The following is a 60532-nucleotide window of genomic DNA, read 5'->3' as shown; positions in this document are numbered from 1 at the left end:
GTGGGAGAGGCTGGATGCATCAAATAACCCCGTCCCCTCCCCTCCTGCCCTCCCAGCCTCCTGCTCAGCTCTCAAGGCTCATCTCCAGCCTCAGCTTCCACCTTGTTTTCTCCTGCTCAAGCAAGATGCGCTTCCTCGTACTTTCTTCTTCCCTTTTTTCCTTAATAAGTTTCAGCTAAACCTCTTCCGCTGTCTGCTGTTGTGTTGCCATCCCCACAGCTTTTGACGTGAAGAGCTGGGTTGTCTCGGGGAGTAACCCTTCGGGAACTCTTCCCGTGCCATACATCAGTCCGTGCAGAGCCAAAAGACGTTGCAGCCAGGAACCCTGGCGCTGGCTGCAAGCAATCCCCCGGTCTGCAGACGTGGGCTCATTAGTGAGACAAGATTAATCTTGCTGAAACTGTAACTGGGAAGAGAGGCACCTCTGTGGTGTGGTTCATTTCACCCTGCAGCTGACAATTACCATGGCTCGGACCTGTGTCCCAGGAGGAGCATACCCCCTGGCCAGGCTCTGCAGTGAAGGGGAGGTTGGCTGCTGGCTCAGTGCTCTGCTTCTGCCCACTGTTTGAGCTAAGCTGTTGTGAGCCCCATCCTCTCTGGCCATCAGTGCTGTTTCTCTCAGCTCTTTGATTCCCCTTCCTCCTCAGATGCCTTCTTTAGACTGCAGCGAGAGCCCCCTTAGATTTGGGCACCCCTCGGCACGGGGACTTCCCCGATCCAGCAGGAGGAACCGCTGGAGCGCGGCGTGGCACAGCTTGTGTCGGAGAGACCCAAAGCCAGGTCTGGCTGCCTGGGGCTCCCCTTGGGGAGCTGTCCAACAACTGCCAAAAAAAAAAAAAAAAAGATTTTCAGCATTTTTATTCTTTGAACCAAATTCTGTGCATATCCTGGGCTTGCTTGCTCAACAAGAGCTGATTGCCCTCTAAGGATGAGGGGTAGGGGTAGCTAAGGAAAGTGGCTCCGATGGGCTTGTGATGCCTCTGGAACAGACTCAGGGAAGGTTGGTAGCTGAAGGCCTGGGTGCTGAGAGCTTTTCTGCTGTGAGGTTTGGATGAAAGCAAGCAGGAATCTCTTCTGTACGTGCTTGAGGTGCAATACCTGTGCAGAATGCAAGTCAGATGTAGCTAGCATGTGATAACTGTCATCAGGCTTACCTGATCCTGGTGGCCCTGCTTGGGGCTGCTCAGCTCCGTTTTTGTTCCCTGTCCCTGTCCAAACCCCTCAGTCTAATGCTGCCATCATTGCTGTGAACACTTCTTGGTTCTTCAAGCCCTTTACCTTTTCCTTTGTGTCCCAAGCTGCAGAATGCTCCCCAGAGATGGCCTTCCCCTAAACCCAAATGGAGCCAAGCTGGTGAAACTTTAAATGCAGCTGTCCTCTAAGTCTTGATTTGGAGCTAAGAGAAGCCTGCAGATATGCGAAAGTGCTATGTTGGGGATGATTCATTCTCTAGAAGGAAAACATAAACGAATTTTCTGTCCTCAGTGATGCAAATGGTACAGAAGTTGGCAACACCTCCCTAGGAAATGCTGAAGAACAAAATGAATAATAGTGTTTGGCTGAAATAGGGCTTGAAAGAACAGGGAAGTGGACTGACTAAACTTGTCCTTGCACAAATGGTAGAAGTCTTGGAGGAGGGGAGGCAGTAACCTGGCTGTAAATGAGAATATTGATATGATGGGCATATGAGAAGGATGATAAAAGCAGCAGAAGTGGCGAGATAGGCAAATAGAAGGTGGTGACGGGGATGGTGACCTGACCGAAGACCTCGGTCTTTTATGATGGATAAATGTCATAGCAGAGCACAGTCTGGAGTTTCTGTTGCTGATGCATGAACAGCTATTTTCATGGAGCAGCTGGACAGCCCCCTCTCCAAAAAATAGAATAATCCAGCTTCATCCTGAACCAGGATGCCCAGGGCCAGCCTTAACGTGGCTGCAGAGCTGCTTTGTACCAGTGACCGAACTGGGCTGGGATTAGGAGCCCTCACTGATGCAGTAGAAGCAACAAAAAACTTTAAAAGCATTTAACTTTTGAAAAGGGGAACTTCATAAAACAAACACAGTGTAAAAACCAAAATGGATGCTGTGAAAGGGGTAACGTGCTCTGGTTTGAGTGCTGGCCTCGCATTACTAGAGGGCTAAAATCCAAGCTTTAAATGCTCTCTGCCAGCTGGCCAGGGACTTGCATGTCAGCAGATCAGAAACATCTATGTGCTTTTAAGTTTAAGGGCAAATCATGCTGCCGTGACGATATTTCAGCTGGCGTGCCCTGAGAAGTCTTGGGGGGTGTTGTGGCTTAGCATCCAGGCCCTCCGTGGGCAGGAAAGGGCCAAGCAGAGGGCACCAAGAAGCAGCAAAACTCTGCCCTGGGGCAGGAGCATCTTCAGCTGGGAAGCAAGGAGGTGGAGGTTGGAGTGCTCCTGTCTGGGGGAGCCCCAGTGAGCAGCAGCCCTTTATTGTGCCCAGCTTTTCCTGCAGAGCTCATTTTGTTTATGTACTTCATCATGCTCAGGCTGGTGCTTCCAGCTATGGAAAGCCACCAGGAGGGTTTCGGGTGGGTTAAATAGTGTGAGTTTTGCTTGTGTTCAAAACTCCAGAGGGAATTGCTGATAGCTGCTTTGGGACTAGCGGGAGGAGGGAAAACCTGGGCTGCAGCTCTTCCATGTGGCAGGGTGTCACCGTAACTTACCTTCCAAATTTTGCCTCTGAAACAAAGGAACGGGCTAGTGAAGTGATGGAAGAGACCGAGCACGAGCTCGTGATGTACCGGGCTGATGAACCCCACTGCAACATCTGCCTGTGAAACCACTTTGATCTGTGTACATCCCCTCTCCGGGCAGGATGATGCTGGTGGCTGAATTAAAGTTTCGGACGGCCCCAGCAGATGTCCCTCGCCCTCTGGTTGCGGCTCGGTGTGCGCGAACAGCCCCATCACAGCCCATCTCCATCGCAGAGGTGCTGCTGGTGCCCTTTGTCACTCAGGCATCTCAGCCCTTTGTAGCTGTTGGCCACGGGGATGAGTCAAGCTTGAGGCTACTTCAGGTCAGTCGCCCTTTCTGCTCCGATGTTATTTTACATCGGGATGTCTTGGTGCTGCCTGCAGAGGCTCTGTTCTGGCAGTGTCCATGTTGCCATACAGCAGAGATCGCGGCTTTGGGGAAAAAGCTGCGGATTCCAGCCCTGCGTTTGGAGACAGCGGTGTTGTTGTAAGTCAGAGCCAATCCCCTGTTCCTGTAGGGAGTTCTTGTGCCTTGGGGAGCTTTTTGGGATGCGTGCTCGACTTCTCGAGCTTTCTGTACTGATGTAGCTCGGGATGATTTTGGCCGTTCCCCAGTCTCTGTGTGGTGCCAACATCGCAGAACATCTGACCATGCTTGCAACTTGGGGTTTGGCTCTCCAGTTGCAATTTCCAAAGCCTCTCAGCCAGGAAGGAGAACAACGTGAATATTTGGGAGTGACCTGAATACTTTCCTAGAAACAAGAGGACTTCTCTGGGGCAGAACAAACTGCCCTCACGTTCATGTCACAGATCCTCAGGTCTGCTCAGGCTGGGACCATCTCTGTAGCTGACTTTTCCTTCCAGTTGTAACAGTGTGTTTCGTGCCCCTGCAGAAGAGATGCTCGGTGCTGCAACTTCTGCATGAACTCGGATTTCCATTCAGTCACAACACTGATGTGGCTGTGTGTTCACCACCCTCCCCGTGGGGCTGTGCCAGCTCAATTCAAGCATTTCCACCCCCAAAGTATTGTCCTTCTATTGCTTGGCTTTACCAAGCAAACTACAGCCCTACCAAGATACGTGAGGAGTCTTAGCTAAGAGCGATCTAAATGTTTTGGGAAAACTCCATGATAAAAATTAATCTTTCAGCCTGACCTCCTACAGCTTCAGTTGCCTCAGGCCAATGGTGAAGTCAAAGCTGTTCTGCTCCTTCTGTTAGCATTCCTTACCAACTGCAGTTCCCTTCCCCTGTTAGTGAAGAGCCACTGCCTGCAAGTTAAAGATTTTGGGGCAGCCGTACTGGGTCAGATCAAGGGTCCCTGTCTTCTCTCCAGCACTGGTCAGAGCAGAGGCACAGAGGGAAGAGGCATCGCATCCCCCTGAGTTGTCTTTCAGTCCCCAGCCCTTCCCAGCATGGGTGATTTTCCAAGCCCAGAAATGCTTCCGTTTTCTAAGATAGGGATTTCTCTTGTGCAATCTTCTCTTAAAACTGTGTGGATATTAAACAGCCCCGCTGTCCTGCAGCGAGGAGCTTTGCAGCTTGACTGTTGGGAGAGGAGCCATCTCCTTTTTGTTACCTTTTTACTCCCAAAATCCCTTCTCATCTCTCCACTGTGCAGAGCTTTGGATGTTCCCTGCAAGTTGCCCCTTTTTTGGGGACCAGAAGCGCGCGTGTGGTTCCTGGTGTGGGTAAACCATCGATTTACCCAGTGGTGTAATGAAATATTTTCTTTTTCTGTTTTCTTTGCTGCTTTCTATGCAGCACCTAACACTTGCTTTCCTGCTGAGCAGTGAGCTGGTGCTTTCGTGGGGCGTTGGAGTACCCCGTGCCACCTCAGCACGGGGAAATCAGAAGACTGCTTCCACTGCCTGGCCCCATAGCCCCGCTAGGATTGCCCCTTTTCCTGGTGTACTCATGTAATGAGGAGCGCATCTCATCAGCAACAATTACCCCAACTGGGAGCTTAAGTATGACTCCCAAACAAGTTAAATAAATTAAAAAATAATATTAAGAAAAGCTTAATGACCTTAGCTGTACATGCAAAGCTCCACATTTTGTTACAAGAAGGGACTTGTGGATATTGTCTCTGAGTCTTTATTAAAAATACATAACTCTTTCAAAGCTCTTTTGTTCCTTTGGATAGTAGGAACCACTCTGGGTGTGTTTCTCTAATCTTGAAATCTGTGAGCTTTAAAGGAAAAAAAATCAAGCTAATTAAAACATTTTTTGCATGTATTCCTTCCTCGTGTGGCACAGGGCTACGGAGCTGGCTACAGGATAGGGAAACTTTCCTCAGATGCTCCTGGCTTCTCTCCCAGCCCAGTGACCACTGCATAAGCAGAAATCTGTTACTATTATCCCCTCCCTACATGTCTGCTTGAGTAGCACCAGAGCAGTTTGAACTCCAAGGTTTAGCTTTTTATGGATAACATCCTATTTCTCAGCATCTCTGCTCAATAGAGGCTGAGTCCCAGGGGGGAAATTTGGAGCCATAGGAAGGAGAGGTGGGTGGGAGAGTGCATTAAGCCGCCTTCCCTGCCACAAATATATTTCCTCTTTGGAGCCCTTGATGAGATGCCGTGTAGTCGCAGGGAGTTTGTGTGCTGCCACTATTTTTTTTTTTCTCGTTCCTGCATCCTGGCGAAGTTCATCAGAGATAAATTGGCGTGAGGCTTGTGTCTTCCCCTAACTGCGTGGAGCAGGAGCCCTTCCCCCCTTGCTCTGCTGGTGTTCGGGGCATGCGTGGGGCTCTGCTGGTTGCACCGTGAGCCTTGGTGGTTGCTGCCCCGTAGCTTAGTGGTGGTGTGGAGCACCTCTGTGGCTTGTCCTGTGCCTGGTGTGGACCCAAGGGTCCTGGACCGGGTGGGGGACTCGCAGCTGGACCATGCCCAGAGCTGATATGTGGCTGGCACTTGCAGAGCATCCCCTCTGTATTCACGCCAGCTCAAGCAGTGACCCTCTGCTCGTTCCCCAGCTAGGAGCAGCATCTCCAGCCCCAGGGGGCTTCCTCCTCCATTGCCAGCCAGTCCCCAGGGCTCAGGAGCTGGAGTGCTCCTGGCTCTCCTGCCCTGCCGCCGGGTTGCTGAGGTCAGGCAGCTCCAGGGACAGAGCCTGGAGGTGAGGGGTTGCTGCTGCTGCAGTTCCTGGCCCTGGAGAACTGAAAACTAGAAAGCACCCAGGCTGTAACGGGAGCGAAGGCGTCCTCCTCCCCCTCTCCGTGGGGAGCCGAGTGTGCCTGGGGGCTGCATGGGGGCGAGGAGCAGGAACCACCCAGGAGCTGGGACTGGGAGCATCCCTCGGGGCTGCAGCACCTGGGCATGCTCGGCATCGGGTGCCAGGGGCTTCTTGATTTTTACCCTTGTGAGGGAAAAGAAAAAGGATTATTCCTCTCCTTTTGGAGAAAAAAATGTGTTTTTCAGTTGCACGGGGAGTAAATACCGGTAAGACGTAAATCCTTCAGCAGCGCCCAGGTCGCTTGGACAGCGTGAGCACAGGAAATCAGGAAATTGTTGCTGCTCGGTGCTCGCCTGCACAAATATTGTAATCTTCTGAAACCATTTGGTGGAGGAAGTGGTTTTAAGTGTTGATTAATTCCTCAGTCATTTATTATTATTATTATTATTAGTTTTTATTTTTGTCTTGAGCATTTCAATTTCCCAAGCTCCAGTTTTCATCCTCTCCCCGTCCCCCTGCTCAGTCTCCCGCTCCCTTTGGCTGCTCTGTGGCAGCCCCGCGTGTCCCTGGGGGGCTGTGAAATCCCACAGCAACTCCAGACTGCGCGAGGAGCATCCCTGCTGCAGGGTGCTTGTCAGGGGCTGTCCCCTTAGGGGGGTTCTGCTGCCAGGACAGGCAGCAGGGGGGAGCTGGTGTGCGCCCCTGGGCCTGAATCCTGCTGCTGGGAGGTGGTGCAGAGCGAGGTCTCCTCCTGACCCGTGTGCATCTCTTGCAGGCTATGGGCATCTCCCCTCCACCAAGATTTCCCTCATCAGGCATATTCAGGGGAAGTTATTTTATGGTTTCTAGACTCATCTAGGCTGGAAAACGCCTTCGAGATCAAGTCCAACTGAATCAATTAAAGCTGACAAAAGAGAGGCAAACACTCGTGTGAGCATGTATTTGATTCCCAAATTGATCCCGAATATCCCAGGTCACAGATCAGCACTTTGGCCACCCTTTTTGGGGTAGGGTCACGAGCACGAGCTGGGCTTCCCCAAGTCCCCCTGCTCCCAGGGGCCACTCAGGGCACTTCTGGGCCGTGTCCTGCTCCCACTGCCAGGGTCTGAGTGGCCCCATAGGGACGCGAACTTGCTTGATGTTCTTCAAAGCGTATTTCCCCTCTGCAGTTTCTGCCAGGTGGCTGTTCCTTCAGGTGACGCGCACCAGACCTGTGGAGCCTGGCTTGTTTAAACAACAGCAGATGGCTGATGCGATGGGTGAAGGAAGCGTTGGCGATGCTCGCAAGTCAGCCTAAAGAAAACAGAGGGATGGGAGCTGTCACGCTTACGGTAAGGGCTCCAGAAACAAACCTGCTTGTTGGGGCAGGTCCTGGTGAGAGGTCAGAGCAGCTGGCACTCATCTGGCCACCCACAGGGCAGCTCCCCACGGCCCTAGAGGGTACCGGGGTGCCCTGTGCCCTGGCCTCAAAGTGTGAGCGATGTGGCAGCTTCGGGGAGGGCAGCGTGGGGGCAAGAGGGCTTGGATGGAGAAGGCAGGCAGCTAATTTCCGTGTTCCCAGCACTGTCACGAAGAGCAGCAGAGCTTGTTTCATGCTGTGGTCTGTTTGCTTCCAGATACCTGGCTTTGCTTCCTTCATCTTCCCCAGGACAGAACCCCTGTCCTGCTCTGCGGGAGAGGAGAAATGCGCGGAGACAGCACGGCGATCCATGCAATGCTCTCCTGTGCTCTGAGCTGCCCCAGGCCACCCCGCCGTGCAGCGAGGTGATGGGTGAGCTTTCCCACGGGCAGAGGGCTGCTCCTGCCCGGCAGCCCTAAGGATGGTCAGGCTTGGGCTGCAGCACGAGCTGGCAGACGTCAGCCACACGGCAAACACGGGCCAGGGACCTCCCCGATGTGTCACGGCAGCGCGGTCCTCAGCATGTGAGGCGCGCGCCCAACATCGCGTCCCGGCGGGGAGACAGGGCTCACGTCAGCGACATGGTTTCACTCTGGGCTCAAAGATAAGGCAGAGCCGCAGAAAGTCCTCCCAGTTAAATTGTTGGGTGACTATTTTCTTTTATTTGCTGACGGAGATAAGTCTAGCGTGAGCTCACCAGCGTGGAGCACGTGGGGTTTTTACAATTGCCCAGAGGACATTGGACTGTTGCGCAACTCCCGGGTGCATGAAAACAAACTCTATTCCTTCCTCTTTCCTTCATCCTCATCCACACCGTTTAGTGGAAATGTTGATTTCTTTTGTCAGCCAAAAGGTCAACGAGACCAAGAGGTCAGTGTTACCGCAGACTTTTGGCTAAGCTTTTTCCTGGAAAGCTGTGTGTTTGGAAGAAGGGAGTGCAGCGAAGGCTTGGGATCCACAGGTGCTTTGGAGGAGGAGGAGGTGGTGGTGCATATCCACAGGGGCAGAAGTTGGTCCATCTCCTGGGGCCAGCGGGAAAACTGCAGCCTTTGAGGAAAATTCAAATGGGCACAAAATATTTGTTGGTCTTTCTTTAAAGGATAGAAAACCTGGTGGGGAATCATGCAAGGGAAGCGCAGAACTGGGTCTGGGAGGAACTCAGATAGCACAGAGGACACGTGGAGGGCTGGGGAGCAGCAAACAGGCTGCCACGGCGTCAGGGTTTCGGTGGCAATCTGCCACCTGCCTGCACCGCACCCCTGGAGCCGGCGGCGCTGGGATGGAGCCTGGTGTTTACCGAGGCGCAGGGCGAGATTGCTGTGCCAGGGATGGGTCACCTCACTCCTCCCGGCACGGCCACTGCTTGGGGAGATGTCCCCATGGGGAGCCCTCAGCCACGGCGGTGATGGTGGCACCTGGTCTCCCGGGGCGCAGAGGACACTGTGAGGAGCCGAAGCCCAGCAGGAGGGCAGAGCTGGGGTCTTCACGGTGGCTCTGTGGGCACAGCAGGTCTCGCTTGCAGCTCTGCCCTGGTGATGGGTTGGCACGTCTGCTGCATCTTTTCCCTTTGAAAAATCTCACCCTGGGCTTTCAGTGCTAGCTGTTCTTCCTGTGCTAGAGGTGTTGTGGGACCTGATGGTCCCACGTGCCCTAGGCTGTTATTGGACCTCCTACTGATGGCCCCGTTGAGTTTTCCCTCTTCCCATGGCCAATTCTGGCAGCTGCATGTCTTTCCATGCCACTGTGGTGGTGTCCTTACTGTGTATCTCGTCGGTACTCCCTGCAACTGGTGGCCCAGCACCCTAGAAGGTGTGTGGTGCTCCTTTGCACCACCTCTGGAGGAAGGGCTGGTGGTTGTAGCTGTGTCAGCAACTCCACTCTCCTGCTGCTGGGACTCCTCTTGGCTTTGGTGGTGGCCACAGTGGGGTGGTGGTGGTGGCCCTGGACATTCCTGCAGAGAGGAGACCATGGCAGCATCTCGGTGCAGGAGGAGCAGCGTGGCACCAAACAGCCAGATAAGCTGGAGGGGTCAGTATGGGTACTTCAACCTGGTGGCCTCTGCAAAGCCCATCAAGAAATTCCCCACCCAGCTAGAAGCACCTTGACTGAGAAGTCCAGGATGAAATAATGGTGCCAAAATTGCTTTCCTCGTTCTTTGTAGGCCCATCTTGTCCCAGCCCTTTCCGCAGGGAGGGCGGTGACAGACACGCCGGGGGAGCGGAGGTGGCAGAGTTTGGTCCTCTGCCCACTTTGTGTGTGCTGCGGTGCCGTGGGCTGCCACGTGGGTGTGTTGGAAAGGCAATCAGGTCTCTTGGTGCACGCTCAGCCAGCTGGGTGCCAGCTGGGTTGGTGGCCCAGTGGAGCTCTTTGCAACGCTCCCCACGTGCAAGTCACTCAGCCCCGGGAGCTGGTTCCTGATGAGGAGTCCACTGGGATGGGTTGCGGAGGGCAAACACAAATTATGTTTTAGCTCTTCTTGCTGAGGATGATGTGCAGCATTTAAGGTGTCTTGTCAGCCTCTGGCAGGTGAGTTGTGGTCACTGTTCTCAGGACGTGAGCTCACTTGTTCCATCGGAACCTCTCTGGTCAGGTCCTTCTCCTGGAGCTGTTGCCTCCAGCAGTGCCCCTCCTAACACGAATCGTGCTGGATACCCCTGCTTGATTGAAAATAGAACAATGACCTCAAGAGTTTTCCTTTGAAAGTGTCTTGAGGGAGAACAAATGGGAAGGACTTGAACAGGCCATCTGCTCCCCTCCCATCCGGCTGTGCTGGGCCAGGCTCTGCGATAAGGTTGGGTGAAAGGCAACGTGTGCCAGGAGCCTTGGTGTGCCAGGGCGTGAGAAGGGGCAGCGTGCTGGCCTCTGAATCCCTTCGGGCTGTGTAGTGGTGCTGGGGAGCAGGCGTCAATGGAGCCTGTGGGAGCTGTAGTTCTTCCTGCTGTTCCAGGAGCAGCTCCTGCCCTGGGTGACTGCCCTCTGGGCTCAGCGACCTCCTGCAGCCCACCCCAGCTGGGCTGTAGGGCAGGGGCTCCAGGGCTCCCAGATATCGTGGTTGGTGTGGAGTGGGCCTGGTGGCTCCGTACGGATCCCTGGAGCCAGGCAGAGTGAGCCTGGAAGGGAGAAACCCTTGTCCCAGGCAGGGATGTTTGTCTCCTGGGCGAGCCAGAGCTTTCCTGCTGTGCTGTGGGATGCTGAAAGATCTTCCCAGTTAAGCAGGGCACAAGCCCAGCAGGATTTGTAGCTCATGCTGGAGCTGTCAAACCCTCGTGTGTTATATCTCTGGGCGTTGTAGATCGTATTTCTTCTGTAACCTTGGGTGCCCTCCTGGGTTTGCTTATTTGGTTAGGAGTTAAGGTCAGGAGACACGCTGGTGCTGTGTTCTTTGCTTGGGGTTCACCTTTGGGGTTACAGGACTGTAGCCACACGTCCGCTGCCCCAGTGTTTGAAGACCCTCAGCTCTGGGCAGATCTGGGCCAAGCCCAGCCTGGGAGCTGGACACACCACACTGTGGTGAGGAAAGGAGTTAATGCAGGCTGTGCAGGGCTACCTCTGCATTTGTGGCTCTGCTGCCTTTGTTTTGGCTAAGGCAGATCCTGGCAGCAGGGCACCATGGGCAGGAATGGGATGGTTGACCACAGGATGGTCAAGCATGACAGCCAGGAGCAGCTGCCGTCCCATTTTCACAGAATCACAGAATGGCCGAGGCACCTCTGGGTCCGTCTGATCCAACCCCTGCTCAAGCAGGTGCCCAAAGCAGCTTGCCCAGGACCACGTCCAGGCGGCGTTTGGGGATCCCCAAGGAGGGGAGACTTCACAACCTCTCTGGGAAACCTGCTCCAGTGCTTGGTCACCTACACAGTAAGTTAGTTTTCAAGGCTCCAGCAGCCCCACTGAGCCGGTGCCAGCCCATCTGCTCCCCACACCTCTCAGAATGCCCTTACTCTCGCCGCAGGCTGGGACACCGTGTCCCAAAGCCTTCTCCTCCTGGAGAGAAGCGCTGGTCCAGACCCCAAGGGCTGAACCTCCCGAGATCTGGGTGGAGCCGCGCCGCACCTCTGCAAGAGGTAGCATGTCGCTGCCTCTGTCCCTGCGCTGGGCAGAACAGGGAGGGATGGTGCCCGGGGCTTGTTCCCGGCACCGTACATCTCCTGGCACGCGGGCCCAGCCTCACGTGGGCCCCTGCAGCTGGCACCGGGGCTCTACCTCTGCCCCCCTGGGGGATTCTCATCCTGAGGGGTCCCTGCATGCGGGGGGACCACGGGCCCCTGGTGCCAGCTGCCCCCTGGTGCCAGCTGCCCCCAGGTGCCCCCTTGGCCGCTGCCGAGGATCAGGTTGGGTCTTGTGTCCAGGTGCAGGCGGCCCGGTTGATGCAATGTGCCTGTTCGTGCTCGGTGGGGAATGTTGCTCACCTGCCCGGGGAGGCACAGGCACTCGCATGGCTCTGCGCAGCCTGCCAAGCCTTAATCTCCATTGTTTGACAGCTGGCGCGCTGCTGACGTCAATCCCATGGCTCTGGGGGCTTTTCGGGGAGGAATGGGCAAGTCTCCGCATACGCCTGCTTGTAGGCTTACCAGAAAAACATAGCACTGAAACCACAGAGGGCGAGGGGGGAGAAGAAGGAACGGAGAGGGGAGCGTGGCACGAGAGCTGCTGCTCAGCCCAGCCCCAGGAGCTGTCGGCTGACTCACGCCTGGGCCTACCTGCATGGGTCCCATCGCTGGTGGGGAGGAAGGTGCCACCAAACACCTCCAGCTGGCCTAGAAGTGCTGCTTGGCTCCCTCCTGCCCACACCGAGGGGCTGTGCATGTCCTGTCAGCATCTCACCTGCCTTTCTGGTCCTTCTCCATTTCCTTCAGCCAGCGGAGACTGCTGATGTTGGGACCTGGATGTTGTCTCTGTACCGCTGGGTGTCTGCTGCTGCTCTCTCATCCCCAGGGTAGAGTTGCAGCTTCCTTTATTAGGTATCTTGTTCATTTCTGGGTTGTGCCAGCTCTGGATGTCACCGTCCTGCCTCATGGAATCGTTTCAGGATGTCACCTTGAAGCCATGCCCAGGTTGCTTTTGGTGTTGGCCAATGTTTGCCCAGCTCTGCTGCTTTCCTCCAGAAGAATCAGAAGAATAAGCTCTGGCAGTGATGGGAGCACCACCCTGGTCGTCCTGTGGCCTGACCCCTCTTCCACGTGTCAAAGGATGGAAAGGCCGATCCACATTGCCCTCGCTGCTCCAGAAAAAGCTGAGCATCCTTGGTCACCACTGGCAGGAGCAGTCCAGCTGCTCTGTGGCCAACTCACAAAGCCTCGCAGTTTGGCTTCGGAGCCTGGACAGAGCTCTCTGGGGAGCCTTGGCGTGGAGATCGCTGCTTCCAGGCCGCACCGCTGGCGCTTCTGCTTCCACTTGTGACCTTAAAAAACACATCCTGATGGCAATTGTTCTCCTGAGCTGGAAATCCTGTCTGCTCTGCCGTGGGACTTAGGCTCCCAAGTGGCTTGAGGTCTTTGGTCAACACGGCCAACCTTTCCCGCAAGGGAAATGACTCTCGCCCTTCTGCGTGGCGGCAGCCAGGCCGGAGCTGCTCCCGCTGCCAGCCGGAAGGACACCTCTGACTCCATCGGCTCCCCTCCCTGGGCTTGTCTTCTCAGCACAACGAGCTCTAATGGCCTTAAATAGTTTTCATCCAAAAAAAGCAAACTCTGAGGAGACAAAAGAGGAGGAATCCAGGAGCCACCATAAGTATTTTTGAAGGGATTTTTTTTTCTCTTTCCTGGCTCAGAAAGCAACTTGGCTGGAACTGTCCTGAGGCTCAACCCGTGTCATGCCTAGGAAGTGGAAACCCTTAAAGCCATTTTGGCTCCATGCGTGGAGCTGAAACCCCACAGCCAGGAGGGTCAAAGGGCCCAGAGCAGCAGATCCACAAAATGTTATTTTCTTTTCTTTTGCCCCCACCCCTAGATAGTGTGAAAGAATACAAGTAGCCAGTGGGGCAAAATACTTGACTTAGGTCGCCTTTGCGCTATGCTAGCAGTACTGGCATTGGTCTGTGTTCCTTCCTGACCACATCGTTTTGAGATCTTGGAAACTGAAAGTTGGATGGTGTCCACCAAGCAAGAGTTTTAGCAAAACATTAGAGTTTTCATCTCTCCAGGGAAAAATATGGTCTATTTCTTGGTCTGGAGGAGGGAAAATAGCAGAGGCTGTGCCTTGGTGAGCTTTTCTGGAGAAAGCTGGATTCCTCTGTGCAATTAGTCAAACACTATGCGTCAGCCCTTCCCCGACAAATGAGGCATCCAGAGGTATGCGGGGAGTTCTTGTCACTTGAAATTCTGATCTTATATTTGGGGCTGTATATTTATTCTTATATTTGGGGCTGTGTATTTATTCCTGGGCATAAAAACTGCGCTTGATCACCAAAAAAACTCCTTTGGTCATTTGGACACATTTCTTAAGCTCACAGACTTTAGGGAAAATAATGGCACGTGAGTTCATAGCTCTAGGAAAGACAGCACAGGCCCCCAGCATCCTCCCGTGTATCGTGTTATCTTCTTGTCCCTCACCCTCAAGGCCAGTGGCAGAAAGCAGTATTTCCTAGTTAATATTCACCCAAATGTTTAAAATATCTTTCCAAGGCTGGGTTCCTGCCTCTCCTTCCCTGCCCACAACAGCCTGTTTCCAACATGCGGGGTATGGCCATGGTGCCCACGTGGAGGTTTCCCGTGTGCTGGGGAGGATGAACATCGTGTGTAGGACACTCTCTACCTGACCAGACCCGTGACCAGCTCTGACTGCTCAGAAAACATTTTGTGGAATTTCTCGGCATAATTAACAGATTGGAGGAAATTACTGTAAGTGTGCCAGAAGCTCCCCCAGAAAGTAGAGCAGAAGGATTTTTTGGCAGTTATACACCTTCAGCACCACGTTGGCCTACTAATATCAGCAAGACAAGGTTTAGGGGAGAGGTGATGTTCTGTTCGTAAATATTGATGGAAGTTGATGCTTTTTTCTACATACCTGCCCTCACTGCTGTAATGAAACCAGTGATGTTATCCAAGACAAAATTTGCACTCAGCTGAAGCATCAGGAAAGCTGATATGGGAAACTGTGCAATCACATCGAGATGTGGCCAGTCTCGTGGCACAGGAACGAAGTGTGAGAAAGGAGGGTTCAAAACTGCATGACTAAGGGATCAGCTGATATGGTGCTTTCTTTTCTTTTTTAAAATGTACCTTTTGCTGGACTTCAGGCCATGCTTATGGTATCTGCATGCTTGGTCTCAGCACAGCAGGGACAGTGAGCTCCTCTTTTCCTGGCTACGGTCTCATAGGGCCACCAAGTTGTCTGTGGGGGAACCATGGAAGGTCAGACCAGGTCCTCCTGCTTGCCCCTCACTCCTTGCCGAGGTGTTGCCCTTCACAGCCAGCCAGGGGCCACGGTGCTCTTCCTTGTTCTCGCCCTGGCTCCCCTACTACTTGTCTGCTTTTGGATATTTTTTTTTTTTTTAGCGATTGCCTTTAGACTTGTTTCCTCTTCTGTGGACTTGTCCAGTCTTCCCTTGAATCCCCCTCAGCCCTGTCATCCTTCTCTCTCTTAATGGGAGAGAAGTAGGATCTGTGCTTTGGATCATCTTCTTGGCTTGCCTTTTGAAAGTGCCTGGAACCTTGCAGGGGCTGAATTGCTGCTGGTACAGCTGGGTTTTCTGAGGCTGGGGGGATCCTGGACCACCCCCTCTCCAAAATAGCCCTCAGCCTGGGTTTGTACTGAGCCTACACCTTCCCCAGGAGAGCTGTCAGCCTTGGCTAGAAGATTGCATGAGAGGAAAAGCTCACCCTTCCCTTGCTAGTTACCCTGGTTGGTCACTCCCACCCCTGACCATCAGGGTCCTACTGGGATGGGGCTTTCTCTTGGAGTAGTGCTGGCAGGTGCCACCTCTCTGGTGACCAGGGACCAGAGGTCCCGAGCTCCTCTTTGAAACACTGGCTTACCTAAAAGCTCTACTGAGATGCCTGCAACTCCTCTTGTGGAGGAGCTCCCATGGCTTCGCTTGCCCCAGGAGCCAGGGAGTGTCTGGATGAGAGTGGGTGGGTGGCTGGGAGTCAGGGCGCTGGCATGGAGGGTGCTTGCTAGTGCAGGCAAGCTGCTGGGCCCCGCAACACGTGGTGGCTGGCCAAGTCCCACCTGCCTTGGAAGAGGCTTCCTTAGCAGGTCTCCAGGCAGTGCCCAGTGGCTGCTGGAGGACCTGCAAACCCAGTTTGGGCATCTCGGAGGGATGCTGAGCTGCTGGGAGCACAATGGGTGGAGGAGATGCGCAGAGCCCAAGACAAGGCTTGGCTTGGCCGTACCCTCAAGAGCTCCCTTACCTTTTGGGGATATGGCAGCCAGCCCTACAAAGGGATTTGAAAGGCTCTGACTGCCAGGTGGAGGTTTTTTTTTGTTTTGTTTTGTTTTTAATAGCATTGCAAACATAATTATTTTGGTGATTTTCACCCAGTTTTTAAAAAGGATTTGTGAGAAGAATGACGCTGTTGCCATCTGCCAGAAAGTCTCTCTGTACCATTCCTGATCTGCCCTTCAGAGGTCTTTCTTTATTCCTCTTAGCCAAAAAGATCATTACTTTTTTTTTTTTTTTTTTTTTTGTCCTTCCGATAAACCTCCGTTTGAATGAAAGCTGTGTGGTTTCTGCGCCCAGCAGTGACGTGATGGGCTTGGAGGGCACACGATGCCTTCGAGGGTGTCCTGGCCCCATGCCCTGGGAGGAGGAGGAGGACGAGGCCGTCTCATCCTTCAGCAATGCAGATTGCTTTTGACCTGGGGGAAACCTGGGGCAGAATGGAAGCCTTCTGTGTTACCTCCAGCCCCAGCACATGGTCGCAAGCCAACTCTTGGGTTTTGCAGAAGCTCAGCCAGCAGTTGATAAGCACAGATATCAACAAATTGAATGCCCTGGGAGCAGTAATGAGAGAGATCGAGCGGAGGAGGAAAGGAAAGGGGAATGGTTTTCTCTCTTCTTCCAAGGGGAAGATGAGACTTCACTTGTGCATGGCTGTTGCAAAGTCGCTGTGGGCAGGTGAGGAGGAAAAAATGGGAAAACAGCCTGGATCTGCATGATTTCTGTGGCCTGGAGAGGGTGGGATGTGTCAGGGGCAAGATCAGATGGACGGGAGGAGGCACTGGCCATGAGGGTGGTGAGATGGGGTGCAAGTGGCCTTGGTGGGGAGGGGAATGGTGCAACTGAATCCCTTGGAAATGGTCTTAGACAAGAGCTTCTGGGGGAGATGCTGTGCACAGAATACAGTGGAACAAATCCTCATTGACTGCAACGGATGATGGTGCCACAACATTAATCCAGGTGAAGAGCCGAGCCCGTTTCTTTAGTACTGTGTGTCATGCAACACCCAAGCTCTTCCCTCCTGTAAAAGCCCATCAATACCAAGCGATCCCCTTGACAGAATTGCGAAGGTCTTGGGGATAATTCAGCTTCCCAAAACTGAGATAGAGAAGTGTACAGAGAAGAGAAGGGCATCAGAATCTGTCGCTGCTGCCCCTGAGCCCATTGTCAAGGGGAGGTAAGGGCAGTGCTGTGGTACAGCAGAGGAGGGAAGTAATGTACCCAAACATTGATTCACTGGAAATTGGGCTGCTTAATCCTCCTAATACCAGAATGGCTTCATTTCTCCAAACCCGGCTGACTGTCCCCCAACAGTTTGCTTCTGAGAAATGGCCTTCCCTCTAAACTGAGATTGTCTGATGAGATTTACTAATTCAGTGCAATGACTCCATCATTGCTTGTTTGTATGTCTGCATGGTTTTGGAGTGCTTTTTAAACAGAGACTGTCTTTTGGGAAGTAAAAAAAACAAAACAAAACAAAAAAACCTCCCTAAATCCAGCAGTATTCAGGGGGAAAAAAAAAAAAAAAAAAAAGGTAAGAAAGGAAGAAAGGTAAGAACAAAACAAGAGCAGGGAAAATGTTGCATTTCCATTTCAGGAATTTTATTTGTTTAAAGAGGATTCATCCCCATGGAAGCATTTCCTACCAGGATCTGATAACCTCTCTGGCTTTCCACTTGGCTGCCTGTCCCCCACCACACACGTGTCAGGTGTTGCAGCACTGCCAAAGCCCTGGGCGATGGATGGGGACCACGAATGGAGGCTGCAGCCCTTGCTCTTCAGTTTTCTCAGACGTATTTCCAAAGCCCATGAAACTGGGGGGGGGGGGGGGGGGGGGGCGGGGAGAGTTGCTCCCTATTATGGAGGAGAAAAACAAATTCAAGAATGGGATTGGTTAAGCTGACTGTTTGCCAATCTCATCTTTGCTGGAAAAGTCTTGATGAGGCGCTGTAGCAGTAGAGTAACCAATGTGAAAACCTGTTTCTGTAAAAAGTTCTTTCTTCCTGCCTCGTAATAGCCAACTGCAGGGTGTTCCCTGTGGAGCACAAATATTTTCGTCAGGCTAAATAATTATATTCAATTAGTTTTCATTAAGGTGATGCCAACCTGCCCCTTTATTAGCTGCATGGAAACTCACTTAGCTTCTGAGAAGGCTCGAAAACAATGAAGCTGGGAGAATATCCTACTCGCATCATGCTCCTTTCCATCCGCTACGCAAAAGAAAGGGACCACCAGACTGCGTGGGCTATGCAATTACTTTCCAGACTTGGCAAGGGAGGCTAGAGCGAGTTTAAAGTAATCTATCTCTACGATGTGTTTTCATTTTTCCCTCAAAAAAAAAAAAAAAAAAAAAAGGCTGGGATTGCTTCCAGATTGCTTCTCAGAGGCAGTGGTGTCACAGCACTTCGGGAGGCAGCAGGGGAGGCTTCCCCTGTGCCCATGGCCAGTGTGGCTACCACTAGTTGCAGAGGCAAGCCCGGATCTCACTGATGGCTCGTGGGCATTTCTTGCTGTATTCCTGCGTCTCCTTGGCCTGTTCCGTAAATAGAGGGAGGATGGGGAAGTGGCCCACCCGCCCACGGTCAGCAGTGAGTGCCAGCACAGATAACAGCCTGCCGTTAGTGGGCTTTTCTTCCCAAAAGCTGAAATTCCCCAAAGCTCAAGCCGTAAGTAACATAAGAACAGTGGGGTGTAATCACCTGGCATGTGAAACAGCCAAAAGTGTGTGGTGGTGTCCCTGTCGCTCTGTCTCTGCCTCAGGAGTGAAGAAGGCCTTTGTGTGTCCCCTGCGCCGTGTCTGGCCTGCATATTGCTCACGTTGTGCTGGACCAGCTGGGTGGGATACGGCCAGGATCAGGCCAGGTAGGGTACAGGGTCACATTTCTGGCCAGGGCCACCACTGGGGAGGAGGAGCAGAAAGCTCTGGAGCCACCATGGTGGCAGGTCCTCGGTCCTCGCTTGTCCTACTTCTGGGCTGCTGGTTTCCATTTCCTTCCCTCCCCCTTTGAATCTAGGGTGCTTTTTTCCAAACTATTTGGGCTCACCTTGGTTTCCTCAAGTTCTGCCTTTTCTATTTGCTTTCTGCAGTTCTCCATCGTGTTGTGGCCCAGCACAATCCCCATTTAACTAGGGGCAGAAGAAGCCTCTCCAGGCCCGCTCTGGCCTGACCGCATGCTTGGTTGGAGCATGGCCTGTTGCAGCTGCTGTCTTTCATCCTGAGTGCTAAACCCTTACCCAGGAGCACCCTTCTTACGAATGTTTGTTGTGGACAAAAAAACAACACCCAGACGCATGCCTCCAGCTGTGTAAACTACCCTGGCACCTCTTTGCCTGGTCCCACTCCAAGCCCCGTCAGTGATGAGGGGAAATCCCCCGGTCAAACAACAGAAGGAAACCTACTGGCATTCCAGTCAATCTTTCCAAAATATTTATGATGGGGGAACACACACGCCCTTCTTTTGAGCCTGACAAGTGTCCTGTTTATCTTTCTTCTGAGACTCTACAGGATGCTGGAGAATGTGGGCAATGTCCCGGCATCACCTGGCCCAGGGAAAAGGGGAATTACTCAAGGAAAGGTTGAAATGAAGCCTTGTCTTGGCACTTTGTTGGGTCTGGAAGATGCCAGCAGCACAGGTAAGGCTTCCAGGGACAGGGGTTGCAAAAGATGGTCAGAAACATCTGAGTTTTCACAGTGAGGACCCGACGGTGCTGCTCGGGGACGAGATGATTGACTTGGCACTGGGGAAAGCATTGAGGCATGTGGCTCTGATTTTTGTGGGGCTGATCAATGAAATCCTGCTCTCCTGTGGCTGACCCGTGAGGAAGATGCCCAGTTTCTTGTATCAGGGATGTAGTGCTTATTTTTCCAAACATCCTTTGCTCTGAACCATTACATGGCAGAACGGGGTGCACCGCTGCCTTGGAACATCAGGAAAGCTCACCGGCTGTCCCCAACTGCTTCAGCCATCCCGGTGGCACCACCTCCAGTGTCAGGGACCTGCTGCCTGCACCCATCGCAGAGGCTTATGCAATGGGTTGTGTTCATGCCAGGCTGTAACCTTCCTCCTCTTTCTCACAGATGTAATGGAAAGAGTTTTTTTTATAACATCTATAATTCCTGTTTATCCCCGGTTTTGGATTGTGCCCTTTGTTTCTTCTCTGAGAGCTTTCCTAGCTAGCAAGGTGAGTCCTGTGGGTGACTTTAGGCTTGTCTCACCTCTTAGAGGGGCAGATGCAGTGCCAAGCCTGACCAAAGATGACCTACCAGAACCACTCAGGCTTTGGACAACTGTTCGTTCACGTCCTGCAGCTCTTGGCAGCCCGGTCCTTGTTCTGGGTCCCCCCCCAGCCCTGCATCTCTTCTGCTGGCAGGAGCAGGGGTTGGTGCTGGTGCTCGGCCCTGTGTGTAGAGCAGGGCAGGCACTGAGGGCCAGGCGCGTTTGCGTGAAAGGCGTGGGGCTTGCAGCAGGCCAGGAGTGAGTCAGGGTCAGTGCTGACCACTTGGCTCCATCGCTGCTCTGAAAAGGCACAGAGATTGTTTGACAGGCAGTAGAAATAACAAAAGCAGGAGAGGAGCTGCTGTTTTTATGGCATTGTGTGCTCTGGCCCTTGGCTCGCCTGCACAGCCCTCCCTTGCGGGTATGACCAGAGAAGCAGGTGCCTGAGACCCAGCCAGAGCTCAGACTGTGCATGTGCGAGGGCCAGCTGCTGCTTCAGGGGCCTGGAAGAGCGGACACCTTCCCCTCTCTTTCAGCAGAAACACTGATCTGAGCTCGCTTCTCCTCAGCAGCAGCCCATGCCAGCAACCTCTGCAGGAATTAATTTTTTCTGTAGTTAATCTCTGGGTGAGTTAGGAACCTGCTCCCCACCACCTGAATGGACCAAATGAGGTGTCTGCTGCCATTTGTGGAAGCAGATGGGGACTGGCTGTCTTAATTTATCTTCTTCTCCTGCCGCTGCTGCTTCTTTCATCTCCAGACTTGGCCCTTTGAGAACGAATCTCCCGGCGGGTTTGGGAAAGGAGAGGGGTCTCCTCGTGCCTTTGACGTCCTGTAGGCAGCTGAAGACATCACAGAGGGCTGCTTGGGTCCCTGGGAGACCCCAAATGCAAGGCCTCTAGGGATGGGAGGAGATAAGTCTTGCAGTCTGAGTCATGAGAGAGAGGAATTGTTGCTGGACTCCGCCTATTGCAGCTATGTTACAACTGCCCGGGCTAGCATAGGAGACTGCTGAAGCCCAGAGATACCGCCTGTAAGCTATGAGTCAGTCATTGTCCAGAGAGTCTCCAAGGGACAGACATCATCATATCTTCTTTCCTTGGCCGCCATCTCAGCAACTGCGTCCCACAGCTGGCCTGGCCGCTGACTCTCCTGTTTTGTTTGCTTCCTCCTGGCTCCGCGCAGTGTGCTGTTGCCCGAAGGCAAAGTGCCGATGGTGCCTTTCAGTCTATCCCACCTAAATTTAAACTGCTATTTTTGTCTCATTGTCTCCTATTTTAAAGCAGGAGCCAGTAGCCAAGAAGTCACTTGAGGAAAGGTGTTGTCCAGTGTTTGGTGCCATGGCGAGATGCGCCGCTGCGTGATGGAGACCTCGTGCCGGAAAGGCCCCATCCCCCTGCAGGCACCATTTCTGTGAGGGACACGCTTTTGTTTCTTACCATGGTTTCCCAAAGGAGTGGGAAGGCACAGGAGCAGGATGACCTGCTTCTCTTCCCATTTAGCTGTGGTGAGTGTTTCCAGTCAAGACACCCTTTCAAAAGAGTGTTGACACACAGATAACACAAGCAGACGCATTTCAGGAAGCGGTTCCCAGAACTGGCTTAGCATTTCTTATTGGTGTGACCTGAACGAAAACTGTCCTCCCTAAAGAAAGAAAAGTGAAGCCAGGGGTCAAACAACAGGAACAGGCATTGAGGAAACGATCCCTAGCTGAAATTAATGCCCTCGCAAGAATAACATGCCTTTCGGCGTGAGTCAGAGCTTTTCCTTTCATGGCTCTTAGGGGAGCACGCGGGTGTGGGTTTTCTGCTCGTCCCTCAGGTGTCCCAGAAGAGGGGGTCTGTGCCGAATCAGGGCAGGACTTCGGTGGTTCCTTGCTGAAAGGAGGACAGCTGTCAGAAAGGGATGGCTTTGACATCCCTCACTGATGTAATACCAAAGGTAGTGCAAGTACATTAGTGGCCATGCAGGTTTTCGTCGTTTGTATCGGAGATTTCCTTGGCATTGACCAACCCTGCTAGATGAGGCTACTCTTAAAGACCTTAAATCAGGTCTTCAAGGAGATCTGAAGAAAGGAACTGCAGGACAATGTGTTCCAAACTGCCAGCCATCAACCCCGTGTGCAGCCTCTGCCATCCCACCCACATGGTAGGCTGCTCCAACTTCCAGCAGGGATTTTTGGGGATTTTCTTCACTAGAGACCAGCAGCATCTCCTGAAGAGGGCGAATAGGTAGCTTGTTCCCTGAGCTGTCAGCCACTCCTGAAATTATTGCTCTTGGGTGAGCTTTAGTGGACCGCTGTTGTTCTGTCCATCACGCCCTTTGCATGTTTCAGCATACCTCCCCCTTATGCTTCCTCATGCCATTGGCTTGGTTTTGGGATGCCAGAGGTGAAGTGGGGCCTCTGTACAGCCAGCCAGCGTGGCTCCTGCTGGTGGAGCTCAGTCATGTCTTTTGCTCTGGGGTTGAAACCTAACGTCAGGTCCTTTAGCTAACGTAAAATATAGTTGTCAGATGCAGACTAGGTAAACAACATCCACGATTCAAAACAGTGAATGTTTAAGGTAAGAAATTCCAGCCTCATCAAGAACTCAATGTTTATCTTGGGCTAAGGGTTTCTTTTTGGTCGGAGTGGACCATCATGGCTGTCACAACTGCTTTCCTTGTTAATGTCTCATTTTTTGGGTGCAAGTTAATCAGCTGAGGGGCAGAGGCATACTTGGCTGAGAAGTCTGTCTGTTGTTGGATGGGATGGCTCTGAAGCACGCACCAGTGAAGTGTAAAGGCATGCTGTGAACATCATCAGAGCTGACAGCTCTTCACAGGATGTATTTATTTCTTGATGCTCTGCTTCCTTGTTTGTGTGTCAATTGATCACTGCTCTTCCTGGGGGAGCTATAAATAATCAAGTTCCTTGATTTGAGGTAAACCTAGGCTTGCCTGGTAGTGCTGAAACCCCGGAGGCAGAGAAGTGTGTTTGGGCTTGGTCTGAACGCTTGCTCTGGCAGTCGATGCCTCCAGCAGTGGTGAGGACAGTGGTCCACAACACGTGGGATGGTCTGAGAGCAAAACTGTGTTTTCCAACAGGCTTCTTGGAGCAGTTTAAGAGTGTGGCAGTATTCATGGTCTTTGGGAAAGACTCAGAGCAGCTGCTTCTCGGGAGTACCGAGAACTTTAAATGCTGGCCAAAACCTCAGTTGTGCAGTTAGAAAAGGAAAACCAAAGCTGGAAAAGAAACCCAGCTGTGCCATGGGTCTTTGCTGCTGTGCCGAGGATGGCAGCACACCAAGGTTCACACCCCCAGCTCTGATCTTCTCTGCACAGTGTCACACCATGCTCAGAAGTCTATGGTCTGCCTCTGATGCTCACCTGCAGCAAAGTCACGTCTAATTCAGGTGAAGTGGTCCCTAAAGGGAGGAAAGTGCCGGCTGCATGAACAGGCTGGTTTTGGACCCTTTAGCAGATAGACACCCAAGTGTCAAGAGGCACCTCTGGGGACCCTTTAGTTTGTCCCCATAAAATGAAGGAGAACAGGAAGTAAAAGATCCTGTTTGCGAAAGCTTATTTTTAATTATTAACAGTGGCAGCTAACTTTTCACTGAAATGATTGTTTAGGACTGTGAGCTAATCCCATAGCACTAAAAGCCGTGATCTAAAGGAAATGTTTTGAAATTGGGAAAGGGAAATGTTTCGGTCAACCTCAACTTTTTTCTTCAAATTAAACTTTCCAAGAACAGAGCTGTTTATCTGGATTTGGTATGGGAGTGGTTTGAAGTTTCTCAGGCTCTTCAGGTATATGAAATCTGAGCACAGCAGGGCTGGGATTTTTTAAATTATTATCTTTTACTGCTTTTGTTTTATTTGTTTTTTCCTCCCCACTTCTTTGTGAAAAAACTGATAGGAAAGTATTTCTGTCTTCTAGTACCTTTGTTTGCTCTCCTTCTCTTGAGGTCTCATAGCTCCTTTCACAATTTGCTCGTACAGAATGAAATGGATCCTGCTGGAATGCCCTGCACGCCTCTGTTTTACCTGTTAAAAAGGGTGCTTTTGTGAGTTGTGCCAGTGGTGCCAGCTTGGATTGCTCCTTGTCATCCAGATGTGGCAGCCGGATGCGTCCCTCCTGCTCCACACTGTGACGGTGTTTGGTGGCTCTTCGGGTCCCTGCTGCCCAAGTGGGAGCAGCCAGGAGGGGATGGAAATTGTGATGGGGTGATTCCGATGTGCATCAGCAGAAACAAAATGTCATTTCCATCGGAAAGTATTTCAAGGTGTTTCAGACTTTCAAGATGAAACAAAATCTTTCCTTGCAAAATATCAGTTCCAGCCATTGTTCCAGTTTGACTTGCACGTTCCAAGGAAAACAAATAGATTTTGAGTTGAAATGGCTAATGCTGAAATGGCCAACCCAAACCGAGCCTTGTCTACTGCACATTCAGAGTTAGGACAGGATCCTATAATGAAAAGCGTTCTTGCTGTTCTCATTCCAACCCCTCCAAACAGCAAGTTTGCAGCACTTTTTGTACCAGGGACATTGTGGATTTCATCCCTCCCTGGGGACACCCATATCCTATCTCTGCCTGAGATAGGGCATGAGCATGAGCTGCCAGCAGCGTAGTCGCCCCTCCCTGTGTCCAGCACCAAGTGTGGCTGAGCCCTTGTCTCAGTTTTAGTCTTTTAGCTGTGAAATACAAATGTCGAAGCCCCGTGAGAAGAATCACCCCACCAAGGTGCTTCATGTGGGGACGTGAGGTGCATGTGGCCACGGTCTGTCCTGGGAAAGCTACTTTGGTGTGTGAATGCAGTGATCTTATTTTAGGCAGGAGCAGGAGGAAGCCAAAAAGCCTCTGCACCAGGGAATGGGACCACAGGTCAATGGCAAAGCCCCCTGAGAAGGATCCTGTCTCCTTTCGGGACAAAGGAGAAGGAGGAAAGGATGTCTCCAGAGGAGGAGGGGAGTGAAAAGATTTGAACTGATTTGGACATGCACGAGTGGGTTTGTCAAAACCAATTTCCAGCAGAGCTCTGCAAAACACATGTCAGCAGGGCTGGTGACTGCCAAATCCCAGCCTCTTACTCATGACTGCTGCGGCGCTGCCTTTGCTTACATCCAGCGTGAGGAGAACAGGTTTTATTAGTTTGTTTTGGTTTGCCTCTTATTGAAATTCAAGCTGTTTTATTTAGTGCATCAGTCCTAACACTGTAATGGCCAAACCACATGCACACACATACACACACTCTCTCTCTCTGGCAGAGGGAAATTTGTAAGGTTTTGAACCAAACAAGGAGATTTTATGAAACTTCCAAGCAGCTGAAAGTGCAAGTGAGATGATTATGCAACTTGTTTGGTGCTTTTATTGCCATTAGTGTTAAATAAGTTGGTATATAGTATAATAAAAATATTTAGTGGAGACTGAACCATTTTCAGCTTCTCTGATGTGTGCCTGTCACGCCGTGTTTAACAGTGCCTGGAGCTTCAGGACCTGCAGTGGTATGAGGACAGTCTTGTGGCCACATGTTAGGAATAAGATGTGTTGAATTCACCCTTTTATCCTCTTTTTATTGAATATGATATTTTCCAGAGGGAAACTGCTTTAACTGTCCTTACCATGACTTCAGGAGGGATCTAATCAGAGCTGTGATCATCACACAGCATTGGACTATCTCCTTCCAGGTAATGGGATAATGCTCTTACAGCTTTTGTGTACTTAATTAACTTATTTATTTTAAAATTTTCATTCAAATGGTGGCTACATGAGCACTCTGAGGTCTTCTAGAAGGGGTAGAGCAGCTAACTAAAAAATTTCCAAGGTAAAATGTTAACATTCCCAACAACCATCAGCCCTTTGGGAAGGTGACGATTTCTAGTGGGACATGACGGGTATGGGCACATGGATCTCACCAGGATCAAGGGAAAATTTCTTCTCCGAGTGTTTTTGGATGCTCTTTTTCAGTAGGGAAGTGGTACTGCTTTTTCTCTATGAACTCAAATTTTCACAGGACACAGCTGAGGGATCCCAGGTTCATTCCTGAGCCAGGAGTCTTGTTGCCACCCTCAGTCTGCATCTCTCCTGCAAAAAAGGCAAAAAAAAAAAAAAAAAAAAAAGAAAAAAGGGGGAAGAAAGATAGGGCAAAAAGGTTTTTTCTCTATTTTAGGGGGAAAACCATGATGATAGCAATGGCAGCCCTAGCAGCAGGTCTGTCTTTTCCATCTTCTGTTCCCTGGTGGCTTGACTGGAAATATCGGTATCGATGCCCCAGCTCAGGAGCAAAGGGAAGATGAATTTCTTGCTTCTTTGAGACAATGTTTTTAGCAAGCTTTGCATCTCAGCATTGAACAGAGCAGCAGGGCTGCCCTGCAGGCAGTGCATGATTGCAAAATCGCCGCTGCATCCATCCCACAGCAGCATGTCCAGGCAGCAGCCTGATGTGCTGGGTTGAGCACCAGGCATTTTTACGTGATGGCCAGGGGTATCTTCACAACAGGAGGAGGAGGCTGAAGCTTGGCCCTCCATTGGCTCCCTTAGCCCTTCATCTGGAGGGACTGCTGCTTCTGGACTGCACTTGAGAGCCCTTGTTGAGACGGATGATGCTGGGATGAAGCAAGGAGAGGCAGACAGGAAAGTCAGCCTCAGGGCCAGACAGAGCATGTGGCTGTGTCCCAGAGGCCCTGCAGAAACCCGTGTGTCACCTGCTTCCTCCCTGTGCTGGGCTGTGCAGCTGCATGTGGGATGTCGTTCTGCTTGGGGGTTCCTCCAGGTCTGGCTCAGTCCCACTGCTTCCCCTTGCCCATCAGGATGGCATCCCCATAGACGTGCTCCCAGGTTTAACCACGTCCCTGTGAGCACCAGCGGGTGTTAGCTGGCAGTGTTGCTGCTCAACAGTGTCTTTTCAGTGTGAAATAGCAGGATTGCCCTGCCCAACCAACCTCAAGGCCCAGGAGAGTCTCCAAAGCTAACCTGCATCTGTCTGCCTCTTCTGGGTCCGTGGGTCCATGGAAGAAGCAGGTTTTAGGAATTTTACAAAAATATTGGGCTCTACCTTTCTTGGCTGCAGAAGCCTTGCTTAGGGGCACAGTTCCTGACATTTTTAGTGACTATGAAGTTTATTGGCAGCGGGCAGAGGTAAATCAGACAATCTCATCGTATTCACTTGAAGCAATTTCAAGGAAATGCAATCCTGCTTTGAATGGCACAGATCCTTGTCTGCCTCGTATAATTGCTTTTACTACAGGATACTGATGCTTCAGATTGTAAATCCTTTGAGGCAGGGACTGTCTCTTTGTTCTGGGCTTGCTGAACGCATCCTGCAGTGAAGGCCAGGGCCCTGGCCCGACTACAAACACCTGGTTATTTTGAGAACTGTACTCAGAGAGTGCCAGGAGGGCTTTGCAGCGGTGCCCAGAGGGTGCGAAGGACATGGATACCCACATGGCACAGCCCTGCTGGGTGCTGGCCCCTGTGATTTGCAGCACCCACATTGCTCTGAGTGATGCACATCACCTTTCATCCTTGCTTTTACTCTTATATATAGCAAGGCAGCATTCATGGTGAGTTTGTTCAGCCATGGCCATGCAAATGGCAGAAGCTGGAGGGTGAAATATCTTAATTCCCATCTCTCACCTCCTTTTGCCAACCATCAGCGCTGCTTCTCTGGAAAATGCTGAGCAAAAAGCCCTGAAGCCTGCAGAATGGCACCCCAGAAAGCTGCTACAGGGAAAGAAGAGGTGGAAGAGGTTGCTGGCCCCGCTGTACCCACCAAAATAACCCATGCAGCGGGTCTTCTCCGGTCTGACCAACGAGCCTTTGGTATATTCCAGCAGGGACTCAGCTGGTGGGGAAACCCAAGGGGCCCAATTGTAAACCAGGCTCCTCGAAACAGAGGAGGCAGAGGAAAAAAAAAAAAGGGGCTGCTGAAGACCTGCAGCATAAGGCACCTGACTTCTGCCACTGCCCTGCAGGTGTCCTGCCCGACTGACCGGGTTTGTGTAAGGGATGGAGAGCAGAGCGGAGCTGCTCCGTGCACATCAGCCATTCACCAGCACGGATGAATGTCCTCTGCTTTGGGGCAGCAGACTGGGGCAGCCAGCCCTTGGAAGGGAGGGATGCCTTGGTGCTGGCACCTCAGCTCCTGCCACCTCCTCCTTCACCCAGCCTTGGCCTCGCTCCCAGTCCCCGGGCGGTGTCCGCAGGGTGGGCACCGTCGGGGTGCTCACGTCAGCCGAGCCTGTTCTTCAGGTATGGCCATCCACCTCCCTCCGACCAGTATTTCTGCTCCGGATCAAGCATACATTGCTGGCAAATTAAACCCAGCCTGTCACGGTCTGTAATTTCCAGTGAAACAACTGGTGTGCACCGGCTGCAGGGCAGGGGGGGGATTTCTGCTCTCCCACCCATCCCCATCAGAGGAGGACTGTCCTCCCCACCCCATACCATCAGCCCTGGGTCTGCAGGGGTTGCACGGGGCATGCTGGCCTGCAGCCCCGGGCACTGGGTCTGGGAGCGGTGGTTCTTAATCCGTGTTCCCAGAGCAATGCTTGTACTTGCAAGTCTAAAACCTTCTTGGAGCCTGGGGGCTTTACGTTTGTTTTTGCAGCGGCTTGCATTGCCCTGGTACTCAGGTGTAGCAAGAAAACTGGGGGTCATGCAGCTCCAGGAAGTTTGGTTTTGAGCTGTGCAATGTTCCTGAATAAATACAGGGACTGCCTTTTGCTCCGTTCCTAAGCCTGCTTTTGCAACTGCACCACCCACAAAGCAGGAGACCCAGCACGTTTTGGGTGATAACCTCGAGGACTGCTTGCTTTGTGAGCCTTAAGCAGAGCCCTAATCCTGCTTTTGTTCCTTCCTCTCTCTTGCAGAGCCTCCTGAGGGCTTCCCAACATGATGTGTCTCCCGCAGCGCCTGTCCATCTCCGCGTCTCCTCCCGCTGCTGAGGTCTGCAGCAAGATGCTGTCACTGCGACGAGCCAGGGCACGGGCTGTAGCTTCAGGTGAGGAGCAAGGAGGGTTTTGTGGCCACATCTTTTCTGCTGGGAGTGTGCGGGGCTCAGAAGGTGGCTGAGCCATACCCCCCAGCCAGTTGCTGATGTCCGGCCCCTTCTCCAACTTGTGGTTTAATGCAGTGTCCCAGGCTGGGGGCTGTGTAGAGGCAAGTCTACAGGCTTTGCTCTTGCTGTTGGATCACATGAAACCCACCAAGGGGGTTGGGAAGCTGCTGAGTCTTCTGGATCCACATCTTTGGATCTGGGGGAACAACTGAGTCGCTGAGTCCTCGTAGGGGAGATTGCTGGGAACGAAATGACCACCTTTAAGAAAGATCTGCTGGTTGAGCTTCCTCTAGCAGGGACCATCCCACTGCACCTTCAAGGGACCATCTTCCAAGCTGGGATGGAGACTGCTCCCTCAGAGAGAATAAAGAACAGGATCTCCTCTTTTAGCAAAAGCTTTTTTCTAGAGGTCAGCGTGATCTTTCCTGCTGAGTTGTGTACGTGCCTGTGTGTGAAGGCACTGGTGCCTTTTAAAGCCCAGTGGGCAAAGGATCATTGAGAAGAATAGATTGGGAAAACCATGGAGGAACACTGATATGTGGACTTCAGATTTCGGTTCCTGCTGGATAGAAAAGCAGAAAGACAGAAAGGCAGTGTGGGCCTCACCCCATGAAAGCAACAGCCCAGGCCTGGTGGAAAGAAATAAGGTGTTTGATGCAGGAAAAGAGAAAAGCTGTGGTCATGGTGAAAGAGTTTGACCAAGTCTCCTTTCCAGCAGAAGTAACATAGCTCTTGAGGGCTCCGATGTTCTGCAAGCGAGGTGAGCATCCCTCGGGAGTGAAGAGGGACCTGCCTCAGCTCCTAAGATGCAGTAAATTTGGCCTGCCCATGAGAAATGTGCTTGAGGGGTGTGTATCAGTCAGCAGCTTATGGATGAGGGAGAGGGGATCTTCATCTCCTGAAGGACGAAGGAGCTGTAGAGCTTGGGCCCTGCAGGTCAGGGACACCCTGCAGGGAGAGGTACGAGGCGCCACATGGCTGCGGCACGAGAAGACCTCACACCGCCAAGTGGACCCAAGGCCTCTGAGCTGGGGTTGCCATTAACACCCTGCTGCTGGTGTCTCCCCAGATCCGTGGTGGCCTTCCCAGCTGGGCAAGGGACCGACCTCGTGGTTTGCTGCTGCCATCCATCACTGCGGCGATGAAAAGCAGCCCCGCGCCGGCCGGCGGCAGCCGATGTCTTGGCCGGGCCCACGCGCTCCTCTGGCACTGGGAACTTGTTTCAAAGGCCAAGGAGGAAAGGCGGCCCCAGGAGCCGTGTAAAATGAACCAAACCCCATCAATGTGTGATTTCTCCTGCCAGGCACTGAGCGTCGGCGGTAACGCCTAACAAAGCACCACGAATTTGAAACCAAGCTCCCCTCCCCTTCTCAGCACCATAAATCACTTTCCTTCTGTGCACTCATTTGCAGGCCGAAAAACTTCTTGCCAAGGCTGTAGCACTGGAAGAACTAAAATGCAGCAGAGAAGCCTCAAAAAGAGGCAAGAGCCCTATTTTCTTGTGCCCGTCTCCTTTTCTCACCTCTGTTGCACCATCTGTTGTCAGAGGTCCATCATTTACAAGCCATGTTGAAGGAAGAGAGCTGTGCCTACAGGAGCTAAATTAGTGTCTGTGGGCTGGGATTTCTCTTGCAGCAGGATGAAGGCTGGAGATGTGGTGATGCTCTGTGGTGGTACCAGCTGGATGGGCTTGGCATGGGCTGACCCAGCGTCCCATGCAGTTTTGGGGACACTAGGAAAGATGCCGCATGCTTCCATGTAAGCTATAAATATATGTTTAATGGGTAAACACCTCGTATAAATGAAGCGCAAAAGTCAATCATGTGAATTCACACTTCAGTTGTGTTTTTAAGCGCAGAAACAATCCCTTTGGGCTGGGAACCCCATTCCAGCACCTTGTTAGAGCAGAGCTGGCTCAGGGCTTCGGCTGCAAGACAAAGTCCTCAAGACGTGCATGCCTCTAATAGCTGAAACCTCCATAATTGGCCTTTTCAGTTTAGATTTGCCAGCTTTGCTTGTCTTATTCACTGTATCTAGATAAGCTGCCAAGTCTTGGGCAATGCTCATTGCTTGGGAAAAAGCTCACTGGAAGCTTATTTCTGTGGGAATGGACCAAGGCAGTGTGTGGAGTGGGCGTTTTGCTGCCTCTGGTGGGGGTCACGACATGGGGATGCTAGCCCCACATACTGCTTCGCTGTGCAGAGGCGATTTTACAGGGAAAAGTGGCAGCAGCTGCTGCTGGAGGTGGTTGTTATAACAAAGCGAGCGTCACAGTCCTGCAGAATAAACGGAAACGACGGAGCTGCTCACCAGCAGGTTCGGAGTTCCCTGAAAAATGGGATCAGCAGCATATAGGGCTCAAGGGGGGTGAGCGGAGGAGCTGGCTGCATTCTTGAGCTGAGCTTTCCTATCAGCAAGGTCAACATTTCAGTGCCATCACAACTCTTAGGGCTGAGAGGTGGGTAGCAGGGCTTGGCATTGCATCTTGACCCTAAACCCAGCAAATCTGGGGATCGGAATAGCAAAAGTGGAGAAAAAAAGATTGGAAAAAAGGATGCTTGTTTTGCCAGCTGCAGGTAGGGACTGTCTGCTTGTCCCTGTACATGGTGCTCTCCAGCCATCAGGAAGCAGACACCCAAAAGCAGCTCATTTTCCCTTGGCCATGTGGGTTTTTGCACCGCTCTGAAGCCCCAGGGCTGGTGGGACTGGTTCTGTGCCCCAAGAGCAGAGGGGAGCACGCGGGTCCCTCTCCCATGGGCGCAAGGCACCCTCTCGTGGTGAGCAGCCACCCGTTGGTGGCACCGGGTGCCAGCAGGGCCCCTTCACCCAGCTCCTCGGCATCTCTGCCCTCCTTTGCCAAAGATCCCGTGGGTTTTGGGGAATCCACATCGTAGAGGAAGTGCTACCCCCCACCCTGGCACTGCTCTACTCTAGCCACCCCCCCCCCCCAAGCAGAACCTTGGGGTGCAAGTGGGACCCCGTGCTCGGTGGGGACCTCCTCCCCGGGACCCACCAGTACTCCCACAGCAGAGAAACTATTCAGGGAGGTGAGGTTTGGGTTCTCCAGGCTCAGGCCACCCCATTTCCCAGGGGGTCCTCCAGCTCTCTCTCCCACCTCCCCGCTTCATATGAGGAAAGAAGATAATTTTGACAGAGTGCTAGAAGTTGGCTTCCCCCAGCCCTTCTCCCTCTGACACTTTTTCTCCCTCATGGTAATAAATCAGTGCTTTGCATAAACAAAGCCCCAGAGAGGTATTACTTAAAACAGCACCCAGGAACCACACAAATGCAGTTTTTTCCACGAGAGAGAAGCAGGAGGAGTTTGGAGGCTTTTGTGTGTATGTGTGTGTTGTTTGTTTTTTCCTCTGTGACTCCTTGCCAAAGGGAGGGATTTCTCACCACAGTCCTCATCCTCAAAAAGCCCAGATCCGGTGGGCGCCCAGCAGCTTGCTGCACGCTCACGTTGGCTTCCTGCAGCTTTAAAGTTCCCTCTACACCCAAAGGAAAAGAGGGAGGAGAAAGGGTTTCATCATCACTCCCGAGAGCAGACTTATAAAAACTTTGCGCTCACGCTGCCTGGCTCACTCGCGGGCTCGCAGGGTTTTCGGAGCGGGACGGGACACAGCGGGACGGCGCTGGCGAGCGCTCACCGTCTCGGGAGCCTGCACACAGAGTCCAGCTCCTCGGGGAGCCCAGGGAGGCCAGCACACCATGGGAGTCCACCCTGAAGCCAGCAAGTCCCCGGTCAACGTCCCCAAAAGCTCCAGCACCTGCTCCCGCGGTATCTTCTGCAACATCAAGGTAAGGAGCGGTGCTCCAGCGGCGATGCGGGAGGAGGAGGCTGGCCCCGAGAGCAGCCCTGGTGCAAGCTGCTGGTAAAGCAGAGGCTGATTGCAAAGGTGCAGATAATGAATCTCACGTCCTTGGTCCCGAATAATGCCACAGAGGACCAGGGGCTTGGCATGCCGTGGGCTGTGGGGCTCGCCTGTCGCATCCAGGACATGGTGTGCCGCCGCTTAGGGAATGATTAACCACATCCTGGTGCGAAAGGAAAACACTGCCCTATAATAACGCCGATTCGCTTGAAAAGCTTTGGCGGGGAGAAGAGTGGTTTTGTGAACGGCAGGGCCGGCTGGCACATCCCCAGCGGGGAGGGGGACTTCCCTGCTTTGCCTTGCAGTGTTTGAGGCAGCCAGGAACAATTTTGGGGTGCACAGCAGGAGAACAGCTGTGGCAGAGGGGGACCCCTTGCCTGGGTGTGCTTCCCACTGGTGTTATCAAACACGGGTGGAGGTTTGCAGCATGCCAGCAGTGCTGTGAGGAAGACTTTGTCCGCGCTTCCCAGCTAAGTGCAGCTTTGGGAAGCTGGGGTGCAAAGCGTCATAGCCCAGGATGGGTTTGTTTTTTATTTATCGCCAAGTGACAATGCTTTGGGTTTGTGGGCGATCACGCCAGGAGTGCGTTGGCAGCCAGTCCATCCAGTCCCACATCCCCAAAGGTCCCTGCTGCTGTCTCAGCGGGTGACTTGATGGCCCGTTCTGGCTGTGAGCTGCAGGAGGAAGAGCTCGAGATCACCGCAGGTAATAAACAGGATAATGGAGAGCTGCATGTATGGAGGGTGCAGAGGGGACTGGTGAAAAAAGGTGGCCCCAGCCTCCTTCAGGCTGTGCTGCTAATGCCCGTGGCTCAGGTGGGGTGAAGCGGTAAAAGCGTTGCTAAACTCAGTGCTTTGTTTAAGGCTGTAAAATTACAAGGATTAAAAAACAAGCAAACAAACACAACCTGCCACCACCAAACGTAAATTTGTTTCTCCAGGGATGCTTGGTCAGGGGCTGCATGCAGGACCCCTCAGTGGTGGGTGGCACCAGGGTGTCACGGGCAGGGTGACCCCGCAAGCAGGAGGTGCGTTGTTATATATATATATATATTTTTGTTTTTTGTTTTTTCTAAATAGAGAGGAATAAATCTCATTTTAATGCAGCCCCTTGCTGGCACCATGCAGGATATTAAAGGATGGTTGAGGCTCTATCAAAGTAACCTCGCCGACGTTGGATGGGTGATGTGTACTGTCTGGGGTGGAGCTGGGACGGCCACCCATGTGACAGGTTCTTGCTTTTAGGAGCAAATGTATATAAAGGGACAGGCAATGCCACTTCCCACCCTTTCCTGACCTGTTCACTCTTCCCATGTTGCAAGGTTTGCTTTAAAAATATATATACACGTTAAAAACACAAACCCTGCTTTGAGGTAGCAAGGCAGGCAGCAGCCTGACTGCAGCTCTCAGCACTCTCAGCTCCCTGAAAAGTGGCAGAAAATAAAAGTGTCGTGACTGAATTTCCAGGTTTGGGAAGCTGTTTTGCTCTGGGTGGGTCCTCGGAGGGCAAGGCATACAGCAAAGGTCTCGTTTGCATGAGGAGCCCTTGGTGCTGCGGATAACACCTTGTAAAGGTTGGTGTCCTGGCTGCTCGTGAGCTGCTGGCACCCTCCCATCAGGGCCAGCTGCTGGGTGGCATCAACCAGCCCCAGCACCCTCCTGTAGGCGAGGGCAGCTCCTGGCCAGGGCGGTGTTTCCAACACTCCCCAATCCTCCTGTTGTAGTGGGCTCCGAGTCCTAGTCCTGCCGCTCACATTTGTTCTAGGGGCTTACGTGCCACGCTGTTTTCAAAGTGCCTTCTGTGGGGCTGAGGCTGGAAATAAAAAATGATTTTTTATGTACTTGCTTATTTTCTGTGAAACATCTTGCTGCTCCATGTTCCCGTTGCTCTGGGCTCCTTGTTGTTGCTGGCTCGCTTACTGCAGGTTTTTGGAGGTCAGGAGCAGGATGGTCCCGGGGCCAGGGTTCCGTCTGCTCCATATCCCCTGGCTGGATTAATGCTGCTCATCTCCTCTTTGCTTTGAGCACCCGCTGAGGGGAGCTTGAAGCCCTCCAGAAGCTGCCCGCTTGTCACCTTGAAGAGAGGAAGCAAAAGTCCCAAAGAGGGTCTGGGAGGCTGCTGCTGAGCCCCTGTCACCCCAGGAAGCCCGGACATCTCCGTGACCTGATGGTGGCAGAGGGGGGGGGTGATGAGCGAGGGCAGCTGCTTACTTTGAAGCCCCACAGAGCTTCCAGGGTTGTGCTAAAGGTGCTGGGACCCGAGGGGTTGCAGTGGCAAATGCAGGATGAGGCCAACCTTTGGTGGCAGCTGGTGGCAATGTAACACCCTGGGGCTCATGGCCTAGAGGAATGAAACAGGCTGGAAAGGTGGAGGAGACATGGGACATGGGTGGCTGGGCCTTCTGATACCCGAGCATGGCCATGGATGACCCCAGGCCGGAGCCCCAGCTGCTGTCCCGTTGTCACATCCATGCCCACCTTGCCCTTCTGGACAGCCACCGGCAGGTTTATTGCCGTGGGGTTCCCTATTTGCAGCACCTCATTCCCCTGTCAAACATTCTGGCTTCTTTCCCTTTACTGTCTCTTTTGTGGTTTTGCACTACTTTAATTGACAGCTAATTGCTTGTATTAGATCCCCCGGGATGTGACAAGGAGAGCTTTACAAACGCCCTGGCACTTAGCTGGGCTGCAGTGGTTTCGGTCAGAGAGGGCAGGCAGGAGGCATCGACCCCACAGACTGCCCAATGTGGGAAGGGAGCCAGGAGGATAACAGGGGGTTATTGCCCCTCGTGTCAGCTGGAAGAAGGCTGCGAGGGGGATTTAAAAGCCCTGGGAACAGATTTAAATTGGGTGCCATAAAGGAGCCCAAGGCAGTGAGCTGCCTCAACGGCGTGTGCACCGAGGGGCTGGGTGCACGTGGCGATGAAGAAGGAGCAGCAGGGTCAGCCCTTTTTTTGGGAAAAGGGCTGTGGGACTTTGCTTTAAGGCACTCCACAAAAACACAGCTCGTTGAACATGCCAATGCTCGATCAGTCTCAGCATCAACATGCTGGATAAGGGGAGGGAGGTGGGCAGTGTCGGGGGCTGGAGGAGAGGGGATGGCAAGACCAGGAGGAGACTGTGGGGTCCCAGAGGTGCCAAGGCTTCCAAGGACCCCAGGGTGAAGGTGATGTGGCCAGAGGGGTGCAATGGCCCGCAGCGAGGTGCTCTGTCCTCTTTGGAGAGGCAGGGTGTCTTCTGCAGAACTGGAAGCCTTGGGGCCTGAGGTCCCAGCAGCTCGGGGCAAGTTTTGCCCTTTTCTTCAAAGGAACTGAAGGAATTTGCTGAGAGGAGTGTATTTCAGAAGCCTGCAGAAATAACGGTCGTGCTCTCATCCTGTTGGAAGAGATTAGGAATTGCTGTACGTCGCTGTTGAAATGTGAGGAAGAAGGGAAGATGCATCAAGCTGTTGGCATTTGGCCCACAGTATGGCTTTAGGTTTGGAGAGGGAAGCATTGAGAGGAGGTGGCCGTTGTGGGTTTGGGCTATGATGAACCAGGAAGATCAGAGGGTATTTCAGCACTGGGTTCTTGCTGTGCAAGGAGGGACTTGGGCAAACCTTTGTGGCAAAGAAGCAAGCAGAATGAAGGACAAGTGTGGTGGCAGAGGGAGAAGTACCTGGTGTGGCTGGGGTCTTCAACATTTGTGGCTGATGGTGCTGGCGTCAGAAAGAAAAGGCTGGGCTTTGATGGATCCAAGACTATATTTATGTCTGTTTTTGTTGGGATCAGATCATAAAACGGAAGGACTGCCTGGAAGAACATCAGCAGCAGGATGAGGAAAAAGATGAGGAAGAGCCAGAGGGTAACTCAGGTTGGAAAGGTTAATGGGATCAAGGTCTAGGGACATGCAACAAGCTAATTTTATGAGGGGCGAGGTGGTTCTGTGCCCAAACACAATCAAGGAGTGGTCAGCAAAGATAAGATTATCGCAAGCAAAATGGGAGAGGAGTGTCACTGATAGGGAGTGCGAGGCATGGCCGGGGCTGAGGGTGTGTGAGAGGAGTGTTTGCATACGTTTGTGGGCCGGGGAAGACGGAGCGAATCTGAAGCTATCTTCAGGGAGATCGCGATCGGACTTGACGCAGTACAAAGAGGAGAAGTGAAAGCAAAGGCCCAACCACACGGCCGACCTGCTCCCGCGGTGTGGCTGTGGGAAGAGATCTGCCTACAGACCTGCCCCGCGTTGTGCAAGCAGAAGGGTTTCTCAGCGGGAGCTCGGGAAGGAGCAGAGGCAGCCCGCACACCTCACATCTGAAGGTCTGCTCTCGGCAACACCCCCTGCCAAAAAGCCCCTTCCCTCCTGCAGCGGGCACCTGCACCAGGAGGCAGGGCTGTGCTCCGCGCCTGCAGCGCTCCCCCTACAGCAGCCGAGCAAAGCCAGGCTTGCGGGGAACCTGCAAGGGCATCGGGACCTGCAGATCCCACACGTGTTCGCTGAAACGAGAGCAAACATTGGCTTTGCACTTGACAGTTTGTGGTTGTAAACCTCAGGTCACTTGGCAGTAGGCAGTCATTATTGCAACTAATAAAGTGGGCAGCAGCCTGCTTTAGACAATCCCGGTTTTATTTGTTTATATTTTGCAAGAGAAATAAAATTTTAGGAGCCAGCTTCTGCCATGGGACCATGCTCCTGGCTGTGAGGTGTTGTGCTAAGACGCGTTCTGCGGCAGGGTAGTTGTTACCCTTGGTAGAAATGTTGCTTTTGTAATTTATGTTTCTTTTTTTTTTTTTTTTTTTTAATTGTTTTTCCATCTGTCATTGGTGCTTTCTGGTAGAGATGTAGACAGCTGCATATAGGAAAGAGACGTTGAGGAGGGATGTATTTCCCCGCGTGTGTCCATGTGTTTTCATTTCCAGCTGTGTTTCTTTTTGAATGAGTGATCGCAGCCACACGACTGCAGGAGAATCATTTAGTGCTGCGAGTGTTGATCATAGACAAGCTCTAAAAGAAACAGCAGAGTATTGATCATTTGGGGGATGTTCTTATTACTTCCTAAAGCCTCACATGCATGCACACACCTCTCCCCTTTTTTTTTCCTCCTGTAAGTTTGGGAGAGTAAAGTGGAGGAAACCTGAAGGCACTTCCCAAGAGGTGGGCAGGTTGGGTTCTCCTGCTTTGGGTTGGGACTTTTAGAGCTCCTCCAACACTTCAGCTGGGAGAAGAGGGGGAATTTCAATACAATGAGGGCAAATTCATGGCCTGATATTCCCCAAAGTCAGCCTGTTGGTCTTCAGTAGTGTAGGACACTTTCCAATGAAGTCCAAAGATTTTGGTTCAGCTCTCAGGAGCCCCACATACAAGCCCGATAGTACTGCGTAGGCAGAAAGAGCTAACAGAGCGTCCTTACTCCTCGTTCTTTCTAAATATTTACTCTAGCCAGATTCATTGTGCATCTCCCTGCAGCAACTTCTCTTGGCCACGTCATACCTCGGTGTCATCAATCAGCTGAGAGCAGTTTGATGGCCTCTGCAAGGATCTCCGCTGCTTTTTACAGCTCCCCAGGCAGCTGTTGTGGCCGTCTAATAAATTAAGCTCTGGCTCTTTCCATCTATGTCGTTAGTGGCTGTTCGGTACTTACATTAGACATTAGCAGTGGTGTGAGTGCATGAGAGCAGAGTCAGGAAGAGGAGGTGGCACAGGCTGGAACCTCTGGGGCTGCTTCTGGTGCCCCCAGGGCTCTGTGGGGAGGCCATGAGTGTGGGTCTTCAGTCTTAGGTATTTTAAAAGCAGTAAAAAGCAGCTCAGTTGGCTTTGTTTTGAAATTCATTGCTCCCACTATAGTCTTGTTTCTCCCCAAATTATTCCATCTTCTGGGAGGAAAAGCTCTTCCTTTCATTCCCATTTTACCCTTTGCTTCTTCAGCATTTCTCCAGCTTGTTCCCATATTTGCTTGTCCTGCTCTTCTCTGGGTTGTGGTTACATCCCTGTCTTGCAGACATGGGCATGGCTGAAGAGGAGAGTGTGGGACCCATTCGTGGGTCCCATTGGACATGGCCGGCTCTTTTTCCTCTCTCCAGCTGGGTTTTCCCCAAGCATTTTGTGGGTGCAGACCCCACCATGGCACGTGTTCCCAATGCTCATCGCAGAGTGACCTGTCCCATAGGACGTCCACCTTCCCTGTCTCCAGGCAGGTGAAGAGACTGAAGAACGAGATGAGGGATGACTTTGGGCATGGGTGCCACTGCTGAAGCATGAAGCTGTGGAAGCAGAGCTAGGAATTGACCCTTGAATCAGACCTCCAGGCAGTGGAGAGGAAGGGGCAGTGCCCGTGCTGCACATAGCAGCATCTTAGAATCATGGAATTATTTAGGTTGGAAAAGACCCTGAAGGTTATCAAGTCCAACCATGAAGTCAAAAGTTCATCAAGTCCACCGTCTTCCTGAACCCTTGTCCCTGCAGAGCAGTGCTGGGCTCCTTCCTGGAGGTGCCGTAGAAGCACTTCACTCCCCTGAAATATCCAGAGGCCAGAATTTCCTGACCTTGCCTTCACTCTGACCTGCATCCAGCACATGCATGCTGGGCTTATCAAGCACATTTTGTTCTCTCTCTCGCTTAGCCTCTTGCCAAGCATTTTGCTGGCTGCCTTGGTGATGTCCCCCCAAAAAACTCTTGCAAAACAGCCATCTTTCATAACAGGCTTTTTTGAAGTCCAGTCTCAACTTACCTAAGTTAGCGGTTCATTAGGGCCAGTGACAGTGTTAACAGTGCGTTATCTTACATAAACAATAATGGAAAGAGAGTGCCACGAGATAAGAGCACATGGCTTAGCAGACCCGGTGCATGGTGCAGGGCAGTGCAAGTGCAGGCTGCCTACCAGCAGTGCCCCAAAACTGGCTGCTCCTGGGGCACGCATCCAGCCCCAGCAGCCCCAGCCTCCTCCTGTCCCCAGAAGCTCACCTAAAGGGCAGGCTCACCTCACCCCCTGTCTCTGACCAACTCCTTCTTGTCTGCTTTTTGGATATCGGAACAGGTTCAGCATGAGGCTGGTTGAACCAGTCTCTCCTCCCAGAGCCCTGATTTGGGATCGCCCACAGAGCTGGCATGTCCCTGCTTTGAACCTTGGTCCAGACTGTGGTGGGATCATCCCCTCTGCTCCTTGTGATGGCGTGGGTTTGTCTGCCTCATGGAAAAGCCTTGCCCTGGGTGGTGCTGGTCCCGGTGCAGGGAGCAGGGTGTCCGCAAGGCAGACCTCCACCCTGAGGCATTTTCTTCCCTTTTAAATAAAGTGTGTCTTGGAAAGGAGTCAAGTGCCTTGTATAAACAGCCTGGAGTCAGGACCGCTCGGCGCTCTGAAGGAAACGTCAGGATGATGAAGAGGGGGCTCTGTGCACGTGTCCTGGTGTGGGTGGATGCACGCCGCCCTGTGCCCCGGCTGCCTGCAATGGGACCTGCCCGTGGCTCCAGAACCCCACCAGGCTCTGATGGGAGCATCTGCTCCGGGGTCACTGCTGTCTTCCTAGGAGTGTCCCCAGCTCCTTCACCTCCCACCACGCCTTCACCTCCCTTCAAAGGACTTTGCTTGGCTCTTTAAACATCCTTCCCTGTGAAGTGTTACGACAGACGGATGACAGTGGCTCCCTCCCCTGCTGGGGTGCTCGGTGGGTGCATGGGGCCGGGGTGGGACCAGGTCGCTGCTGGGGGAAGCAGCTGTGACCGTGCTGCTGAGCAGCAACATGCGGGGAGATGGATGGGGACAGACTCAGAGCAGTTCTCTGCATCTCCACCAGCACCAGAGGTTTGCTGTTCCCTGCCAGAGCATCTTGGCTAGTACCAAGGCCAGGAGGTGCATGGGCTCCTTTTGGAGAGCGCTGCCACCAGCTGAGGAAGCTCCCCTATCACAGCTATTTGTGCTCAGAGTCCTCAAGGTTTGGGCGGTCTACATTTTAGTTGGCACTGAGCCTGCTGAGCGCAGGGAAGGTCTTAGTCTCTCACCACCGGACAGCCAAAATGCCTCTGGAAGAGGCAAGCTCCAGCTGCATGAGTCCTGGAGCTGTGGCTGTTTTCCTTTGCTCTGGCTGTTTTGGGTGGCAGTCCAACCCCAGCTTCTTCACAAACATCAACAAAAACCCTCATCTACCCTTCCCCTCCTGTCCTCTTGGCTCTCCCCATCCCTCTGCCTCTTCCTGCCTGCCCTCTCTGACTACAGCCTGCCCCATATCCTGCCCCCCATCCTCTTGTGAAGCTCCATCAGCGTGGCTTCCCCATGGTCCTCCACCTTTGTCTTCTCCTGCCAAGCCCAGCATTTCTTGAGGTCCATCTGCCAGCCCAAGCACATCTCTCTCCCCGACACTTCTCTTCCTTCCATCTGCCCTGGGATCAGGCTGACATTTGCTGCACTAAATTCAGCCGTGGTGATCCACCCTCTTTCCGCCCTGCTGGTAAACAGCTCTGTTTCTGCAGCTAACGCCTTGCGCTGGGAGATCACTGCCTCCAGCTGCTCTGCGTCTTAGGCGGTCCCGGTCCTCCTCTGTTTCCCTAATGCTTCCTCATCCGAATGACTTCAGTAAGGTCTGGCCAGAGCCGCAGGAACAAAAATTAATGTTCTCTGGCAACACGATCCCCTCTCGGCTTCTCTTCCTTGGAGGAGTCACCTCTCTGCTTCAGGCCAGCCGAGCTGCGTTCATCGATTACGCATGAGCCCAGGATTTGGGAAAGGGAAGGTGACAGATTCAGCTGTCACCAGCAGGACCATGTGCTCAGAGGTGTTTTTGGGTGCAGGGTTGGACAGCTGGCAGATTTAGTGTTTGCTTAGCTTCAAGAGCTTGCTTGCTCTCAGCTGTTTCACTTCCATTTTGTCACCTGCCTGGCAGCATTTCCCACGTCGTGCCCCACGTTGCCACTTTGCGACTTTTTGTCATGGCAGAGTCCCAGATGGGGACCTTGTCCTCCCCTGCTCAGCTGCTGCCATGCATGTGGTGCATCCTTGTGTCTACTGACACCCTGCCAAGATGTTGATGGAGAGCTTGGCCTTGTTCTTATGACCCCTTGTCCCTCTTTTTGCATTCATCATATCTACTTTTGTGTGGTCTCCAGGTTATTTACAATGTTTTCTCCTTCCCCTTCATCTCTGCCCTCAAGTTCTCTCCTGATTCTTATGCTTTTGGATGCCCAGCTCTGTCTTCTGCCTGGTGCCATCCCACCTTGCAGAAGCTTCCCAAGAAGCCACATCCTTGCTGTAAGGACACGGAAAAATGGACAATTTAATTTTTATTTTTTTTTCTGTGCCGGACTTCATGTGATGAATCCGGGCTCCTGGCCGCTACTGCCATTTCAAATAAATAGTAATAAGGAGTAATGCCGGTCCCCTAGCCAAGGACATAAGGAATTTGTCAGCACTGCAGTACCTTTGATCCCCCCATCCATCATCTTGGGCTTCCCGACATTATCTTTGTGGGACACACTTCCGGTGTTCAGCAAATATTTGATTTCCTGTGAATTTAACTAAAAAGACCTTTTCCCTTTTTTTCAAAAATGATTTTAAAATACTTTTGGCACCATGCAGACACATTCCATTCCAAGAAAAATAAAAGAAAACTGTTCCAACTAAATATAGATCAAAAGACACTTGTGAGCTGCCTCTTGCATCCCCGGCCGAGAACGCTTTCCTCTCTGCGGCCACCCCGGCTTGTTGCACCGTGCTCCTGCCCCATAAATCCGCGTATTCCCTCTTCTGCTCTTGGGATGCTCTGTGTCCATCTGGCTTGGTTTCTGGCCTGACTGAGAGACCACCTCGAGGGAAAGGTGCTGTTTTTAGAACACTGCAGAGGGCTTCCAGCAGTGAGAAGACATGGTGCATATTTCACCTTCTCCCTGCGGGGTTTTCAAAGTCTTGCACCACCATTTTCCTGCCAACACCCTTTGGAGCAGGCTCTGCCGATTTGCTTTGCAGCTGAGTGGATCCGAGGGTGGATGGGAGAGGCTGGGGCTCAGGTAGGTGAAAGCAGTGCGGCCCCGTTTCGCAGGCAGGTCTTCCTCCTGGGCTCACCATCACACAGCTCGGGCATCGCATCCTTCCTCTGCCGAGGGCTGCTGTGGTGCCAGTAATCGTCAATATTGGCAGCAATGGAGCAGAGGAAAGAAAAAGAGGGCTCCTCGCCCTCTCTTCTGAACACCCGGTTACTCATTTGGCAAAGCTAATGAGTTAGGGATATGGATTCGTTGTGTGCTGGAGGTGCAGCTGTGCCAGCTAGCTTGGGTCCGTGTGTGTGCGACTCTGAAATGCCTTGGGTGGGACGTGCTCACCGCATCAGCTGGGCAGCCAACGGGTACTGACTGGGATACTCTTTTTTTGCCCGCAGGTATTTGTGTTGTGCCATGGCCTTCTGCAGCTCTCCCAGCTCCTCTACAGTGCCAACTTCAAGAGCAGCCTCACCACCATTGAGAAGCGCTTTGGGCTCTCCAGTCTCTCTTCAGGTTTCATCTCCAGCTTGCACGAGGTAACTGGATTAGGTGCTTGTGCAGGGGCCTCACAGCATGTCCAGAACAGGGGAACTTCCCAGGATAGGGCCTTGGGGTTGTTAACATCCAGTGTTTCCTTGGCTGTGCCTACACGTGCTGGATGAAACAGCTGTTGCTGTGTACCTGAACACCTCTTCTTGCTTTGCTTCTGCTCTCTCCAAGAGCCACCCCGTTTCTCCAGGGCTCCCAGCTCCTGACAGCCCTGTGGCAAAGGACTGTCTTTCACTGGCATCATGCTGTTGCTGAGCTGGCCTCAGTCTGAACTGTGGCCAAGGTGCTGCTGAGCTTCTTATGAAGCTTCAGGGTGGCGAGAGCCCTGATTTAAACCTGACATTTGATGAGTAGTCACTCCATGACAAGATCTTTAGGCAGTTCTGGATGCACAGGGGGATACACAACCCTTTGAGGTATATGCCACAAGAATATACACCTTCTGCTGTGCAAAATTGCCACTTGTCTGCTCTGTCAAGGCATGGAGACATACTGGGTCCATACATGGAGACATACTGGGTCCATACATGGAGACATCATCTGAGGGCAGGGGGAGAGCCCAGCTTAGGACAAAGTGACACCTGAGCTGTTTTGGCAAGGCACTAGAAGGGCACTGGTATGTGTGGACACAAATGCCTGAATGGAGGAGTTTCTCCCAGGCACTAACCACTTACTCCTCTGGAAAAGGTTTTCTGGTTCCTGGTGTCATGAGTTGTATCCCGTCTGGTAGCTCTTCAAGGCTAGCTAGGAAAAGACCTGCTGGGAGAGACTTGGTTGGTGCAATTATGCCCTGCAGAGTATCCCACCCCTCACCACAATGATGCATCAGTAACCCTTGTGCTCCTTATCCAAGTTACTTAAACTTATTTGACTTTATGCCTGGAGATGTAATATCAAAACAAAAACCCTGCATGCCTTGGACTATTATCCTTTCTCATTTAGTCTGCAGCAATTCCAAGAACAAAAACCACAGAGACAAACAAGGGAGCCTATGTAAACATGCGTAAAAAGGATATTTAGACATTCACCAGGGTTAAAATGTTTAGCTTGTCCCAAGTTGACAAAAAGCCATGTAATGGCAATTTTTTTGGTGTTCATCTTCTTATCTGAATGCTGCAGTTCATATACAGAATAGACTGCGTGTTTTCTTATCTTTTAGCTGATCAAGGAGGATGGGACTGTAGATAATGTCTGCAGTTGCGAATGCCCAGTGTCACAAACATTTGCAATGAGCTGTACTTTGTGGCTTGGCTTGTGTCCTCTGAGAATCATGGAAATGAAGGCAATGCGCTTTGTTTCTTTCTTGGATTTGGGGGAGTCATTAATTTATGCCACATCTTATGGGGTGGGAAGCACATGTGGTGCTGAACAAAGCCCCAGCCAGATCACGGGCAGGTTGTGAAGCAGTCTGTGATTGCAAGGGATACACACAGGCTACCAGAGACAAGGAGTTGTCCTGCTGGCTTTTGATAAGAAGACAGCAGTGAATTGTTATGAATATGCAGGGTGAAGCTGAGGGTTGCCCCATTCCTACTCTCGTGGGGGTCACAATTACCACAACTGGTAAGCAATTATGTGAGCTCTCCACCCACCTGGACATGGTCATGGGGGGCCAGGTACAGAGCAGGGCTTGACTTTCTCTGTGGCATCTTCTAACCACCTCCTCATCTCACTGTGCTCTTTCCAGATTGGCAATGTGGTCCTCATCATCTTTGTCAGCTACTTTGGCAGCCGAGTTCACCGCCCGCGGGTGATCGGAGCTGGGGGGCTGCTGCTGGCGCTGGGAGCGTTCCTGGTGACCCTTCCCCATTTCCTCTCGGATCCCTACGAATACACCACCATTAGCACCGGTAAGTGCCCGTGCCCTTCCATGGGGGGGGGGATATCAGGAGAAAACAAAGCTGAGGAGTTTCCCCAGCTTCAGCTGTGGCCACCTGTGTAGTGCAGCAGAGAGGGTGAGTTGGGGAGGCCTCTCCTTACAGAAGAACACAGAGTAGAGGCATCATCCAAGGGCCAACATTGCTCCTGGGTCTTGGAGTAGAGATGTACAATGCCTCCTCCTCCTCCAGGGCACTCCAGTGCTGTGCTCTGCCAGGTTTCATGTGACCCGCTCAGAGGCCCTGCTCCTCTGCTCCTTGTTTCTTCCCAACAAGTCTGATAGATGTGTAGGACATCTGAAGTGCTTAGCTGTTTGAGGGCCAACAACCTTGCAAGACCAAAATACGAAGCACAAACACTGGATGTAGCAATCTGTTGCATCATGCTGGGTGGTGACTACATTTCGAACCTGCCCTTCTTACCTGCAAGAGTCAAAAAAAGGCAATCGGTGAAGAGGCAACCTTTCCATTAAGGCAACCATTAAGCAAGTGAAGGTGCCCACCTCTATCATCCACTTCATCTTTTACCTTCACCTCAGCCTCCGCAAGGCTCTGTGGTTGCTGAGTCTTGCTCTTCTGGGAGCCTGCCCCATCACAAATCCATCTCCAGTGGCTCTGGGCTGGGTTTCCCGTGCCTCCTCCAAAAGTGTGGTATCCACCCCACACAGAACTTAAACACAGTGTTTGGAGGGAAAGGCTTAAGGCAGAGTTTTACTATTTTAAGACCAACTTCAGTATAGTTTTGTAACCCCTTCTGAATGTGATAATTACATGTGGGATCCCTTCTGCCTCTTCTGGACATGTTGTTTGAGCCACAGTTCCAGGTTATGAGTGTTTTGGTCATTGTGAAGTACCCAAATTCTCCAAAGATGCTCCTGAAGGCCTCCAGAGGGAGGCATCTCCCTGCCTGAGTCTGTGGGCTGTCCACAGGCTGCCAAGGCCCGCTCCCTCTCAAGGAGAGCCCCCAGACAGGCGTCATGGACATGCCACCCCCAGGAACATTTGTAAGGAGCCTCTGCATTGAGTAAGAGAAGTGTATCTTTATCAGTGTGGACACTATAAAATAGTTAGACTGGAAAACTAATTATTTACCTTGTTTAATACGGTGTTTTTACCATACTTCTCTCCTGGCTATGCTCACCCTCCTCTTTCCAGATCTCTAAGTGTGTCACATCCCTGGTTTCTGCATGGGTGCTGGTGTCCTCCCAGCCTGCTCCTGAGCGTGCTGGAAACAGGTTTGCTCTCTGTAGCATCAGAAGAGGTCCAACCACAGTTCTGAAGCTGCAGGGCTTGCTGGTGGTGACGGCATCATCGCTAATGACTGCCCAAAGAGCCAGGGAGAGAGTGTGAAAGTGGTGATGAGCAGAGGTGGGGCAGCAGACAGGGGCAGGAGCCCTGGGATACAGGCAATGATGGGTTTTCTGCTCATGTCCCCTGTGACTGCAGAAAAATTGCTTCCCTTCTGGTTTCTGGGGGGGCAATAGTGCATTTCCTGGGGATGCCCAGAGGTTCTGCAGTGCCTTGAGGTTTCCTGAAAGCTGAGCTGGGTTCGTACCAGAAGTCTCAGTCACATCGGTCTTATCTGCTCCAGACAATAATAGCTACGGCATGTGGTCAGCCTTCACGTGCTTCGAGGGCAGAGGAATTTATCTGGCTGACACAAAGGCTTGAAAGAGCAGTGCTGATGTGTGTGCATCCTGGTTCTTGCCTGCAATCAGGGAGGCTGCTCCCGGTGCCTTGAGGAGGGTGGAGACCCCCATGAAGTTGTCAGGGTCTGGCTTTGAACAGACGTAGGCTGCTCCTGAGCACTGGGAACAACGGAGGTTGGGTGGGCAAGGTGTCCTGCTTGGGGTGCCACCCCACGGCGCATTGCTCCTGGTCCCATGAGGGAGCAAAGACCATCAACACTGAAAAAACAGTCCTGGATTAGGTTTGTCCTCATTAAACTTCTGCAGCTCTCGCTGCTGCTGCAGTAAAATCTTTATTAGCTGAAGAGGCTCCTTCTGTCTGGCAGCACAGACCCTTCCGACAGCGCGGCTTTGAATGAACTCACACCAGGATTTTTGTGGTGACCTACTATTAGGAATGTGCCGCCGCACTATGCCAGTGAAAACCCCTAATCACCTGGCAAATATTTGTTTCCCTTTTGTTTCTGCTTGCTCAGAAGTGTAGAAAATCCAGAGTTATTATATTAATGAGAAAGATGTGATAGAAATGTTGAAACAATTACAAACAATAATAAACCCGAATGGGAAGAGCTAACATGAGAAGAGCAGGGATTACTCTGTTTGCTCTACAACACCGTCAGTTTGCATGCAAAACAGGTTTTTCCATCAGTGAATATTTATACTTTCCCACCGACTCCGACACTGTCGGTCCAAGGGCTTTTGTCACTTGGCTGAGCCCAGCATTGCTGTGGCTTTGATGAAGAGCTTTTTATCCTCCGCTGACAGCTTGACTGACTCACTGGAGCTGGGCTGCAGGGCCGACCTTTCTCCTCCACAGTTGCAGCAGACAAGAGAAATGACTTTGCTTCCTTCTTTTCTTATCAGCCTGCCCTCAAGTCTGATAAAAATCACAGCTGGTCTCTTTGCTTCCCTGAGCTGAGTGCCCCAAAGGATGGGGAAGGGAGAGATAAGTGCTAACTAAAGGGGTTGATCCATCCAAACCCCAACAGACAACAACGTGTCTCCTCCTGTCAGGCCACACAGTACCCGAGCAAGGGCAAAAACAGCTGTGCAGAAGAGGAATTAGGGATTTAGGGTCAGCCTGAGCGGGTTCCTTCACCTTGTGCCCCTGCAGCTGTGGTGATGCAGGGGTTGGAGAAGGCAGGATGCGTGCCCAGTTTTGTAATGTTCATCCCTTTCCATTCCAGGTAACAAGACCAAGGTCCAGGCTGAGCTCTGCTATGCAGAGAACAAGTTTGTGTGCCCAAATGCCACCCAGGATCCCCAGAAGGAGGCCAGCAGTGTGTGGGCAATGATGGTCGTTGCCCAGCTGTTGGCTGGAATCGGGACGGTTCCCATCCAGCCCTTTGGGATATCCTACGTCGATGATTTTGCAGAAGCAAACAATTCCCCGCTGTACGTTGGTAAGTGGAAGGGGCATTGTTCTTATATCACTTTGCTTCACAGAATCACAGAATCGGTGGGGTTGGAAGGGACCTCTGAAGATCACCTGGTCCAACCCCCCTGCAAAGCAGGATCATCTAGAGCACGTTGTGCAGGATGGCATCCAGGCGGGTTTTGAATATCTCCAGAGAAGGAGACTCCACAATCTCTCTGGGCAACCTGTTCCAGTGCATTGTCACCCTCACAGCAAAGTGCCCCCTTATATTGAGCTGGAACCTCCTGCACTTCAGTTTGTGCCTGTTGCCTCTTGTCCTGTCACTGGGCACAACAGAAAATAAATGGTTCCATCCTCTTTACACCCTCCCTCAGATATTTTTATACACTGGGGAGGCCTCCCCTCAGTCTTCTCTTTTCCAGGCTAAACAGGCCCATTTCTCTCACGACAGGAGCTCCAGTCCTCTAACCATCTTTGTAGCCCTCCTCTAAACTCACGCCAGTAGTTCCATGTCCCTCTTGTACTGGAGAGCCCGGAACAGGACACAATCCTCCAAGTTTCCTTAAGGCCCTAGAGCTGAGCTGGAGAGGTGCTCATCTGGAGCACCTGTGGCCTCCAGGGCAGAGCTGAGCACCCAGTGGGACTCTGATGAGCTCAGCCTCCATGAAGGTGCTGGGATGCCTCTCCCCTTGTTAGTCAGTTACTCCCTTTATGGTTATATTTATGGTGTGAGCGTGAGGAAGCCGAATAATCAGGGCAAGGAGAAGATCGTGCTTTAACCAGAGGTATGACAGCCTGCAGGAGCAAATTAACACAGGTTTTGCAGCAATGTTGACATTTTTGCTATGGAATTGGCCATGAGTCCCTGTCCAGTGCAGGCTCCCCAGCTCAGGAGGACTTCTGATCACAAAGAGATAGGTGCTGGCTTCCATGTTAAACTGCATTTTTTCCCCTGTGAATGCCAGAGCCCAGCTGGGGCTGGTGTGTCTACGTGAGATTTGAGCTTAGTTCACAAGTTTATTTAAAAACTTGATTCCTCCCAGTGATGAACAATGTCCTTAAAGCAGCCAAAGGTGTCAGAGTGATTTAGGAATCAAAAGCGGATGTTCCAAAATAAGGTAAGCACTTAAGGAGAAGGAAAAGCCTTTGGGAATAGACTCCCAAGGACTGGCTTCAGACAAGTGCTCAAGGGCTTGGCAGGGTCTCCAGACCCACCCAGGCATGCTTTAGTTCAGGCTCCTGCTGGATAGGGCTGCCGCACCACGTATGAGCTCTGGAGCAAGTTTCCCATGCAGGCATTAGTTGCTTCTTGCGACTCAAATATAGAAATTTGTACTGGCAAAATGAGTTTTTTTCTTTGTCCCTTTTTCTTGCTAAGTGTCTCAGAAAAAGCCTTGGTAGTAAGAAAGGACAGTCAGAGTTCCCATTTGTAGGTGGTGTGTCCTTGCTGAGGACCACAAAACCCTTTTTTGTCTGCTCAGCACCTGCCAGGTGACATTTCCACGAAGGATCTGGCACACTGAGCTCTCACGGGGCTCAAGTTAGCAGTCACACAACGCTGGGACTCCTCTGAAGTCCTGGCTGCCATCTCTTCCCGTGGATGAAGACAAGAGACTTGGTTCCTAGCGTACTGCAGCACAATGCATCCCTGTCTTGGAGAACGGGGCTGGTTTGGTCTTGACTGCATAGGTGGTCAGTTTAGGCCCATGGGAACGTCCATGATGGGGGGTATGGCTACTGTGCATCTAGGTTGCCTCAGAACAATATAAATATTTGTTTTTTTATGTTTTTTATGTTTTAGGTCCCAGTGTCTTCCCATGAAAGTGGGGAACGCTAATTATGTGTGAGGTTAAATTCTTCTCTAAAGATCCTACACTTAAACAACTAGGTTTATGCTATAGGAACAAATGAGCTGCCTTGCCTATTTGGGGAAAAAAAATAAAAAAATAAATAAAGTTAAAACTAGGAGCACAGCCTGAGGCACAGCAATGGGACTAGGTGCTTTCTAGGTGCTTTCATACCCAACATGCTCATAAGCCCCAGACCAGCAAAATGCACAGAAATGGTCACCGTGTCCCAGGCAAATTGTCTCCTTTTGAATCAAGGAATTTCTTCCAGGAAGAAAAACTGAATACTTTCATTCTGAAGACTTTAAAAGGAAATATTTTGAGCTTTTGGGATGGGTTTAACTTATCTGTTTTTTGAGCAGAAATAGTTCAGCAGAACCCAGGGTGATTTTCTGCTCTTTCTGCTCTCCCTGAATCAACATATTTTACCTCCCCTGATGTTTTGACCAAACATTTTTGCTCATTTCTAAAAGGCTGAGATGATGGCTTTGCTTCCTGGGCCTTCTGTGGGAGATGAAGGTCTCCATCACCTGTGAAGCTCAGTGGACATTTTATGAACTTTTTATGGATATTTCACAGGAGGACAGAGCCTTATTTGCAGTGCAGCTACTGTTACCTCCTCACTCTCTGCTCCTTTTTTCAGCCATCCTCTTTGCCATTGCGGTGTTCGGCCCTGCTTTTGGATACCTGTTGGGGTCTGTGGTGCTGCGGCTCTTCGTGGATATTGGAAGAGTTGACATTGGTGAGTATTTACCAAGTAGGGGTGGTTTTCCTAAAAGCCCTCTGTGAATCAGAAGTCTGCTGTGAGAGAACCGGTGGCAGGAGCGCATGCCTTGCTCTGGTGACCCACAAAACCTGCTTTCCTGCAAAGTCCTGACCTCGAATAGACCCCCCCAAGTGCACTTCTCTGCTCCATCTCCCCATGAGAAAGGCTACAGCTGGACCTGAGATCACCACTGGAGCAGTGCCCTGCAGTGTGGGCATCTCAATGTCCAGCTCACCGCGATGGTCATTGCCGCCCACCACTCCCATGCTGAGGAAGTGCCGCACTGCCCCGGCACAGTGCTGTGAAGGAGCAGGAACATCTGAGGCAGCCAGGGAGGGAGAAGACAAGCATGGGGCAGCCACTGCCCTGCGTGTGCATGGGAAGGCTCGAATCTGCTCAGCCTCCTCCCCACCACCAGTCACCAACATCCACAGAGATGGGACCAGGTCAGCGCCACCGGAGGGCTTATTTTCTTTATCTGCGATGTGTGCTTGTTATTCCTGGTAACTTAATCACTAAAGAATTCTCCCCAGCTCCACCATTAATGTGGCTTTTCCTGTGTTCCTCTGAGAGATCAGAGCCTGCCTGACATTTTTGTCTGGTGCCTGATAAGAATAATAAATGAGCCCGAGGCAGGAAACGGCAAAAAGCCTTGGCTTGCTCCCTGCGGCGGCAGACGGATTTAGCATCCCGTGCCCAGTCGCTCCGTGATGACGTCCAGTCCCGGAGCGGATCGGTGCCGTTTGGGGAAGCAGGGTGATTGTTTCGGCGGGGCGTGGGACCCCTCGTGCCACACCCGGCACTATTCCCGACCGTTGTTCCTCTCCCACCCGCGATGTGCTGACGATGGGGAGATGTGCTCGCCACGCCAAGCCAAGCAATCCTTCGACCTCCTGCCAGCAGTGCTGGCCCAGCAGGATGATGTCCGCATCGGGGATGGAACGGTGTTTGTCTCCTCCTTTTACCGGACAAAGGGTGTGAGCACCCGGAGTTTTGTCCACTCGGAAACCAGGATCATTAAAAATGCTCCTCTGCCAGCACAGGGCTCTGCATGTAGAGAGTTACCAAGCCTGGAACAATGGGAGAGGAGATGATTCCAGGAAAGCAGCTATGCCCTTTCCCGGTCCCCGTCTCGCCTGGGCAGCCCCAGCAGATAACGTGCTCCAAACCCAACCGTGCACCCGGGCAGAGGAGGATGGAGCCAGGGCCCCATAATCACCAGCTGGCTGGAATGCCTGAACCTGTGCCATCAGTGTGCTTCGATGCTGACTACGCGCATCCTGTGGGCACTGGGGAGGCTCCACGTTGTTTAGGTGGGGGCCGGTGAGGTTGGCTTCTGGCGGGGGGAAGAGAAGGAAGTTGACCACAGTCAACCATGGAGTGGAGGGACCTGCACCCAGGGCTCGTCTTGCTATGAGAGCTGGCGCAAGCTCTCACCTCCCTCCATTTGCCACACCAGCAGGGAGACCCTTGGGGTGCACCCACATGTCTTTGTGCTCCACCAGTCCATATTTGCATGGGCATGGGTATTTGCCCCTTTCGCCATTGGACACGCAGAGGCAGAGCTCTGATGATCAGTCTTTGTGTCTTGCAGCAACGGTGGCCTTGACACCGAAGGACCAGCGGTGGATCGGGGCCTGGTGGCTGGGGCTGCTGATCTCCTCCGGCTGCTTGGTGCTTACATCCATTCCCTACTTCTTTTTCCCTCGGTACATGCTGAAAGGAGAGGTAAGACCCCACCCTGGGGCTGTGTGATGTCTTCTCAGTGTTCCTGCATGCAGTCCACCTTGGTAGGGCCCTGTTCTCGGTGACTTGGCCCTCCCGGATTGTCTGACCTGCTTCTCCCCCTGTCTGCTGGCAATGGCCAGATCTCAACACCCCACTGCAACACATTCTGCAAGGTCACTCTCACTGTTTGAAACATGGGCTTTTTTCTTTGGAAAAAATGGTGGCAGAGAAAAGTTTCCCATTAAAACAAATAAAAAAAGGCAGAAAGCTATCGAAACATTCCACTTCAGTGTTTTCAAAGCCAAGCCCCACTAGTTAAGCCTCAAAAAATAGTGTGTTTTTTTTTTATTTTTTTTTTTTTATTTTTTTTTGAACTTGTGTAATCATCAATTCTTTAAAGGTCAAAATGAAACCCCAAATATTTCAAGATTACAGTCTGAGGACCCATCAGACTAGAACTGGCCTGTCTCCAACTTCCATTTCCAGACTTTTTGCAGAATTTAAGAAGTGATATCTTCCCTTTCATCAGGCTTCAAAGCTTTCCATGCTCTTAAATATCCCCAAGCGTTTGTCTTGCAGCTCTACTCAAGGGTTGCAGTGATTTTTGGAGGTAACTCACTCCTTTGCTGCAATGGGCAGGAAAACTATTGGTCTCAGCAGTGGGTCAAAGGCGTCTGTGATGGACTCTGCTGCTCCCTGGCCTCACTGCACACTGGGACAGCACTCACCACGCACCTGTGCTCCTCTCTCAAGGCAGGATGCTCTTCTCTCCCCTCCCAGGACCCCAACTCGGAGGCTGGCATGCTGAGGAAGATGGAGAAGAGGGGGCTCGAAGAAACCTCCCTGCTGGAATTTATAAAAAGTAAAGTGTTGGCACTTAGAGGCGAGGGTGAATGGGCAGAGTCCACCACATCACATTTTCACGCTTATCTCCGCTGCGCTGGGTGGAGATGCCAGCTCAGGCACCTCCAGGGTTGCAGAGTCCTTCCCTAAGGACTACTGGGGGTTGGACGCTGCCTCCCTCTTGCTAAAAGTCACCAGCGCTGAGGGACCATTTAATGACTTTTCTTAGGCCCATAATGACTTCTTTACAGCTGAATTCACCCCTTCTCTCCCTCCCTAGCCACTGCAGTCATGTCCTGCGACTGTCAGCTCCCTCTTCTCTGTTTCCCTGAGCTTTGATGGATGGCAGCCAGGGCTGTCCTGGCTGGGCAGGGGGACGCAATCCCTGCTCTTTCATCTGCTTGCACCACCCAGAGATACGGCCCCTGCTTCAGAAAAATAAATGCACTGGGGCTGCCAAGTGCTCAGGGGCTTGTGGGTTTGGAAATCATGGCAGAAAGGGCCGTGGGCAGAGCTGGCCCTCATCCTCCCATCTCAGGGCAGTTTCTTCCCATCTCAGGGCAACTTGCAGGCTGTGGTCCTGCAAGTTGCCTGGCCAAATCAGGGTGTCCCCCCTTCAATTTTCTCATCTCCTTACACATCCCCTATTTAGCCCACTGGGAATAGTCTGAAGGTGGGATACTTGGCAGTATGAATTGCTGATATCAGTACCACATTGCTAAAATACATTTTTCTTGCTGTTTCCCTGCAGGATTCCCAAAGGTCTTCCTCAAGCTGCTCCTCAACCCCCTCTTCATCCTCCTCGTGCTTGCTCAGTGCAGCTTCTCCTCGGTCATCGCGGGTCTCGCCACCTTCCTCAACAAGTTCCTCGAGAAGCAGTATGGCGCCACCTCCTCATATGCCAACTTTCTTATAGGTGAGCAGGGGCTGGATACTTTCATTCACTTGCTCCCGAGGGTCAGAACTGCTCTCGTTGGAAATGTGCAGCCCTGCTACACAGTTGAAGCAGGTCTGGATCACTCTGATGCTGAAAGAAGCTGGCAAAAAGCAAGCGATTTCACACCCAAGTTCGATCTTGCGTCTTCAGACTCCTGAGGATGCAGTGTCTCATAGGTGTCAACAGCCCTGGGATTGAGTCTGTCCTGGATAACAGTGGAGTCTGTGGATTCTGCCAACCACCATGAGCTCCTCAGAGCCACCACTTCCACCCCTTGCCAGCAGAGAGGAGCTTGGCAGGCAGGACCCCTGGCTGATGCCTTTATTCCTCTGCAGGAGCTGTGAACCTGCCAGCAGCAGCACTCGGGATGCTCTTAGGAGGAATCGTCATGAAACGCTTTGCCTTCTCCCTCCGAGCCATCCCCCGGTTCTCTGTGGTGGTGCTCGTTTTCTCCATCCTCATCTGCCTGCCCATTTTCTTCATGGGCTGCTCCACGGTGCACATCGATGGCATCTACCCCTCCAGGTATCGCAGGGTTGTTTCCAGCTCTGTATTCCTCCCTTCTCCAGCTCTTGACCTGATTATCTGGGTGGGGGGGGAGGGTGTACATGTAGATGGAGGCCAAAAGGTGGTAAACATCACCTCCTCCTGGATCCTGCTGCCTGGAGCAGATCTAAGCACTATACAGCACAGAAAGGAGGCATTTATTCCTGAGTGTTCTGTACCAAACAAACAGGGTATATTTTTTCATTCTAACCCTGTATTTCTAGGGGGAAATTAGGAGTGTCAGTGACCATGTCCACAAGGAGCACACTCCGTTCCAGCTAGACATCACCTTTCTGCTTGGCTGGGTGGAAACTTCTGGCTGTCACCACATCTTTTTACTTACTGAAACAACATTTAGATTCCAGCCCGGGCTTGCTGTCAAGTGCATTGTACACAGGCCATTTCTCAATGCACTGCCAGCATATCAGCAAGGGGCTTTCAGACACATTTCCCTTTGCCAGTGGTAAGCCTCCTGCCTCACAGTATGGTGGAGAGGTGAGAGACAGGGTAGTTCCTGCACTTCAACCCTTGCGCACTTAAAAACCACTCAAATAACCACAGTGAAGAAAAAAACAAAGCAAACAAACAAACAAACAAAAACAAACGAAAAACAAACAAACAAACAAAAAAACAACAACAGTGTTCTGCAAACAAACTCACACATGAACTGCAAGTTTCTATTTTGTGCTGAGGTGTGTGCTGTTAATACCTGTATAACAGCATGCATACTGCTAATTAACAGTACACTGGCATATACAGTTAATTCAGGAGCATATGAAAACCCACCAAGGCACTGGCATGCCAGCTTCTTGTGAGAGAGCAAGGCTTTGGACCCTCAGTTCAGAATCAGGTGCTACATGTGCTAAATTTTGGAAGGCACCTTAGCCTCACAGCACTCACCTCTTGCTGCCAGTGTCAGCCCCGCTGGGACACACCAGTGCTTATGGGGTTTGCAGGTGGAATGGGGAGCCGGCGGAGGGGCTTGTAGGAAAAGAGGAGGCAGGAATAAGGCAGGGATTTGTCTCACATTTACAGCCAGGGTCCTTAGCTCACAGACCTAGCTCAGCCCTTGCTTTTTCTGCAGTCCTGTGTAGCACATGGGATGGGAGAGATGAGGCTGTAGGGTTTGGGGAGCTTGAGGTGGATCCTTCCACCTCTAGCAGCTCCTGAGATTGCAGAGATGCTGGTGTCTACCCAGGGAGAGTCAGTCCACGAGTGGCACGGGGCTGCTTGGGAAAGCCTGTGATGGTGTTGTCCGTGCTCCCGCTTGCAGCAGCTGCCTTGTGCTGGCTGGAAAGGAGCTAGGAACACAAAACTGTTGCCTAACACACACGAGGGGGTTGTCTCCTTGGTCGTCACATCCAAGCAGACCCTTCCTTCTCATCAGGGACTTTGCTAGAGGCTCACTTCCTGACAACAGCTGGGTTCTCCACTTCTCATAGTCCCAGCTTTGACATCCTCCCCGCTTCTCCTTCTGCAACACCTGCAAGAGTCCAGTTCAGCATGCAGGCTGCTCTGACTGCTTGTAGCTGTGGCCTCATATTACGACAGAAACTCCCCCCCTTGCAACAGCAGCAATGTTTAGGCATGAAGCCCCCTCTCCCCTTGAGCTCCAGCTTGCTGGGAGTTAGGTGTCTATGCCCACCATCCCCAAAGAAGGGTCAGGCAGACCGCGCTGCTCCAGCAGATGAAGCCCCTGGGGCAGGGAGGCAAGACAGAACAGATAATTCAGTTTGTCCTCTTGCCTTTCACACTGTCATCAGGTTTGTTTGGAAGTGAGCCCACTTCCAGTTGCTGTCTGGATGGCGTTTCCAGCTGAGGCTCCTTGCACATCTGTTTGCGTGGTTTTGGATGAAGCCCAGAAAACATTTCTCCAGGCATTTGCTGATTAGTTTTCAGCTGGGAAAAAAAAAAAAAAAAAAAAAAAAAAGAGAGAGAGAGAGAGAGAGAAAGTGTGTGAGCACTTGTTTGCAGACATAACATAATTATGGACTGCTAAGTTCGCTGTACACTGCAGAGGTACCTGCAGGGGATCAGGATCTGGCACAAGGCCAGCCTGCTGCTGGCAGCATCCCAGCGCACATAGGAACAGGGAAACTGGTTAGCTAGAAAGAGGTCTGAGAAGATACTTTTTTGTTTTGTTTTGTTTTGTTTTTCCTCCTGTCCTATTTCTTCATTTTATTTATTTTTATTTATTTTCTCCTCTTTGGCAGAACATCGAGTTCCCAGCCACAGGTTAAGGCGCCGAGTGGGTGCCACTGCTCCGAGCACATCTTTCACCCGGTGTGCGGAGAAAACAACGTGGAGTACATCTCACCCTGCTTCGCTGGCTGCACCAACAGCAGCACTAATTCCTCTGCTCCCAAGCAGGTGGTGAGTAGTGGGATGGGAGCATGGCCACCAAGCCAAACCATTGTGTCCATGCCAAGATCCAGAGTGTTTCCAGGTTTTGGTTTTGGCAAGGTGGAGTGCACTTTGCTTGCTGGTCACAGCAGAGGCTGCTGCAATGCTGTAGGAACTTGGACGTAGTAATGTGGTAGAGCTGTTTGGAGGGAGATCTGTGTCTACATGGAGGGCTGGACTCCTGAAAAGGTGTGATGGAGGAGACCAGGTTCCCTTTGGTTGGTAAAGGGCTGGCTGGAGAGCATGAGCATGCCATTTTCCCAACAATTTAACATTCTGAACAAGTCGCCCATAAAACACCTCTAAGTAGAGCAAGAAGTCCAGTGCCTTCAGGCATCTGATGCTCACGCCGAGCATTCCTCAGTGCTCAGTTGTGCCAACTTTCCCACTGAGCCCTGCACAGGGAATGGCTGGAAAGCCCTGGCAGTCTGCTGGGACAAATGGGAAATGGTGTCACGTCCCCTTGCAGGAGGCCGGGACGCTCAGCAGGATGCTGTGGCCATGCTTTAAAATCAAAGCTGGTGCTCTCACCGCTCTTATGCAAAGTGACGCGGCCTGGTGCATTGCTTGACTTTGGGAGTTTTATGTGTTTTTGTTGTTTTTCTTAAAATGTTTCCAACAGACCTACAGGAACTGTTCCCAGATCTCTGCCGGGAATGGGTTTTCCTCCGCCAAGACCGGCTCCTGTCCCCTCAGTTGCTCCCACATGCTCCTTCCTGCCATCTTCCTCATCTCCTTCGCTGCCCTGGTAGCCTGCCTGTCCCACAACCCCCTCTACATGATGGTTTTACGGTGAGCAATGGACAGGGGGGCCTGCAGAGTAATACGTTTGAGCTGTGTAAAGGTCTGAGAAGGAGAAGGGTGCTTTCTCACCAACTGACCAAGTTTTGCAGGTTTCTGTGCTCATCAGAAACTTGCCCATGAGGGTCTGCAAGAAGCAGGATCCCCCTTGTTTTAGTGCTTTGAGTGCTACTGCAGAGAGACCCCCCCACTCTCCTCCACCACCCTTGGAAATCAGGGCAATTTCCTAAAAATCAGTGTTTCCTATTTCAGCAAGGCTGTTCCTTGAGTTTGATGTACTGGGAGAACCAAGCAGAGCATTCCTTAAAAACAAAACATTGTGTTTTATCACCTTCTTGACTTTTCAACCCAACCCCTCCTCCCTGGTGCAAGCTCATCCCACCACTCCAGGGTGCCTCTGCTTCCCCTCCCCAGATGGAGGAACTGAGGAGGAACTGGCTTCACAGCTAAACCTGGCAGCGAAACCAGGAGAGCTGAGCCACCACTGCCACCAGCTCTGACCTCCTGTGGCTTCTCCCCTGCAGGGTGGTGAACCAGGAGGAGAAGTCATTTGCCATCGGCGTTCAGTTCTTGCTAATGAGGCTGCTAGGTGAGTGTCCATCTCCTAATGAGGCTGAGGGAGGGCAGCAAGGTGCTCAGAGGCTTGCTGGAGCCCCAGGAGGTGTTGAATCTCCTCGGGGACAGTGAGTAAAGCACACAAGCAGGCAGCCTGACTCGGTCCCCTCCTCTCCAAAGCTTGGCTGCCGGCTCCAGCCATGTTTGGTGCCCTCATCGACTCCTCCTGCATCTACTGGCAGAAACAGTGCTCTCAGCGCCGCTTCTGCGCCTACTACAACAACGACTTCCTCCGCAACAGGTACCTGTCCCCAGCCCCAGTACCTGAGGCTGCCATGGGACGGTCCCTCAAGCTGGCACTGCTCCATGCACAGCTGGGGGGCCACCTCCAGATAGGACATCTCCATCCTCTTCTCTTAACAGATACCTGGGGCTGCAGGTGGGGTACAAAGTGGTGGGCACTGTGCTCCTCGCCCTCATCGGCTGGAAAGTGAAGAGGAGCAAGGAGTACAATGTACAGGAGAAGGCAGCGGGACTGGTGTAGCCTGCCCAAGGACTGACTCTGCACCTCCCATCCTCACCACAACTACCTTGTCTTTTGGGGAGTTTTGGTGGTATTTTTTTGTTGTTTTGTAAGGGAGCAACTTCACGATAGCAGCTCTGAACTCCTCTCGCGACACACACAGCAGCCGGTGACCAGCCCGTGGCAATGGCATCTCTGTGCTCCCGGCAAGGGCTGGTCCTCGCCAGTCCCATTTTGGCTGCCCACCTGGGACACATCATGAAACAGCTCCTCCCAGGCTCTTGATCCAAGTCTCACCCATCGCTTCAGGCTCCCCAGGGAGCAGGAGGTAGATGGGACTGGAGCGCAGCCCTATCCTGTATACCCAGAGATGCCAGCAGTGGTCCTGGCCTTGCTCCACTGTGACTTTTCCAGCCAGGGGATTCCCCCTGGCAAGGACAGGAGCAGGGTGAACGGTTGCCAAGTCCTGGGGGCTTCCCTGTCTGCCCCTGCCCACCCCTCTTGCACAGGTCAGCGTGGATGCGCACAGGCATTGTGAAAAGCCATCAGTTGCGGTCTACTACAGAACATTTTGGGGTGGGTTTGGTTATTGTGTTGTGTTTTGTTTGGTTTGTTTTTTTAATAAAGGTCACTTTTCCAACTGCAGTGGTTTGTTGATCGCCCCCCACCCTGCCCAGAGCCATCCCCAGCGGCAGGCAAGGGATGGCCCTCAGCTCCTGAAAAGATGATGGGATGGATCTGGGACTTGGTGAGGGGGACTTGCAGTGGAGCCAGGAAAGGGGATGAAGCTGGGAGAGGAAATGGAGCTGGGATGGGAAAATGGAGCTGGGCATGGGAGATGGAGCCACCATGGGGGATGGAGCTGGGCTGGAAGCGGGGAAGCTGCCTTTGGTCATGAGGCTGCCACAGGGAAGGGGCAAGTAGAGATGGAGCCATGCTAGGGGCTTCAGCACAGTAGGGAGCCTTGGGGGATATTCAATCCCTGCTGCATGAGATCAAGGAAGGGCACTCCTGGGCTTTACTGCTGCCAGACCACATGAACTTGTCACACATGCAAAACAAAATCGTTTGTTTGTTTGTTTCCCGGTGCATAAAAAGATCTACTGGTTTGAGATGAAGGGAAGACACAGGGTGGGAAGGAAAGCTTCCCAAACTGCTGTCCAGGCATGACAGGGTGGTTCCTACTGCTCCCAACATGATGGAGGCATGAGGGATGGCTTTAATTTGAGAGCAGGCTGTGTTAAACCACACATTTGCTGCACGAATGACTGCAGGCAGTTGCGTTATAAAGGGAACACCAAACATTTAATCATGTAGTAAAAGTGGCTGCCACAACCAGCC

At 52.1% G+C, this 60532-nt stretch overlaps 1 protein-coding gene across 1 annotated transcript; it reads left to right on the top strand.

Moving 5' to 3' along the window:
- Positions 1–32486: 32486 nt before the first annotated feature.
- SLCO2A1 (solute carrier organic anion transporter family member 2A1) lies at positions 32487–59836 on the top strand. The gene is made up of 14 exons (XM_038183481.2): positions 32487–32735; positions 43149–43286; positions 44987–45149; positions 48052–48267; positions 50733–50831; positions 52450–52583; positions 53364–53445; positions 54178–54342; positions 54699–54888; positions 57123–57282; positions 57935–58104; positions 58638–58702; positions 58849–58969; positions 59092–59836. The coding sequence occupies exons 1-14, from the start codon at positions 32646–32648 to the stop codon at positions 59210–59212; spliced, it is 1914 nt and encodes a 637-aa protein (XP_038039409.1). The 5' UTR covers positions 32487–32645; the 3' UTR covers positions 59213–59836.
- Positions 59837–60532: the final 696 nt, after the last annotated feature.

This window comes from Anas platyrhynchos, chromosome 9 (assembly GCF_047663525.1).
Source record: "Anas platyrhynchos isolate ZD024472 breed Pekin duck chromosome 9, IASCAAS_PekinDuck_T2T, whole genome shotgun sequence".
In the NCBI taxonomy this organism is placed as follows: Eukaryota; Metazoa; Chordata; class Aves; order Anseriformes; family Anatidae; genus Anas; species Anas platyrhynchos.
The sequence above is the reverse complement of the archived record's forward strand: the minus strand, read 5'-3'. Positions and strand labels throughout refer to the sequence as shown.

Bases quoted from the DNA above. Each gene is read 5' to 3' on its own strand.
- SLCO2A1 (XM_038183481.2), top strand. From the start codon at position 32,646: ATGGGAGTCCACCCTGAAGCCAGCAAGTCCCCGGTCAACGTCCCCAAA. The intron at 54,889-57,122 runs GTATCGCAGGGT...CCTCTTTGGCAG, and splicing joins GATGGCATCTACCCCTCCAG to AACATCGAGTTCCCAGCCAC. The intron at 58,105-58,637 runs GTGAGCAATGGA...TCTCCCCTGCAG, and splicing joins CTCTACATGATGGTTTTACG to GGTGGTGAACCAGGAGGAGA.